Here is a 72,089-nt window from a genome sequence, read left to right as displayed (position 1 = left end):
CAAAGATTTGATAACCAGTGATATAGTGCCAAAACTTATTGAGGGCATAGATAACAGCTAACATTATGGCAATATAATTTAGCTCAGTTCCTTGTAGATTTTTACTGATATAGTAAATTGCATTCTCCAAAAATCCTTGCTTTTGCTCCAAAACTACTCCAATTGCAAAATTTGATGCATCTGTGTGTATGTGAAAAGGAAGAGACCAATTAGGTCCATTAAGTACAAGAGCCTGGGTTAAGACTTTCTTAAGTTTAGAAAATGCCTCTTCACATGTTGGTGTCCATTCAAATGCAGCATTTTGTGTTAAGAGAGTATACATAGATCTTGCCATCTTACTAAAGTCTTTGATAAATCTCCTATAGTACCCTACGAGGCCTTAAAAACTTCTTACAACCTTCTGTTTTGCGGGAGCAGGAAAATTAAGTATTACCTCAATTTTGGTTGGATTAACTTGAATGCCTGACTGAGAAATACGGTGGCCCAACACTATGCCTTCTTGCATTATCATGAAGCATTTCTCATTGTTGAGGGACAAATTATGATCCTCACACCGTTGCAACACTTTGGAAAGATTTTGCAATGCTTCTTCAAAAGTGACCCCATAAGAAGTGAAATCATCCATGTAGATTTCCATACAATCATGGGAAATATCTAAGAATATACTAAAGACAGCTCTTTGAAAGGTTACAGGAGCATTGTATAGACCAAAAGGAAGGACTGAATAAGCATATGTTCCCCAAGGGCAAGTGAAGGTGGCCTTTTCCTAGTCCTCGAGTGCTATTCTGATTTGATTATATCCACTAAACCCATCCAAAAATGAAAAGTATTGCTTGCTTGCTAGAGAATCTAACACTTGATCAATGAATGGAAGTGGGAAATGGTCTTTTTTAGTAGTAGTGTTGAGCTCCCTATAGTCCACACAAACTCTCCATTTTCCTCCTTTCTTAGGGACGATAACCAAGGGAGATACCCATTGACTGTTTGAAATAAGGTATATGAATCCTACATTTAGTAACTTTTATAATTCCTCCTTGACTATTTGACTTAATGCAGGATTAATTCTTCGTTGAGGTTGTCTAACTGGTTTATGGTCCTCTTTGATATAAATTATGTGGGTACATAATGTAGGATTTAATCCCTTCATGTCATGATAATCCCATGCAAAAGCCTATTTTTGGTTTTTGAGCATTTTTATTAATGACAACCTTTGGTCGACTGTGAGTTGAATATTGACATTTAGATTCCTTCTTGAAGCAACTTCTACTTGGGTGATTGACTCAACATTAGATGTTTCAGATATAGAAGAGGTTTGGATTTCCTGCAGCAATAAGGTATGAAATATATTTGTGATTGCAAGAGAATCCAAAGAACCCATGGATGGGAGAAGAGTATGCAAAGGATTTGTTGGTATACCACATGACTATTGAGCTGCCCCATAATGATTTTCTAAGATGTTAGAGAGTACCCTGTCATCTTCTTGGAGATTTATGAATGGTTCCCTAGTTAACATCATAAGTTGTTGAATAGTATTTAATTCTTTTTCTTCCTCTCCTATATCTGGCCATACTACTTGCTCTTGATCTAGTTGTGGTTGTACTGGAGAATAAAGTGTCAGAGTTTTAGTATTTATACCATCTGAAATGGTCATGTCCCCTAATCTACAACCTATGTATGCATCATTTGTAGCAAGCCAAGGTCTTCCCAAAATGATTGGATAACCCCCAATGTTGCCTTAGGAGAAAGTATTATAAAATTAGCTGGATATTCCTCAAAATCTAGTGTAACAACAATATCTTCAACCATCCCATCAGGTCGGATAGTAGAGCTATCAATAAGCTGCAGGACTGTTGGGGTAGATCTAAGAATAGTAATATTGAGTTGCTGCATAACATCCTTGTTCATCACATTTATGGTTGCTCCCAAATCTATTAAGGCATTTTTAATTTATGTCCCATTAATAACTATCTTCACAACAGGACTACCAAGGTCAGAATATTTAGGGACAGCAACTTCTCCTAACATAATATCAGCCAATTGCCCTACGACATGTACTATTTTTGGGTCTTTTTCTTGCGTCCAGTTTTTTTTAAACATGCCTCTTTAATAGATTTTCCATATATGGGAATATCCTTAATAGCTTGAAATAGTGGAATATTTACACATATATGTTTTAATTGATCAATAAGATCAAAACCTATGTCATCTTGTTGCCTAGACACTTCTACCTATAATCTATGAGGAAATGGAGGCGTTCTAATAGGTGTGCCTGAAGTTTTAGATTGAGGTAACTGCTCAGAGCTTCCAGGTTGATCAAGTGTAGTCTCCTTAGATGGTAATTCAGTTATAAATGGAGGAGATGGGGTAGGCAAAGTTGTTATGGACCGTAAGTGAATAGCACTTATATTCAGGGAATATGCAAGATACTAATTAGGATCAGCTAAATAAACTTGCTGATGTTGTTGAGGTTTATTGTTTGGATTCAGTAGAGGTTGTGTTGGTATTTGTTGGCTTAGGTGGAGCAGCATTAGGAGTTGGTGGAATTAAAGCCGGCTATTGGGACTGTTGTTGTGGTTGCAAGAAACCTGGTGACTAGTTTGCCCCTTGCTGACCTCCCCTCCATTGTGGTGACTGTTGCCAGTTACCTTGAGGTGGTGACCAATTCCCTTGTGTTTTCTACCACTAAAAGGAAGGGTTTTGATAATTAGGCCAAGGGTTTTGAGAGTTATTCCAAGACTGAGGAGTATAGTTTCCAAAATTTTGGGAATATGGGGGTTGCCACTGATTATTTTGTGCATTATAGTTCATATAAGGACTAGAAAAAGATAATGGATCTTGTGGCATACCTTGTCTTGGAGACCAAGGCCTTCGTTGTGCAACATAAAAGAGTTGTTCATCATCTCCATAGACTGGCTTGAAAACTGGAGGAGCCTATTGATTGTCAATCTTAGCGAGGAGTTTACAATTGTAGTCTTTCTTCTTTTGCCAATAGTGAGGACAAACTTCAGCGAGCATGGCCTCTACTTCCTCATGCTTCTTCCTTGCTTGAAGTGTATCCAACTAAGTAGCCATATTGTTAATAATATCCTCTTTAAAGTCCTTTAACAAATGGGTTATTTCCATCCTTGAAACTGATGTAGATGCCTTTGCAATTGAAGAACCAGACCTATAGTGTCTTCCCTTCTTGGTTGAGGCTCTAGAATATTTTTGACAGATTTGTCTAATGCCATCCCATTGAACTTGACTAATGTCTCCTCCTCCGATGAGGTCTAATGAGTCAACATTGTTGGCATTATGAGAACTGGCATGAGCCTTATGTAAACTGGCATGAAGACATAATGATATTGTATGTTGTCATTGATGTCAATATGAGACATAGTGTGAACCGGCACATGAGATAAGAGAAGAAAGAGATACCGGCATATGTGTGAACTGGTATATGCCTAAGTGAAGCGGCACATTTGTTGAAAGTGAACCAGCATGTAGTTATGGGAAACAGCACATGGAAGCATTGTATGACTACCGGTTGGTAAGGCAGCTTCCACTTTGGGGTTTCTGGTTGGAGTATCTCAAGTCTGTGTGACTCAATTGGTGATCTTTGTGTGATGAGTCAGTAGTATGATGGAGGACAGATCGTGTTGCCACGTAAGCTCTGTGCGCGTGAAGGATCTTGCATGAAGAAGACTATTCCTATTTACCTCAGGAATGTGCGAAGTTTGTCAAATAGTGATAACATGTGATGGGTTATCAGCCGCCATGAAAATGGTGGATAATGGACGATGGAGAATGTCTTGCGATTGACTCAAGACTGGTGCATTCAATGCAGTGTGTTTCAACGGTTAGGATCAAACCGTTTGAATTGCTCAACCTAACAAGTTTAGGGTTTAGGGTTTTTTGCTACCGACCTGTATGTTCCCTATAAGGTCGATGTTAGGTTTTTGTCTAAAGTTGTTGGCAAAAAGTAGTGAGTGTGTATCCAATGAAAGTGATACAAGATTCTTTCCAGACCATAGGAGAAAAGAGATACCTGCAAAGTGTATGTGCAGAAGGAGAAGAGGAGCCTAAATGGATCTGTATTAGTATTAAGTATTGTTAACAGATCATTGTAATACCTATTGATCTCTAACCACTTCAACAGTTGCAAAATCCCCTAACAGGGTAGCCTTAACTAGCTTGATTCAAAATCCCTTAAATCGAGTGGTCTTAACCAGCTTGCTGTAAATCCCTTAACCGGGTAACTCAAAGCTAATGAGTTATGAGAAGCTAGAAAAGCTTAGGAGATCCTTTCAGCTATTGAGTTCTTAAAATCCTCTAACAAGGTGACCCTATTAGGTTTAACCCTTAACCGGGTGATCCCTAATAGGATCGGTTCCTACCAGAACCTATTGTAATGTTCTTAACCAGACAAGGCTCCTAACAGAGTGGACTTCTATAGAGTTCAAAAAGCAGCTTGTGGGTATTCATCCCCACCGTGGTTTTTCCCAGTTGGGTTTCCACGTGAAAAATATGTGTGTCATGTGAAATGCTTTTGTCTTGTGATGCTTTGGTTTATCTATTATGCACATGAAGCTTTTATGTTTTATGCCTGTCTATAAAATATATTGAACTCACTGTTGTGAAGATTTGTTGGTTAGGTCCACTAGTTCATGCATGAGAATATTATGATAATGTGGTATTGAGCTAAGAGAAAAGCTTAGTAAGTGACCGGTTCATGACTGATTGAGTTATTCTGGATGCTACCGGTTGCACTCTATTTTAACAATATCTCTATTTATCAATCATTGAGAGTGGTTGTTGTCAAACTGGTTTTGAACTATATTTGTGTCTGTACTGATTCACCCCCCACCCCTCTCAGTACCGGTTTGGTACTAGTGGTTCATCATTGAGTTATCAAACATAATCATCATTGAATCCCCTTAGAAAAATCAATTTCATGGATTCTTCACTTAGGGTGCTATGCTTGGATTTTCTGACACTAAACAGAAACCTCTCCAGATAATCTTCCAGAACCTCATCTTCTTTTTGTGTCATCTGAAAGATATCATCACCATGTTGGTCCATTCCCCTATAGTAATCTTTGTACTTATCCAAGAAGTTTGTCTTCATTTCATCCCAGGTAGTGATTACATCTCTACCTAAACTCATAAACCATCTTAGAGTAGCTTCTTTCAGAGTAGCAGGAAATAACTTGAGTTTATGGGCATCAGTTCTTATAGCCATAACTTCTACAGAGGATGTGAAATTCAAACAGAAAGGTATTTGGATCTTTAGTGACCAAGCCATAAAATTTTGGAAGAGAAGAGGCTGGTATATTCTTCAAGTTTGCATTATCATGTTGGTCAGGAATAGGAACTCAAATGTTGGGTTTGCAGACGGAGGTGGAGGATTTGTTGTCATTGGTCCCTAATAAAGAACCCAAGGTAAGATTTTTTGCTTAGGGGGTTCGTTTAAGAAGTCTAGGTCTCCCTCTGATAAATCAAAAACACCTCTATTTCTGACTCACACAAAGGTTTATGTTAAAGGATTTACTTCTAGTAATTGATCTGATCTTATGTCACGAGTGGAATGTGAGGGAATAAATCTTCCTAATCCATCTCTTCTTCTTCTATACATACAGATTTAATGAAGGAATTCTAAGAGCTAACTAAGAAATCTTTTAAAACTAATGGTTACAACAGGTTCTTAGTTTGGCACCGTCCCCGACAATGGTGCCAAAAATGTTGGTCCTTACAAGCGGAGTGGCAACTAGGTGACAAAAAATCAATTCAGGGATTGAACATCCTTACTAAACAACTAGCTTTCCTATAGAAAAGGCTCATTTACTTATCAACCAGGGATGTAAACTTGAAATGATCCAGCACGGTTTGTGCACTAAGTTCATATTGCAACCATTATATCCTACTGCAAGAAAGAAAAATCTCTAAAATAAATGCAAAAACATAATCAACTAATGCTTAATTAGAACTCACAACTAAAATTAACCTAAGCAACTTTGACCAAATGATAATGTTCTGGAAAATGGATAGGAACTACTCTGCCCGTTGTGGTTGTAGAAACAGTCACGGGATCTGTTTCTAGTGGCTGCAAGAACAGTCAAATGTCGAAACAACAACTATTGTAAGATAGAAACTAACTAAATAACACAAAGGGACTACTCACCAAGTGGGCCCCCTTGAGTGAGTATATCTAGAATTCTCAAACAACAACTGATAAGCTTAAGATCACATTAATTTCTTTATTCCAGATTGACTGCAAAAATACACGAGTCTAAAAGCTGAGTATTACAAATTCTATGATCATTTTGTCTCTTCGAGAGGAGATAGAGACCTTTTATTTATATGGAAACTTATAACAGATTCCTAAATGATCAGCACATATTCCAATGGAATAGGCAAACAAGTTTATTATACTAAAAGAAGAAGTCAATGCAGGAAAATAGAACAACATATGTCCTGCAGCTAAGAAGATATAGCATGACTTGCTTCCTAGATCTAAGCTCCAATAAGAATAGTTATAAATGTCTCATAAACCATGTTGTTGAAGAAACGACCAAGTGGCTTTGATCTTCTTCAATGTTGCTTTTCCTTGATTGGGTCTACATCGTGGTGGCATGCTTGATGTTCCTTGAAACCGCCAACTTAGTCTTTCCTTCTTCTTAGCTGACCCTGCATCATGATGTTAACATGCACAAAAAGCATGTGTATATACTAATGTTAACATAACATAAATTAAACCATACTTAAGATTGATTTAGATATTTTGCATAGATAAACCATTTAGAAACCATTATATGACAACCTTAAGTATCAGACAAATCAGTTCCAAAAACACTTATAAAGGCATTAACTAGGAGAGTATCATGATCCAAACATCATCTAAACATAAGACCTAGGCAGAAATACCATGACAAAAACTTATCAAAACAGAGCCATTATTTAGGCTCATTGGGGCTTCTAGTGGAGGTGTGATGGGGCCACTAGCACCACCAGCAAGGTCCACAGGAGGGGACCAACGAGATAATCCAGGGGTTGGGCTTTCAAGAGCTCAAATTTCATCAAGATATACTAGCTCCAAGGGAGGGAGTTCATCATAGCTCTCTTGATTTTGTAACAATATGATTTTGACATCATTGTATCATGACATATTATATTGTTGATATATATATGAGATGTCCTATTTCTTGAAACAACTATATGATTATGATCTTATGTGATGCATTTTATGTGATGTGATGATGCTTCTATATGTGCTTATGGTGCCATTATTCTATATGACGTTTATACTATGGATTCATTCATAAGATTTTATGATGATTATGATAATTATGATGGTTATGAAATGCAATCTATGTACATGATGTAATGCATTATATTTTTATGTTTATATTATGCATGATGCAAATGTATTATTCCTATGTATGAAAAGACAAATGTTTTATGTTTATGTTGATGTATTAATAGATGCAATATGATGATAATATGTATATGATGTATTAACAAGTGGTGTGTGCAATATGTGATGCTAGTATGATTTCTATATGTATGTAATGAGATATACTAACATGTAGTGATGCAGATGAACACTACCTGAGATGCAGTTATTTTTGGTGTCTCATTATACTCAGTCATGTGATACTGGACTACACGAGACTCAAGATGAACAATGGAGGACAAAATGGGAAAGGGGATGGAAGGTAGAAGATATGGAGGTGAAAGAGCTTCTTGTGCTATTATCATCATTGAGATTTATTATGGAAAATAGTTTATGACCATCCAAATATAGGTTTGATCTAGATAGTCATTGTATATTTTGCATAGAGATCAGATAGTCACAGATAAGGAATGCCCCAGTTCACACTAGACTTGCAGTGTCCTCATATCCTTGGACGAGCCATAGTATTACTATGAGGAAATCCACAAATAGTAAAATAGGTGACCTTACCCTATCCTCTTCTCTCTAGTCAAAGACATCTTGGAGATAAAATCTCTAGTTAGAGACATCCTAGAAAAGCTAAAAGACATATCACCATAAAAGATAAAATCAAGAGAAAATTAAAGACTTGACACCAACATACAATGAAATCCTCAATTTATTAGTGTATCTTGCCATATATGTTAACATGTTTGATCTGGTCACAATGTTGTCATCTTGATAAAGGATAGATAATGTTGAAATATCATGTTGTTGCCAAAGTGTGCTGAAAGATTTGATTTATTGAAATCACACTACTGCTTGTTTCTTATCTGAAATTGATTGAATCCATAAAACTGATACCTTATTATGGAGAAGAGTGAAAACTTTATTGCGGATCGGTGATGCAAGTGATCATTTATTATGGATTATATACAAAAAGGAGGAATGAAAAGATGATGCTCCTCAAAACATGTGATGCCAAGGTTCCAACTTCATCACTAGATTTAGGATTTTGCCCCTAGTTACAAATTGGACCTGATTTATTATGAAAGGAAAGGAAGGAATGGAGGGTTTTTAATGAAAAAGGAGGTTTGATTATGGAATGGTGAACCAATCTTAGGTAGATCAATAACAAGCCATGGTGGGAATGGGAAAATTTTATAATGGAATGAAAGGTTGTGAGTGTGTGCAAACTGAAAAGGCGACACTAAATCCTAAAGGAGGGAGGAGTGAAATTCTTTACACATGGCATTGGTAACTTGGTTTTCACCATGGTACTTGTCAAGGGCACCACCGAAGTGGTTTTCATTGTTGGACGAACTTATTTCTCTTTGTTCTTTTCTATTTTCTTTTTTTTGTGTGTCACAAGGCGCCTATTTGCCAGGTTTTCACTGAGTAGCCATTTTTTTTTGTGTAATTTTTTATTTTATTTTTTTGTATTTTTTATATTTTTTGAATTTTTTTTGTATTTTTTGTTAGAATACTCTAAAAAAATATGTGTAAAACCTGCAAAGGTGCATGTTGTTGAAGGATCCTCCAAAGGTTCTCCTTTTAGTGTTGATGGTTGATATGCACCGGATCCATTAATTGTTGTGATAACATAGGGCCCAAGCCAATTTGGTTCAAACTTGCCCTTTTTCCCTTTGTCCTACTGATTTTTTGGACTTTTTGTTAGAACTAAATCACCCACCTCAAATGTGTGAGGCTTTACCTTATGATTGTACCTTCGACTCATACATTATTGATATACTTTGAGATGATTAAATGCATTTTGTCTACGCTTGTCTAACATTTCCAAATATTGCAAGTAGGAGACCCTGTAGCCTTCATCACTAATAAGATCACGCAAGGAGACCCTTAAGGATGGTAGTTTGACCTCGATAGGCAAGATAGCTTCTGCACCATAGACAAATGAGTAGGGAGTGGATCCAGTGGGTGTGTGGACACTTGTGCGATAGGCACATAGTGTAGGATCTAGTTGGATATGCCAATTGTGGCTAGCATCATCAACTATCTTTTTGAGGAATTTGAGAATGGTTTTATTAGATGCCTTAGCTTGGCCATTACCTTAAGGGTAATATGTAGTGGAAAAGTGATGATGGATATGAAATCGGTCACAAAGCTCATGAACATCTTGATTTTTGAAAGGACACCCATTTCTATGACAATGAAAAGGGGAACACCGTATTTGCAAATAATATAATTCAGGATAAAAGTTGTGATCTGATTTCTGATGACTTGTGAAAGGAATGACCTCAATCAACTTTGTGAAATATTTTGTGGTTGTGATGATGAATTTTTGGCCATTATAAGTGGGAAGATGAATCTTTCCCATGAGATCGAGCCCCCACTGATAAAAGGGCCATCTAGTGGCAATCGGCTGAATTTCTTGGATTGGTGCTTGAATAAGGTCTCCATGAATCTAAAATTGCTTGCATTTTTTGACAAACTAGTATGAGTCATTTTCCATAGTAAACTAGTAATATCCAATCCTCATAAGTTTCTTGGCTAAGGTTAGACCACTAGAGTGAGCACCACATATACTTTTGTGTACCTCACGTACGTTCGCTATTTGAGCTTCATCACTTTCTAAATATTTGAGGAGAGTACCATCTAGACCCTGTCGATAAAGGGTATTGACTAGGATGACATAGAGAGATAATTGGTGAATGAAATTATGGTGTTGATTGTTGGAAAGGTCAAGTGGAAGGATATTATCACAGAGGTAAGTGAAAATGTTATCTTATCAAGGGGAATTGGGACCAACAACACATATCATTTTTTCAAGAGTGGTCTCATATGAAGGGACCAAAAGATTATCTACCAAGAACTCATAGTGGGTTTCGTTCTAAGGCATGTCAATCAAAGAAGTAATAGTAGCCATGGAATCAACAACTCGATTATTACCCCTTGGAATTTGTTCAAAGACTATGTAAAGTACTGCTTGAAATCATCCACCATTTTCTTGTATGGCATTAACTTCTCATCTTTAGTTTGGTAGTCATCATTTGCTTGGAGAATCACAAGTTCGGAGTCCCCAAAAACGTGAAGTTCCTAGATCTTCTACTGAATTGCAATTCATAGACCTATTGTTAATGCCTTATACTCTGCTATGTTGTTGGTATAAGGGAATGATAATAAATATGATTTAGGAATAGAATCCTCTTGAGGTTTGATAAAGAGGATACTTGCTCCTGTGTTATGCTGTGTATATGAACCATCAAAATATAGCTACCAAGGTTTTGAATATGTCACTCTAAAGATGGATTCATCCAGGAATTTTGAGACAATAGGAGTGTCATCAATCATAGGTGCATCTGCTAGCTGATTTGCAATGGCTTGTCCCTTAATGGATTTTATGTCAACATATTCAATATTAAACTCGGTCAACATCATGACCCATTTAGCCAATCTACTAATGAGTTGCTTGTTTAAGAAGATATTTTAATGGGTCAATACTTGTAGCAAGCTTTGTTTTGTGAGTTAGCATGTAATGATATAATTTATGTGAAGCAAAAACCATGGCAAGGCACATGCACTCAATTGGAGTGTAGTTAAGCTCAAAACCAACCAATGTGTGACTGATGTAATATATAGTTTGATCTTTACCATCATGATCGTATTGTATCAAGAGTGTCCCAGTGCTATTTGTAATATCAAGTTCAAATAGGATGATAAGTGTCAATAGGCCTTTCACAAGAATATCAAGTTCAAATGGGAGATAGTATTTGAGAATCTGAAAATCTTGTTGACAGTTATCATCCCATTTGAACTTGATATTCTTGTGAAGTAGTTGCACTGAAAAGGATGGCACTTAACTACAAGTTATGCCATAAATTTTCATATTGATTGAAGTCTTCCATGTAGAGATCAAAGTTGGCTAATGTTCTTCATAGGTGGGATTTCTATTATGGCTCTGAATTTCACTGGATATGCTTCAATACCTCATTGTAAGACAATGTATCCAAGGAGTTTCCTATAGGTCACCCCAAAGACAAACTTCATGGGATTTAATTTGATTTTGTACTTTTCCAATCGATCAAAAACTAGTGATAAAATGTCTAAATGTGCTTCCCTTGGGACAAGCCTTGTTGATATCTTTGAAGTCCATACATATTTTGGTGTTGTTGTCTATTTTCCTAATAGGTACAAGATTATATATCCACTCAGGGTAGTCAATCACTCTGATGAGCCCAACATCCAATAATTTCTCAAGTTCCACTTTTACCAATAGTGCCACCTATGGATGCATCTTGCGAAGTTTTTGTTTTACTGGCTTGGTGCTTGGAGTAAATTTCAAGTGATGTATAACTAAATTAGAATCCAATCTAGGCATATTGGCATATGACCATGCAAAGTTGATTTTTTATTCTATGAAGAATGTTATGAACTTTAGTCTTTCCATTTTTGTCAAAGATTATGCCAAGAAGATGTTGTGTGGTACCTCCTCTATCCCAATATTTGTCTTGATAGTTTCCTCAATCAACATGGATAATTTTTCTTTATATTATGTCATGAGGAGAGTGTCAAACTTTCCATCCTCAAGTGCCTTAGAGAGGTTTTCACCATTGGATGCATCCTTTAATTTTACTTTTTTAGGGTCCAAAAGCACCACATTGTGGTTTTCTTCAAAAGACCCATGGCTTGTTTTTATTTTTATACTTTTGCAATTGGAAGGTTTGGCACCCTCTCTAAAATATGCTATTCTATTGAGTTCTATGATGTATTTTATTTTGTGGTCCCTAAGAGGAAGATCACCTCATATGCCAATGTAGTCAATAAAGGCCTTACCATTTTGGAATGTGTCAAGTCATGGAGGTCCTTGTTGGTCCATAATCAATAAGTTGTGGATGAAGGAAGGGAAGGCCATTGGTGTTTTCAAAATCAAAAGGTGTGAGGGTAAATATACGAGAGTCTTTGGGTATTTCAATGCAATCATCAGGGTCATCACTAGTACTCTCTTCATCAATCTTGATTTTAAATGAATCCAAATCAATGTCACTAGAAGGAAACTCAACAACGGGAGTTCCCACTTTTCACGGTTGTGACCTAGAGCTTTGATATGTAGAGGGTTTGGGATCCCAAAATGTTTTTATCCATGGTTCTCCACTTTATTTATTTTCTTGAGATGTAGAATCAAATGATGTTGTTTGACCAACTCTAAATTGCTTTCTAAACTATTCTTCTTCAGTGGGTTCACCTGGTTCCCTGAATGTTTTTGTAAGCTCATAGTCACTAGATGACTTGTCTAAACCCCATTCCCAATAATTAGAGTCTATGGAATAGCATTTTACTTGTTGTTGGTCATTGGTGGAGGTAAAATCTATGATTTGCAGTTTTTTGGAACCAAGACCACCTAATCTCAAGGGTGTAAAGCCAAGTCCTTTTGTGTGCTACTTCTTTGGTACTAGATTTGATAGCAACCGTTCAACAATACCTTTCTTTTGTAACTCAAGAGGACTTTTTCCATCATATCCCATATTTTGTAAGAACTTAAAACATTTTCCATAGTTCTCACATGGTATTATGATGTGGTATTGATTAAATTCTTCTTCAGGTTCCATATAAAGCATTTTGTAGAGGTCCTCTCCTTCCATCTCACCCTATTTCTTGAATATAGTGGGATCCCATTTTATAAATGATTACAAATACTTTCTTTGAAGGATATGTTCATCCATAGTCCTTAGGAGAATCCATTAGTTGTATGAAGTAAATGGTTTGATTCAAACTATATTTTATCATGCCTTTATCCTTGTATTTTTCTTTGAGCTTTGCTTGTTTTGATGTAGAAGCCTTCAATTATTCTGGATCAACATATAAAGAAGATAGAGTCACCTCTCTATTTATTGGTTCTATATTCTTTGGTCTTGGTCACAGGTTGTTGCAATATATGAATGGGTTTAGATCACCTTTGACTATTACTTCAACTCTATTGTGTGGAAACTTAATACATTGGTGATATGTTGATGGTATTGCTCTTATTTCATGTATCCATGGACATCCCAAAAGTATGTTTTATGTAAGATCAAGATCAAGGACTGGGCAAACCACATCATTTGTCACTAACTCAAAAATTAAAGGTACGGTGATTGTTCCTTTAGATGAGCATTCTTCATCATCATATGCTTTTATGGTGATCTTATTTCTTGAATTCATAGTTTTTCAGAGTATCCCAATTGTAAGATTGTTTTTAATGTACAAATGTTTAGACTTCCTCCTCCATATATCAAGACTTGTTTGATACAGTTTTTATAGAAAAGGCTTCAATATGGAGGGGCACATTGTGTTTTGACATGGAGATGCATCATCAGCTTCTATAAATGTGAGGCAATATGGAGTGGAAAGGTATCCCACCATGGCTTAAAACTAGTCCACATTTAGATCAATGGGAACGAAGGTTTCTCTTAATGCCTTGTCAAGAATGGCCTTATGTGAAGGGGAAAATCACAATAACTCAAGGATTGAGATAAAGGCAAGTGTCTTCCCTAACTAGTCTATAAGGTCATACTCATTCTTGGTAGATGATGAAGTTGTTGTCTTGGATGGAACACCTTCTAAGGTAACTTTACCTTGTCGAGTTGTAACATTACATTTGGGATTTTGGTCATTAGATGATGAATATGATGGTTCAATGCATTTCAAAATAACTTTACCCCTTCGGGAGTTTTATCCTTGGTAATAATGGTAGATACATCATTCTACATTGAAATATGATTGAATGTGTAATCATATGTTGTATTAGTATAATTGGCATTGTTATCTATCTTAAAATCTTTTCCCTTATCATGCTTTGGGAATGGTTCCTTAAACATCACGTGTTCCTCATTGGAAGTGTGTCCCTTAACTTCTATGTCACCTTTGTCAATAAGATCTTGTATAATGTTCTTCAATCTATGATAATTGCTAGTCTTATGTCCTTTTCTCTTGTGATACTCACAAAATTCATCATCATCCCACCATACAGGTTTTACTTTTGGTTCATATAGTGGATTGTCTAGTATTATTATAAGCTTGTTTGCAGCCAATTTCTTAAATGTTGTCTCAATTGGCTCTCTGAATGAAGTGTATTTTCTTGGAATCTTTCATGGCCTTTGAGAATTTACTTGATTATTCAAATTAGATGAGCTTGCACCCAGGAAAGTCATCTTTGGTTTTACCACATTTTCATCTATTACCCCATCGTTAACGGTATTCTTATTTTTGTTTCAAAAGCAAGGCTTATCTTTCCCATTTGATTCATCTTTGTTATCTTTGAATATATTAACGGTACCTTGTTCAAAAAGAACTTTCTCAACTTCCAATCCCTTTTCAATGAGTTCTTTAAAAGTGGACAAATAAGATTTCCTTAGTTCATAACCAATATCCTTATTGACATTTTGAGTGAACATTTCAATCGTTTGTTTTTGTGGGATATCACAAGAGAATCGACTAGCCAAACTTCTTCATTGTTATAAGAATGATGCAAAGGACTTGTAGCATCCTAAAATTGCGACACTTGCAATTTCGACTGCATTTGGGTCTTCATGATGGCGGCGCAATGCTGAACCTGAATGGAGACCCTGAAACCTGCTTGTGACATCAAAAACTGCATATTTCTGCACCTTGGCCTGATCCTCCTTGCACCCTGTTGTCCCGGGAGGTGGGAATATGGCGCCTAGTGCCCTAGTCCTTCAGGACCATGGTGCCTAGTGCCCTGGTCCCTCAGGACCATGGTGCCCAGCGCCCTAGTCCCTGGTCCTATTTTGGGCCCGGTCTCTTGTTGGGCATCGGGTCTTCAAGTTTGCAATTTGGAAAATAATATTCCTAGGTCGGCCTAAGGTTGGAAAAATCAGTCTCCTAACCCTAATTGACAAGTATATAAACTACTTTTCCTCTCCTAGAAAGGGGGAAGGAAGTAAGCAAAAGCAAGACGCGGAAGCAACATTCAAACATTCAAACATTCAAGCATTCAAGCATCCCTTCAAGCAATTGAGCATTCTAAGTCTCCATTCAAGGCTAGGTGTTGTATTCAAGACAAGGATTCAACCATTGAAGAGGAGATCACCTACAATATACAACATACAACATCATTACACCTTTTCATGTAAGAATACAAACATTCTTACAACAAGGTATCAGTACTTGATTACATTACAAACATTTACATTTACAACATTCTCATTTCTTGGTTAATTCCAAAACCGAGGTTTGACCTAAAGGCAAACCCCTAATCCCTAACCCCCCAATCATCCTCTCTTTTCTGTGTGTAGGTTGCAGGTACGCGGCTGTAATTGAAGATCTGGAATCCTTGTGCAGAGACAAACAGATCCACCTTCGTTTCGTGGATTTTTCGGAGGACCGTGTGCACTCCGGGTGCCATCATCCCATCAACTTTTGCTCAAACTTGCAGGACAGCATCGTCTCAACATTTTACTACTAATTTCAGGTCCGTAGCTTCATCCTGTGTCCCTATCTTTGTCTACAAGTGAATCTTTCTTACTTTACATGCACTCCTAGTTCGATCTTTCTATCCACATTCTTTACAAAAGAGGGTATCCTTGCTGTCTTAACCCTTGAAACTCATTTAGAATCTAGTCTTGCATTGTGTGGGATTGGATCTTGTGGGTTTCAACCCCTCTTTTGAATGTAAAGTCTCTCCTAAGTGAAAATCGTCAATCCTAGTGACCTCCTTTCTCTCTCCATGGAGTGGGGGAACACCTAGGGTTCGATTTTCCACTTTACATTTTGGTGAACCCGACGTGAACATCCTAATTCTGATTATTCATGGTTAGATCTGAAAATTTTTGGCTTCCTTAATTACATTTCCATGTTTGATCTTTTGCAAATTTTAGAGGTTAATTGCATAAAAACCCTAAATCTTCTTTTTAGTAATTGAGCTTGTGAAATGTTTAATTGTTAATGCTTGTTTCAGATCTACCCTTCTATTGCAAATTGTCAAATCATATTTAATTCTAAAAATTAAGTGGTTAAGTGTCAAAACCCTCTTGATTCAACCTTTAACCAATGATTTCACTGATCAAAACACCTCCAAATTGGCTGTAACTTTGGATTCCGCAACAAAATCACAATATCTCTCATCCCTGAAAATTTTGAAAAAAGTTGTGAGGACCGTGTGCACCCTGAGCGCCATCATCCCCAACATTTTTTCTGAAATTTCAGGAGCTAGATCTTACTGTATTTTTCTGCTAAAATCCAGAATCTTGGCTGATTTCATTAATTATAACACTTTCAAAATTAAAGTCAAAGTTGGTCTAGTGATTGCTTGGATTAAGGCTTATAATCATTCAAAAATTGTTGAAATTGAAATTTTGGGTTAAAATTGTGTTTCTTACTATTCTAAATCTGAAAAGTGTGTTGGCATTCATTCGAAGTTGCAGTGCTTTATTCAAATTTTTTGCAATTTGTGACTTTTGAAGTTAAGTGTTTAATTGCAGCAACCTTGATTTCCACTTTCAAAATTGAATTGTGCATGAAATTGAGTCAACTTTTAAATTTCAAAGCTTGCATTGCTTTTAGTATTCCCTCTAAAATCTTAAAATTCAAAATTTCAGTTTCCCTCTCCTTTTCAAAATTCAAATTTTGCATTTTTCAACAATCTTGGTAGGGTTCAATTTTGAGATTGCAACTTTAATTTGGCCTATCTACAGATCGTAAAATCACTCAATTTTTTCAGATTAGCTTCAAAATCTTCATAACTTTCATCTTTGAAAATTTCAAAAAAAGTTGCGAGGACCGTGTGCACTCCGTTCGCCATGGTCCCCGACATTTTTTCTGAAATTTCGGGAGATTGTCCTGATTGTATTTAACAGCTTAAATCTGGGAGATTGGCTGATTTTATTGAAATTTGCTACCTATAAATTCAAAATCTTCTCTCTCTCTTTAGTGCATGAGTTTTACAACAATAAGCCCTACTTACGCTATTCCCGTTAGACGAAGCCTTAGAATTAAGTCCTTCCAGAGTTTAATTACCGAGGAGATGGAACCTAATTTGAATGGCCTTTTTAACGAGGACATGGGTAATTCCTCTAATCCTCTTAATGATGAAGAAGCTCTCCATGAGGTTTCTGTAGAACAACTTTCGAAATTGGATAACCAATTTGATGATTTTCAACAATGGATGTCTCAAGAATACCCCGATAGTGAAGCTCTTTCATTGATTAAGGGTCTAAAACATATGGTTCAAAGTGATAAGAATGGAATTGATATTTTACGTAGTATTGCACACATTGTGGATTCGAATCTGATGCCTATGAAGAGTTGTGTTGAAACTTTAGGTTATACACAACCTCCTACTCAAGACAATCATTCTATTCCTTTGACAACTTCTATTGCTAGTATACCTACTTTTACATCAAACATAATGACTACTTCAATACAAAACATTCCACCTATGATCACTAGTCATGGGGGCAATCCTTCTTCTTCAATCAACCCTCTTCCTTTATTCAATCCGACTTCCTCATTCATTCCTTCAATGAGTGTCCCTATTACATCTCCACAAATCAACATGACGCAAGGGGGCAATTCATTTAACCATTCCATTCCTCCTTGTAGTGTTCCTTTTTTCCAATCATCTCATATGACTAACTATCATAGTGTCCTGCCACCTTACTCTCAATCAATACCTTCTTTCAATAACATAATACCTCCATCACAATCTAACACATCTAATATGAACTCTTCGACTGAAGTGACCATTAACAATCTTGCACAAACTGTCTCTTCTTTATAGCAACAAATTGCCTCTATGAATCAATCTAAGTTTAGTGTGCCCACATTTGATGTTGCGAGCCCACTTTCTCTTGACATTGTTCGAGCTATCCCCCCTAAGCATGTTGAAATCCCGTAATTGGAGCTTTATAATGGTAAGGGTGATCCTCTAACACATGTTAAGACCTTTCAAACAATATGTACTGATTTTGCTCATGACCAAAGGTTGCTTGCAAAACTGTTTACTAGAACATTAAGAGATAAAGCTCTACAATGGTATTGCTCGTTGCCTTCTTATTCTATTACTTCTTTCGAACAACTTGCAAATGTTTTTATTCAACAATTTCAAAACAATATAAGTCCTAAAGTTACTTTGATTGATTTAATGCATTGTAAACAAGGTGTTAAAGAAAAAGTGACTGATTTCATTGGTAGATATAAGCATTTGTGTGCTCAAATTTCTTTTCCAATACCTAATAATGATATTCAAAGAATCTTTATTTCTAATTTACAAAAAGATATTAGAGAAAAACTTTTGTTTTCTGAGTTTACTTCTTTCCAACAGTTGTGCGCAACTCTTCACAATTATCAACTGACTGTGAGTCAAATGGAACAAGCAAATCCTATGGCTCCGAGTGATAAGGGTGATAGTAGTCAACAACCATTTGGGAAGTTTAAACCAAACAGAGAGGTCATTAAGTTCAATAAAAACATCATCAACAACAATGTGAATGCAGCATCAGGTGTGCCTCCTATTTCTAAGTTTTTCAAGAAAGAAAGAAAGTTTACTCCTTTGAATGAATCATTGCATAGTATTATGAATAAGTTATTGGAACAAAATGTGCTTACTCTTCCTCCTATAAAGAAAATAGATCCTACAAAGATTAATTCACCCTATTTTGATAACAAATCTTTTTGTCAATTTCATCATCAACCTGGGCATGATACTGAAAAATGTTTTGCTTTAAAGGGTAAAATTCCAGACTTGATTGATAATAATACTATCTCTATTTTAGGTGTGAATGATAAAGGCAACACATCTGTAGCTCCTCCTAACCAAAATCTTAAGATTTTTACTGATCCATTACCTTCTCATACCTCTAATGTGATTGAGACTAATGATTCCTCTTTCTCACCTGATAGTCTTGTGTCTATGACTCCGAATGTAATTAACTTTGTAGAGCAGCAGAAAATCCCTAAAGAGCCTTCCATCACATTTGATTCCAGTGAAACTATCAGGGCACTTGATGGTCCTTTATATATAGTTGCAAAAGTCAAGAATACACCTTGTCGTGGAGTGCTTATTGATCCTTCTTGTATGGTTAATGTCATTACTGAAGAATTTCTTTTTACTTTGCAATTGAATCAAGTGATCTATGACAAAACAAATGTGGTTGTGAAATTATTTGATGCATTTTCTCCTCCTGCAATTGGTTCTATTACATTACCTATTGAGGTCCATAACAAACCCCTTGATGTAGACTTTGCTATTATTCCATCATCTGAACAATTTTGTGTGAAGCTAGGCTATCCTTGGCTATCTTCCATGAAAGCTATTGCTTCTCCTATTCACAAGTGTTTGAAATTTCCCCATAATGGTGAAGTTGTTACTGTCAATCATAGTCTCTTTAAACCAGCTGAAAGAACTTCTAGTGTTCCTATTGATTATTTTTGGCCTAAACAATTTCAATCTCTTCCACCACGGAGTGATCATCTTTTCAAATCTTATCAAAAGTGGAAAAAAGATATGATCCTATCTCTAAGTGAACCTAGAACACCCAAACTTGATATTTCTATCGTTCTTGAGAAGGAAGTTCTTCCTTTGAAAGATAAAACTAATGTCTTTCCTCAAGAACATTCCCAACCCATCCCTATGGATGTGACTATACCTATGTCTAATAAATTTTCTAAAGGTAGACCTATACCTCCTCGTCATGATGGACTTGGTCTCCTTCCTAAACCAAATATTCCTCCTTTATATGGAGCAGTTCCTCCTCCTTCCTCTTATAGAGAGAAGAGACCTTCCTCTTCTCCTATTATCCAACCTAAGAGACCACAACCCAAACACCCAAGTGATAAGGATGAGAACATTCCTCCTCCTCAATCTTCTCAACTTCCTACTAAGACTAGACGAAATCATTCTGCACGTGAACCCCGATGAAAGCGTCGTCTTAGAGTTCAAGCAGCTGCTTCTCAAACTTTGCAATCCCTAAAAACACCTTCATCTAGTATTATTCCATTTTCTCCTCAGCCGAAAATTGAGCCAAAATCTCCTAAACATAAGATGCATGATGGTCTTATCCTGTGCGAGTTAAAGATCCTATTTTTATAAATCTTGATGATGATATAGATGAAAATGTTATTCATGATGGAAATGTTACTCCTCTTTCTTCTGATAGTGAATATGAATATGTTGATGTTGATAACCATTTATCTAACAAATTTTCTAAAGCACTTATCCTAGCTCCTGGACAAGAACAATGTGGTGGGGAACATGAACATAGCCCTTGTTTGGATCTTGTGATAGCTCCATCTATTGTGTTGGATGTTCCTCCTCTAGCGTGTTTCCTGCCTTCTTGAAATATTGATCAGCAAGATCGGGGGGTGGATGACGTGCTAGACTAGTTTCATTAGCATAGCAGACTCTCTCCTCCTCTCTTGATCTCTTTTGTTACTTCTTCTATGTGTTATTCTCAGTCTTCTATTTGTTGTCCTTAGTGTTTTCTACTTGAGGATGATGCAAAGCATTGAGATCTCTTTTGGTCTCTCTCATGTTGACTCAAAAGACACATGTGTTCCCTTCTTCTAGGAGACCTTCCTTGATTGGGGAATGAAGAACAATTATGCATACATACATATGATATACATGAATTATCGTATAGCATACTGACCCCAAGGAAAGCAAAGTCACCTCGTGCTTTGTGTTTTTATCCTTGGGTTTATCTCACACTTGGGGGCTAAATCTTTGTGATAACATGCTCCTTTCCCTTCTCATTTCTTATGTGTATCACTACCTTAAAGCAATCACCCCTGATGAGGCATGTGCGATCGCTTTAACGTAGGGGGAATACACCCCGTTCATATCTCTTCAAGATACTTAAAAACTTCTTGGCGAACTTAGCTTTGCCTTGAAAATTTTTGATATTTTTCTTGCATGACTCATAGTGAGGGAACCTTACTACTGACAGTCATGGTTCTCTCCCGTGATCTTCCCTTTTACTTTGTCAATCGAAGTCGTAAGATCCTTAGTCCACTGGGGTCTTGGTGTATCTTGCCTCCTTGACATGGTGAAAGTCTTTCAATGTTGTTTCCTTGTACTTTACCAGAAGTATGGGCGTACGCTTATACTCCCGCTAAAGTGGGGGCTAAATGTAGCGTCCTAAAATTGTGACACTTGCAATTTCGACTGCATTTGGGTCTTCACGATGGCGGGGCAATGTTGAACCTGAATGGAGACCCCGAAACCTGCTTGCGACATCAAAAACTGCATATTTCTGCACCTTGGCCTGATCCTCCTTGCACCCTGCTATCCCGGGAGGTGGGACCATGGCGCCCAGCGCCCTGGTCCCTGGTCCTATTTTGGGCCCGGTCTCTTGTTGGGCATCGGGTCTTCAAGTTTGCAATTTGGAAAATAATATTCCTAGGTCGGCCTAAGGTTGGAAAAATCAGTCTCCTAACCCTAATTGACAAGTATATAAACTACTTTTCCTCTCCTAGAAAGGGGGAAGGAAGTAAGCAAAAGCAAGACGCGGAAGCAACATTCAAACATTCAAACATTCAAGCATTCAAGCATCCCTTCAAGCAATTGAGCATTCTAAGTCTCCATTCAAGGCTAGGTGTTGCATTCAAGACAAGGATTCAACCATTGAAGAGGAGATCACCTACAATATACAACATACAACATCATTACACCTTCGCATGTAAGAATACAAACATTCTTACAACAAGGTATCAGTACTTGATTACATTACAAACATTTACATTTACAGCATTCTCATTTCTTGGTTAATTCCAAAACCGGGGTTTGACCTAAAGGCAAACCCCTAATCCCTAACCCCCCAATCATCCTCTCTTTTCTGTGTGTAGGTTGCAGGTACGCGGCTGTAATTGAAGATCTGGAATCCTTGTGCAGAGACGAACAGATCCACCTTCATTTCGCGGATTTTTCGAAGGACCATGTGCACTCCGGGCGCCATCGTCTCGTCAACTTTCGCTCAAACTTGCAAGACAGCATCATCTTGACAGTTTACTGCTAATTTCAGGTCCGTAGCTTCATCCCATGTCCCTATCTTCATCTACAAGCAAATCTTTCTTACTTTACATGCACTCCTAGTTCGATCTTTCTATCTACATTCTTTACAAAAGAGGGTATCCTTATTCTCTTAACCCTTGAAACTCATTTAGAATCCAGTCTTGCATTGTGTAGGATTGGATCTTCTGGGTTTCAACCCCTCTTTTGAATGTAAAGTCTCTCCTAAGTGAAAACCATCAATCCTAGTGACCTCCTTTCTCTCTCCATGGAGTGGGGGAACACCTAGGGTTCGATTTTCCGCTTTACAGGACTCTCCAATTTTCTACTTGTTATTACATAAAGTAGTCACTAATACATTTGTTTCAATATTGTATGGGAAGTGTTGTATCAAAACTTTGCAAAAACCATTCCATGGCTTGTCCACCTAAGCTTTGTGAAAATAGTGTCATCAAATATGTTTCCTATCTTGCGACCTCAATACAAGTCATGAAAATTTCTCTTATATGTGCCTTAGGATCTCTCTTGCCTCTATACTTGTTGAATTTTGGTGTCAAAAAATGTGGAGGAAATGGAGGCATTGGTATGCTCTTGTCAAACATATAAGAACATGTGTCTTTCATTGTAGATTCTTGTTTTGGTGCATGCATATCTACCATCTATTTTTGCAAATCCTTGATTTGTTTTTGCAAGACATTCCTAGGTGGTGTCTTCTCTCTTTGAGTTAGTCCCATGCCTGAGCAACCAAGTGGAGGAAGAGAGATATAATTCATATAAGGATGATCATACTAGTCATAGATATGTTCATATGGACGGGGAACATAATTGTAGCTAGCATATGGACCACTTGGTATGGTGTTATAATGAGGAGTAGTAGGCCTAGGTCTATTGTATATGTTATGACTATGAGGGTAAGAGGTATCATAATAATGATCTTGAGTATTGCCCCTGAATCTAACATGGGGTTTCCTTGTGTCATGATTTTGTATGTTCCCTTGGGTACAATTGTATGTATTGCCATGATCTTGGGTGTTATCTTGTTATTGAGAATGTGCATTAGCATTTCTTCTCCATGAGAGAGGATGACAATAGCCCCCAGTTGTTCATGGGAGTTTCTAGGAAAACTGCTATGAGCATCAGTGTTGGTCACTTATGACAAGGGTGACTCGGGCATGAGAGGTTCTCTCATATTACCACCATTATGTCTTCTAGGATTTTTATTTTCTTGATTCACTCGATTAGGATCATCCTCTAAAATTTGTGACACATCAAAATCATGAGGTGATCTTGTTTCACTTTGTGAAAACTCTTGTAGGAAGTATTGTCTATCTCTTCTCATAATTTCTTCCATCATCCTACTGAATTGTGGGTCCAAAATAGTATCCTGAATGTCTACAGAAGTGATGGATCCATTGTTATTATCATTGTTTGGTAGATTACTATAATTCTCAAATGTGTTGTAAAATTCATCTCCTTCAAACTCATAGGTACTCATGTTGATAGATCTTAGAGCTTGCTCAGCTTCTCTTCTAGACCTTTGTGAATGGGTTTCAACCATGAACAAAACCTTGGCTAAAAATGAGAGATGAAAGAAAATGTGAAGACTATGGGAAACCAAGAGAGATTATGGGATGGAAAAGAATCTAGAGTTGTCTTGCAAAGTCCAAAAGTTTAAGTCCAAGATAAGTGTGATCTAAAGCAAGGTGTGACTTCCAAAGAGATGATAGATCTCTTGATGAGGTAAGTTGACCTTAACTAAAGAGAACCAAATGGAACCCAAGATGATAGAACTGATATGGGGATCACCTCATTATATGTTGTAGTATGTTTGCAAGATAGAATGAGGACCACTAAACAACCTTTTGGCTCTTTTTGGAAAGTATGTATAAGGACTGCAAATGATGACTAAAAATGACTGAAAATGTGTGACAAAGTCATGATAAAGATTGGTTGGCTAAAAATGAATCCCTAGGGGAAGTTGGCTTAGAAGCTCTTTGATCTTAGAATATAGATGCGCTGTGAGTTCACAAACGCAGAAATAACCCACTAAAATGCAATTTCCAAGTTCATAGACGTGTTTTCCACTGTTGGAAATGCAAAGTCTCAGTCTAATACAAATACACAATTATGCTCTACACAGACACAATTTTAGAACACAGACATTGTTTAATCTAACACAGACATAGTTTTAAACACTATTGATAATTTTTCCAAGTCTGATATGAAAATGCAAAAATGTGATACCAATTTATGCATATGCAATTTTAAGTCTCAAAAACATACTAAGAACAGACATAGGCATGACCGGAAAGATCAAATACACACTAGAATCAAACACAAATGTGTTTCTAGAAAATTTGCACAATTCTGTCCAATTTTTCCAACTGTAGAGTGTGACCAGATCTTGATATTGAATCTCTTGTGATAAGAAATTATGACAAAAAATGAAGACCCAATGTTTGAAGGTGTTTTGTCAAATTTTGAATGCAATATGTATGTCCAATAGGCCAAATTGGCCTAATTTCCACAGGTCTAGCACAATCGAAGATGCATCAAACGTTTTCTTACCCTAAGGTCAATCTTCTCATGGTGGTGACTTCAGCCCACAACTTCGAATCTCCATTAGCTCAAGTGTAGGGACACCTTGATGGGTGTATTCACTATTTTTACTTTTTCATGAGTGGACAACTAGGGGCCTCCAAGACTGGAAGGATGAACCTATCACGCTCTCCTCAAAAAGCTACAAGTAGCTTATGCTAAGTTGAGGATTTTTGTCTCATCTCATAGGATCCTTATGGTGAGTATCTTGGGTCGAGGGGAAATAAGCTATCCCCTTGCACTAAAATTATTGAAATGTTCAGACAAAATAAGGGTATTCCACTAATCTAAGGTGTCTAGTGGAGGTACTTCAATAGTCCTTGGTGCCTATCAATGCAGTGGTGATCCACTTAAGAATCTATTCATCCTCAAAAGAGGATTTTTACATATCTCACACAAGTGTGTATACTAAGAGAACCTGTCGAATAGGCCAACTTCACCAAGTCATTGTGGCTTTCGCCTACCATATTAATTTATATAGAAAGCTGAAGAAAGTACCACTTAGGTCGTTCCCTCTCACTTGACCTTATGGGCTACTCGGGAGGCAGGCCCTTCTACCTAAAAAGAAGATAACAATTTCTCTTACATTTAAGGTACAATGGAAGATGAGGGGAGAGGACACAATTTTGTTATCACCTTTAGGGATCTAAACACAAAACATGCCAAGAGGGCACAAGACACTTCAAACAAGTTAATTAACACCAAAATGAAAAATGATGTGACCCTAATTAGACTAGAAAAAAGAAGACCGCTCCTAAATTACCCCTGCAACAAAATGATTAGTAGATTTCAAAGATTACCCCACCTAAAAGAACACATGTTAGGTTAATTTTAGAAAATCCAAATACAAATGTGAAAAGGGGGCATTTGACAATATGGTTTAGATAGTTGTACCACTTCTTTAGTCCAAGCAAGGGGTTAGAACAAAAAAGAAAAACGGAATATACAAAATATTGAAACACAGAGGCGGCTATACCTGACCCAAACATAGACAAAACTAACATAGATACATAAATATTTGAAACCAACAACATAGAACACAAATGCGGCTAAAGAAGTCATAGACGTCAAAATGGGGATCCTACATGCACTTTTCATGTAACCTGTAAAACAACATCGAAACATGGCCAAAACAAAAGGCAAACGTGATAACATAAATTCAAGTGTTGTCTAATCTGAAACCGAAATGCAACAAAAGGATACATAGATGTGTCGAAAAACATAGACACGAAGATATGGATCGTAGACCTATTGAGAACTAATGCAGATGTGAAAACTTGAAACCTATAAAACATAAACATAGACACGAAAAGATGATTTGTAAACATGATTTCACCTGTAATCATTGTTGATCTGACCTACAACTTGATGAAAAAAAAGACTAAAACTACAAAACGATGTTAAAAACTAAGGGACAAGAGTCCCACCGAGCATGCCAAAATGTATATGGAAAAATTTGGAAGATCAAAACTATTGCAAAACCATAAAAGATCCAACCACATAAACCCTAGTTCTACAATCAAGAATCCACCATATACCAATGAAGAAACCTAAAACATGTAAATCACAAACCAAATAAAAAGATTATACCATTCACATGCTTAGTAGGGTTTGATCTCCATTGTTTCCTATCTCCATTGATCTCGTTTGATATATTTTCCCTCAGATTTTCTATATGCACAAGATCTCAACAAAGAACAGATTGTGGTTGTGAAGTTGCTTGATAGCTTGAAGGCTTCATAGATGCATTAGTTAGGGTTATGAAAGGACAATGGTATCCTCTTATATAGAAGATACCTTAAGAAATGAAGGGATAGGATTAAGAGGTGAAAAGATAAATGATCAGCTAGGATTAAAGAGTAGGTAGGGAAAATAATAAAATATAAAGGGGGTAGTTATGATAAAATCAAGAGATAAATGACAAGTGTCATGGAGGGAAAAAGCTAAGGAATTAATTAAATAAATAAAGATCTATTTAATTAATAAAGGAAGTGGGACCAATTAAATAAATATATTTATTTAATTTAGGGAAAGGATAATTTAAATAAATAAAAATCTATTTAGTTAATAGAAGACTTAGGATAAAATAATTAATTAAATTAAAATATTTATTTAATTAGGACGAGACATTTTTAGCTATCTATGAGGATAATAGGTGACAGATAAATTAATTAAATGAATAATAAATATTTAATTATTAATGACTAGGACAAGGTGGGATAAAAGGTGAAAGAAAAAATATTTAAATAAATAATAAATATTTATTTAATTGGTGGCTAGGATGAGGTGGGATAAAGATGATGGATAAATTAATTAAATAAGTAATAAATATTTTTAATAAATATCTTAGGATAAATTGAAATTAGGTGTGGTTAGTATGAATAGATTTAGATATCTACAAGATGTTATATAAAAGGATAAACCCTAATTCATTTGACCAAATATACAAAAGGACAAAGTCATAACATACATGGTGTAAGAATTGGGTCAAAATAGACAAATTTATGAAATGCAAGCATGAAGTTACATGAATGATACAACATATGTTCAAAGTCACTTGTGTCAATATGCACCACTAAAGGTTTATTTCCATAATCTATGTGCTAACTATGAAAGTGGAAACATCAGCATACAACCATTAAATATAAACAAAAGCACATAATGTTCAACCTGAGTGGTAATAAGGATAAGTGAAGATGTCTAGCCAATGAAGACACCCACATTATACAAGTCAATATGATTATCCTCAACTTGTTTGATTTACTTATCCATAAGCTATTGAATTTGATCTTTGAGTTTGATGTATCTATCTATAGAATTCCTATGCATGTGATGACAAGCACAAAAATATATATCCAAGCTATATGATGTAATCTTATACATACTCACTAGATAACCTAAAGGTTAAGTAATAAAATTGTGTTCCAAAATTTTTTCCCATACAAAATCTGTAGATTCCTCTAAGATAATGAATAATCTAAATATATTTGAGATATTTTATGAATGTTTATAATCAATATGTTCACTCTCATTTCCCCTATTATCCATGTGCAAAAAATCTATGTCAACTCATGAGCATAAGAAAAGTGCTAGAAATATATTAATATAAAATAGGACCATTCAATAAATCAATTGTGTCTACATATAGTACCACATAAATACAAGAATGAATGATGAAGGATGTAAGTCATTTTTATTTAAAGAGTGAAAGTAAATCATGTATAAATATGTTCTAAAGTTCATCATCTTATATGGTACAACTCATGTAACTATATCTAATGCTTGGAATTAAAATATAAAATATTTAATTGGCTTTAAATAGTCTTCTTGCTTGCACTACATGAGTTTAAAGATCTGTGTTCTAGGTAAAATATTATAATTATAATATTTCATCAAAGTACTAGACAAATTCGCAAAGCAAGTGATAGAAGCATGAGGAAAAAATAAACCATGTGAATGCATGATCACTTAAGCTTGTTGGAAACAGTTTAACAAGTAATCAATTCTCATAAAATAAGGGGATTACTTAGTATGGAAGTACTTTAAATTTCATAATGGATCATCTCTACCATCATACTTTGATAAAGAGGGCAAGACAATTCCATTTGGTGAAAGATAAACCAAAATGACATAAGTTAAAAGGATTGTGTATTATCACTTTGATATGAAATTTGTGTTTAAATGTTTGCTCATTAGCATCAGTGTGATTTTTTGGATGTCATCTCACTTTTGAGGTAGTTCACAAAAATAGGCTATGATTCTCAACATATCCTAATCCATATGTGTATGCATATCATGTGTAATAGTGGGAGAGGATGGGAAAGATGATTATCAACTGGTGGAATATTATCCTCACACATATCGAGTTAAAATTATAAGATCCCAATATTATTTTTTCATCCTCATGTATAGCTAAACCAAATTTTTTTATAAGAATATATTTCATGATCATTCAAAGATACATTGTAAGAAAGTAAAAAAAGATCCAACAAAATATCTCTATAAAAAATTGGTATATCATCAATGGTGCATATGAAAATCCACATGATCTACTATGGAAGGACCACTAGAAGGGGAAGAAAGAGAATCATAACTAAAACATGGACTAAGGACAATAACAAAGAAATTTATAAAAGCACATGATAAATCATAGAAGAATGTGTAATAAGTATGACATGAATCAAACTATTATTTAGCCCTATCAATTGAGGTATCACCAAATGCATGTATCAAAGTACTACCATCACATTTATAAAAATAACATATAGATAGGAAGGATATAACGCATAAATTTACATCTCCACTACTACTAAATGAATCTATTAGAAGTATACTAGAAAAATGTAGACCAAAAATTGAATCATTCTAAAACAAAGAGCCATCAACCTCATCATGAAAAGGAAAAGAACTACCGCTATGTTCATCACTAAGCATGCCATGAATTGACTAAAAGACACAATATAAAATACTAGCTATGATATGAAGGAGGGTAATAACCTCATGTGAAGGTGGAAAAGGTGTAACATGTATGTGCATATTTCTAGTGATCGGATAAATATAATCATCATAAATGTTTTTTGTCAAGATAGGCATCATAGATAAGTAATCCCAAATCAATAAGTATATCACTAAGAATAGGATAAGGTTTATCCTCAACACATGGGAGAATGTGCATCTTTAACTGTAACATCTTTTTTCTCCAACACTTGGTTAAGTAATTACATTAGAATTAATAGATTAATTATTAATTTTAAGATTAATTATAAGATGTAATAAGATTAAATTAGATGTAAATAGCTAAAGAAACTATAACATGTCATAATTTGACAAGAGTTATAAAGTCAATTATTAACATAATAAACTAAATAACATAGCCACATAATTCAATCATATTATCATCAAATCATATATAAGATTATGGTAAGTTACCTTTGAAATGCTTTTCTTGTAGTAGAATTGGACGTTATGCTTATAATTGCACTTATAGAGAAGACTATAAGAGATCGGATGATGATGAGAAGAAAAATAAGTTTAGAAGAATTCGACCGTATTTTGCTAAATATGAGCAACACTCTAGTGGGGAAATTTTTCTCTCTCTGACCTATAGTGGACATGGTCAGGAAATGGGTTTTGGACACATGGAAATTGAAAGGTAGTGTCTCAGTTATTGTAATGTCTGGGGCTCTCTTCCTCTTTAAATTTACTGTTGAGGAAAACGTCGCAATGATCCTCTCTGGTTGCTGGACCTATTCCAGATGCAACTTATCTCTCTGTAGATGGAAGGTTGGTTTTGACCCAACAACTAACCTACAAAAGACAGCTCTGGTTTGGGTCCACCTTCTGGGGATCCCCCTTGAATATTGGGAGGAAGCTATTTTCAGATGGATTGGTAATACCTTTGGACATTATGTGGGTGTTGACAACATAACTAGATCCAAATCCAGATTGATCTATGTGTGCTTCTGTGTGCAGACTACGATCAGCAAGAATCTCCCTAACTTCATTACTCTCAATTCTAGGTTGGGAAGTTGGACTCAGACCCTGGTCTATGAAAATTCCACCCTCTTTTGTCATAAATTTTTCAAGGCGGGCTATATTATCTCTCAATGCAAAGTTCAAGACCCCAAGCCCCCCAAGCTCAAAGGTCCTGTAGTTGCGAAAGGCTCTTGTAAGGATACTGCTTCCATGGAAGGTCTTGAGGATAGTGGCGAGGACTACCCCTTCATGGAGAGTATAAATAATCTCCTCTAATCACTTGCCAAAGTTATTGTGGGTGCCCCTACCCCCTTGCCGAATGAGGTGGTGTTGCTAGCTTCAAAAATGGTAAACTCTGAACTTGATCCCTCGATAGTTCCCTTCTCCTCCCCTTTGTAGTTGACCCCTCTTGAGGATGGAAAGATTATTGATGGCTCCATTTCTATGCCAGCATCTGGGTCCATTGGGTCCCATCCTATAATGTCTCTATTGAAGGACCCTTCTTAATTGATTACTCCTACCTCAGGCAAGGGTCTCTCCTCTCCCAGAGCTTCCTCTAGTGGGTGCCAACTCCTTATTGATGATGGTTGGATCACACAGAGACACAAGACTAGGAATGTGAAGATTGATGTTAGGGCTGACCTAAAGATGGCCCACCCTTCACAGAGATTGTCTAGACAAAAGGAAGCAACAAGGGATATTGCCAATGGCAGACAACGGACCTTGGAGATGTCCATAAGAGGTAAGAAATGAAGGTTCTCTCACTAAATATGAGGAGCCTAAACAACCCTCAAAAGTAGTATGCCCTTAAGAATTATATTTTTCAAAATAAAATTGAGGTTCTTCTTCTTCAAGAGGTTAATATGACTTGTGCCCCTTTTTCCCTTATAGCGGGTAGAATTTAGCCTAGTGTTGAGTTTTTTATTAGTGATACTAGTGGAGGCTCTGGTGGTTTAGTTACTATGTGAGACCCCTCTAAGTTATCTAGCAACCTGATTACCAGTTCTACCAACTTTATTGTCTCCAGACTCTCTTCTACCTTGGACTCATGGTTCCTCATTAATGTTTATGCCCCTAATTTTAGATTGGCTAGGTTAAATCTATGGAATGACATTATGACTCTCCTCCTAAATGATCTCAATGCTCATTGGATGATTATGGGTGACTCCAATTCCCCACTTTTTTTGTCTGAAAAATTGGGAGGACTCCTAGAGTACTCTGACAGCATGACTGACTTGGTAGATTTCATAGGTAAGAATGGGTTACTTGATGTGGACTTAACTGGTCAAAGATTCACCTAGTCCTATCTTAGAAAAGGGAAGGATCTTATTCAGGCTAGATTGGATAGATTTCTCATCTCAGGCAATTGGGATATTGGTCCCTCTCTGAAACTCTCTGCCCTCCCCAGAATGGTTTCTTATCATAACCCCCTTCTCCTCTTCAGCACTACCAACTCCAAAAGAAAAATCTACACCTTTAGGTATGAATTCATGTGTAATACCCACTCAGAGTTTAAGGACTGCATTAAAATATGGTGGGAGACTGATATCCATGGCACACCCATGTTTTGGGTTGCCTAGAAATTAGATTTCATTAAAAGAAATGTTAGGGAATGGAATAAAAACACCTTTGGGGATATTTTTATTCAAAAATGGAAATTAGTAGCAAGATGGAGGTCATCCAAAAATAAATTGATCAAGGGGATTCCCTAGAAGTGACCCACCTGGAGGAGGCTGACCTTCGAAGGAAATAGAAGGAAAACTCTATGAGGGAAGAACTCTACTGGAAATAGAAATCTAGGGTTCAATGGTTAAAAGAGGGAGACAAAATATTGCCTTCTTTCATAGACTGTCCAATATCCACAGGAGAAGGAACCACATTTCATGTTTAAAAGATGACCACAATCAGGATGTCAAAGATGAAGTTAGCCTAGGGAACATGGCTACTGACTATTTCTATGCCTTGTTCTGGGATGATTGCAAGGTTGGAGATCCTATCCTTAATGATAATCTCCTCCATTGCCTCCCATCCCCCCTCACGAGGGATGAAAATGAACTTATCATGGCCCCAATTTCTGAGGATGAAGTTAGGATTGCGGTGTTTTATATGGGGGCCTTCAAAGCTCTGAGCTCAGATGGCTTCCCTCCTCCTTTTCTCTAGGACTTTTGGGATGTGGTGGGTGTTGATGTGGTTCTTAGTACTAAGGATCTCTTCAGATCTGGAAAGCTCCTCAAAAAGTTAAACAACACCTTCATTGCTTTGGTCCCTAAAATTTAGGAGTTGTCTTCTCTGAAAGACTTTTGCCCAATCACCATCTACAATACTATCTACAATAGCTTCACCAAATTCTTGGTCAATAGACTCAAACCCTTTCTGGATTCCCTTATCAATCTGAGTCAGAAGGGGTTCATCCCTGCCAAACAAATTCTTGATACGACCATCTCCACTCATGAGATCATTCATTCTATGGACAAATGTCATAATCCTAGTATGGTGTTAAAGTTAGATATCTCGAAGGCCTATGACAGAGTTAAATGGAGCTTTCTTTTCAAGGTCCTGCAAAAGATTGGTGTTGGGGGAAAATTGTTAAACCTTATTAGGGAATGCATAACTATGGTTAAGTACTCTATCATTTTCAATGGGATCCCTTTGGAGACCTTTGGGGATTCTAGGGGTTGAGACAAGGTGACCCTCTTTCACCTTACCATTTTATTATCCTTTCTAAAGTTTTGGCAAAAAAATTCAACTCTTTGGCTGGTAGAGGGGTCCTCCGTGGAATCAAACCTGCTTCCACTATTCCTCCTACCATTTTGCAGCAGTTTGTAGATGACACCATTCTCTTTGGTATCTCTTTTGTGATTAAGGCCAAGGGATGGAAATCCTTTCTCAACCAGTATGTGGATGCTTCTGGTTAGCACATTAATTATGATAAAATAAATATCTACTTCTTCCACACTACTGTCAATCTTCAAGATAAAATTCGAAGGATCTTGGGTTGTCAAATGGCCTCCCTCCTAGGTATTTACCTTGGGTTACCTCTAACTATCAAGGATGTCTCCAACTCCTTTTGGGTGACTATCCTTGAAAGAATGTAGAGAAAGTTGGTTGGGTGAAGAGAAGGCTCCTCGGTAGTGCGGGGAAGCTTCAATTGTTGGCCTCTGCCCTTTAGGGAATCCATGTCTACTTCCTTTCCCTCTTCAAAATTTCTACTACCATGGCTGACAAACTGGAAAATATCCAAAGAAATTTCCTTTGGACTAGGATGGAGGAAAAGAAAAGGCTTGCTCTTGTGGGTTGGCATAAAGTGTGCTACCCAAAATGGATGGGGGGTTTAGTTATTCATTAAATCATCCATTTAAATAAGGCTCTCATGTCCAAAATGTCCTGGAAGCTACTTCACAAGGAATTACATTGGGCACAAATTATGAGGGTCAAATACCTTGGAAATGATAGTTTTCTCTCTACTTTAAGTGAAGATGGACTCCTTAAAGGGTCTAAAATTTGGAATAATATTATCAGTTGTAAGGGCACCATCTCCCAGGGTATGAAATGGCTTATTGGAAATGGTAGAAAGATTCTCTTCTGGGAGGATTGTTGACTTGGGGGAAAACCCCTCATTGCCTCACCTTCCCTTAGAAGGATTGAGAATATCACTAGAAGATTCTTTGAGGAAAGAGTGTATGAATTATTCCTCAACAACACCTAGAAGACTATGGCAGACTATTGTCTAGATCAACCTCTTTTTCTTCCTATTGCTAATGAGTTGCAGAAGCTTCTAGTTGGGACCCTCCTCCCTCTCTTTCCTCGGAAGGATAAATTTATTTGGAAATGGGACCCCTTCGAGGATTTTTCTATCAAGACTACTTACAAGAACTTGATGTGGGAACCTATCTCACCTATTAATTGGAAAGAGGTCTGGAATCCTCAATTCATCCCTAAGATCAATTTCTTCTGGTGGATTGTTCTACACAACTAAATTTTGGCTCAGGACAACTTGGCCAAAAGAGGATTTCAATTCCCCAACAAATGTGTCCTTTGTAAAATTGAAGTTGAAAGCTCCCCCCATCTTTTCCTTCGCGACTCCTTTGCCAAAAACCTTTGGGGGATGGTCTGTCACAAGCTTAACATTTACTAGACCATGAATGAAAATATGTTGCAGCCGATGCATGAGTTTGGGGGCCCCTCCTCTAACCCTATGGTCTGTCAAATTTGGAAGAAAATTCCCCCTCACCTCTGTTGGAGTATCTGGAAGGAAAGGAATAATAGGATTTTCATGGACAAGGTGGACTCGCTGGATTCTATCTTTGTTGGTTTTCTTAAACTCATCCTAGAGAACATTTATGTCGCTAGGATTAAATTATCCCCCAATCCTCCCTCAAAATGGGATTGGGAGATCCCTAGCATCTGGAACCTCCCTAGCTCCTTTGCTCACTTTGACGGCTCTAAATATCTCCTAAGGCAGAATACCATTTGGTCCCCCCCTTTTCCTGATTGCTTCAAACTCAAATTTGATGGGGCATCTCATCTACGCCTTACAGCTAGGGGCGGTGTTATCAAAACTCTTAGTGGGGGCCTCATTGCTGCCTATGTTGGGAACCTGAATGGCTACTCTAGCAATCAAGCAGAAGCTATGGCCTTGGCTTGGGGAATACGGTTGTCCCTCTCCATGGGCATAACAAATCTTGACATTGAAAGGAACTCTAAGCTCATTATGGATATTGTCAAAGGGTGGAATAGACTTAACTAGACTATTGAAAGTATCATCAGGGATAATCTTAGGCTTATGGTTGGGCTTGAATCCTTTTGTATCATGCATGTGTATAGGGAAGGAAATGGGGTTGTTGATGCTCTGGCAGCCCTTGGATTATTGAGCACTAGCCTAAGATGTTGGAGGAACCACAATTCCTTGCCTCCTCATGTTAACTCCCTCCTGAAGGGTGAAGTTGCCAAAATTCACTCCTATGATATTGCTCTGGTTTAGCCTCTTCTGGTACTCCCTCTTGATGCTCTAGAGTCTCGAGAGGATTTATTTTTTGAATTTGAATATGGGGAATATGTTGATGACTACTACCAAATTTTGGATGAGATGGATTAATCAACAGGGGAATATGTCAAGTACTATCAGCCTGTCCACCAAAAGGGACGTGTGTGTAGAAATCATATTTGGGTACAAATTTTGCAGTCACCTCCGCATGGTGATCTAGAAGGGTGATGAAATGTCTAGATGTTGGCCTTGTTGGATTGTTCTCAAGGCTAGTTGTATGCAAATGCCGCGTGCCATTGGTATCATTAATCGAACTAGCTTCGATTACTTGATAATTTCCTACATGCTTAAGATCTTGTCTTTTGTTACGATTAATGACTCTCACAAGTTTCATATTTCCAAGGTCATTAATGGCAATAATTCCACTTTTTGGTGCCTTGTTAGTCACCTCAGGCTTAATTTATCTGACCCCTACAAAATTGTTAACTATATTTTCTCTAAAAGTTGTATCCTTAACATTCTCTACATGACTTTTCTTATGTCCTCTGCTAAGCAAGAGCTCTCAGACTTGGCCATGGGGGTGACAGAGTGCGTTATGAACCTGATAATCCTAATAATTTTAAGAAGGATTCCCTAGTCTAGAATTACTATGTGGAAGGTGGGATTGTTGATTTCATGGAGTGCCTTACTAGCCATGATGAGCAGCTCTCGGTCCAGTTTGTGACCTCTTGGTCTAGCAGAAGGGTCATGATTGGGAGTGTCTCTTTTGAGGTTTTAGAGGATTCTATTGCTCAAGAAATGAGTCTCTCACTGGAAGGGAGAAAATGGAAGAGGACCATCCATGTGTCTAATAGTGAAGGTCTAAAACACTTCTTTAGAAACAAGGAGGAGCCGATGAAATTTCAAGGTGGTTTTGTAGGGTGGTTTTGCCCGTGAAGAGTTGAGGGACCCCTGGAACCAAATCTTCTTATTAATCATGAAATACTTTACACTAGAAGGTCGCTTCAAGGTATTTTATTACTACCACATCCCTTTGCTCAATCACTTTCACAATAATGACCTGCTTTGTTTACCTTTTTTCTTATTGCATTGTCTGGAAGCTTTTATTAAAGAAGCCTTGGACCCTAAGAATGTGGACAAGCCACCAATTTCGCTTCACCAAGGCCTTATTTATAGGCTCTATCATAACCATAGGTCTCTCTTCCCTCCTAGGAACTTAATGTTGGTTCATCACTTTGCTTCATCTTCGAACCCTTTCACGACCTTCTCTTCTGGCCTAGATTTTCCTAGGTTTCTCCCATTTGCACAGAATGCCCTTATGGCCGCCCAATTTCCCCCCTCTATTTCTATCACTGAAATTACCCACTTTGTGCCCTCTCCCTCAACTGGAAAGGAGAAGTTTCTTAGCCCCCCAAGGGCAAAGGGAAATCTCTGGCAAAGTGCAAAACAATTGTCATTGATGATGACTCTTCGTCGGATGATGTAGAGGAGGAAGAAGGAGATCCCAAAAACTTGCGTCTAAGGGATCCTCAGTGAAAAAAGTGAAAACCTAATATGTTTATGATGTTGAAGAGGATTACATTGATGACAAGGAGGGGGAAGATCTTAAGGATGTTAACACTTCTGGCCCCCCCATGGATGCTAGAAATGATAAGCTGGAATGGGAACCTATGGCCCCTATCAACCTGGTGGACCCAGAGGAGGTCATGAAAATGGTGGGCCTAGAGGATATGGGAACCCAGATGGTTATTGCCCCTACTGAGGATGCACTGAAGATGGTCAAAATTACCAAGGAGGATAGAGTGGACCTAGAAGTGGAGATGAGGCACAATCTGGAGAAAAACAAGGAGGTTAGTGTTGTTGATACTGAATTCCCACAAGGGATCCCTACCATAGAGAAAATCTAGAGTATCAACATAGAGGTCAAGACAATCCTAAACCAAATTGAAAGCCTAACATTGCTCCTCGACGTGAAGGCCATCATTAATGAGGTTAAATAGCTGAAACGAAGAATGGACGTCTGTGATACTCAGATTATTAGTGAACAAATATTGCCTGCAAATTCTTCACAGCTCGGCTCTGACTCTATCCCTCCTGAGAGAGCGCACTATGGACAATGATGCTAATAAGGAGGAGGCCAGGGAACTATATAAGTTACTCTTCATTGAATGGAATAGGGTCATAGATATGATAGGGGTTTGCAAGTTGACCCCTTAGGTCTTTTTTTGTTGGTTTTGGTTGGGGTTGGTGTCCCTTGTTTTGTTCGTTCAAACTCTTGGTGATATTTGGTTCAAAAAGACTTTGGCTTATTAATTGTATTTGTATTGTTATAATGTTATAAGGGTGTTGTTGGTAGTTCATGCTATGTAAAGTGTCAGTGCCCTAGTTCTCAATTCTTTTTTAATCAAAAACAAAAGAGAGAAGAAGGGCTTATGTTCTATTGGGGAACATACATCTGAAGATAAAGTTGATGATGAATTGAATGAAGAATCCCTATTTCTAGCAATTGAAGAGAAGGAGGATGCCTTGAAGGAACCAGAAGAAAAGAGAACCATCAAAACTATATTGCATGCTAAGATAGAACTAAATGCATGGGTTATACACTTTGGATGTTCAAATCATATGACTGGTGATAAAGGAAATTTTATTAATCTCAATAAATATGATGGAGGATCAATGAAGTTTGTTAGAGAAGATGTTGCAACTATTCAAGGCATTGGAAGTGTTTCTATTGATGGTGAGAAAATAAATTGATGATGTTTATAATATTGAAGGATTAAGACATAGTTTGTTAAGTGTTAGTCAGATGTATTAAAAAGGCTATGAAGTTTTGTTTAGTAGTACTAGATGTGTGATTAGAAAAGAGAAGACTAGTAAAAGTGTTGCAGGAAGAGTTAGAATAGGTGGAAATGTATATTACATCAAGGATGGAAAGGAGAATAAATGTTTGGTATCACAAACTTGGTTGAGATTATTTCAATAGTTCTAGAGAAGGAAAGTGATCTGAAAGAGAGAAAGGACAAGGAAACAAATGACGAAGAATAAGAAGAGGAATATTGAGCAAAATTTCATGTCAAGTATGTTAAGTATGTTCATAATCTTCATTTAGAAAGTTAGATAATTGAAGACAAGACAAAATATGTTCAAACAAGAAGGAAGATTGCAGAAGCTCAAGATCATGTCAATTATTGTTTCCTATCAATGACTAAACCAAAGACTTATGAGAAAGCAAGTAAAGATGAAAGTTGGGTAAAAGCAATGGAAGAAGAACTAAATCAGATTTATAAGAACAAGACTTGGGAGCTAGTACCTAAACCAATGGACAAGAATGTAATAGGAACTAAGTGGGTATTCAAAAATAAGCTAAATGAGCAAGGACAAGTGACAAGGAATAAAGCAAGATTGGTATGTAAAGGATATTCTCAAGTGGAAGGTATAGAATTTGAAGAAACGTTTGCTCTGGTAGCAAGGATGGAAGCTATTCGTATGTTTCTTGCATTTTCTGCTTACAAGAATATTAGAGTTTATCAGATAGGTGTCAAATCAACATTTTTGAATGGAGATCTTGAAGAAGAAGTTTATATTGAGCAGTCAAATGGTTTTAGACTAATAAAATATTCAGATATGGTGTGCAAACTAAAGAGAGAATTGTATGGACTCAAACAGGTACCTAGGGCTTGGTATGCAAGATTGGATAGGTATTTGTTTCAACTTACAGTAGACAATAATCTATATTTCAAGATTTATGGAGATAAGTTGTTGATTGTTATAGTTTATATTGATTCAACATTATACTTGGAGGAAATGATAACTTATGTAAAGAGATTGCTAAATATGCAAAAAGAATTTGAGATGTCAATGATTGGTGAGTTGTCTTTCTTTCATGGGTTACAAGTTATTTAATTAGAAAATGAAAGTTTTATCCCTCAGATAAAGTATGTGAAGGAAATATTGAAGAAATTTGGTTTTGATGATTGCAAACCAGTTACAACTCCTTTAAATATTGGATTCAAGTTGAGTGAAGATGATGAGTCTTTGGAAGTTGAATAGAAGAAGTACAAGTCAATGATTGGTGGATTGTTGCATTTGACTATGTCCAGACTAGATATCATGTAGGCTATTTGTTTGGTAGCTATATTTTAGAAAAATCTGAAGGTGACATATAAGCAAGTTGTGAAAATAATTTTTATATATTTAAAAGGTACTATGGATTTTGGGCTTTGGTACAAAAAAGGTGGAGATTTTATGTTGAAATCCTATACCAATACAAATTGGGTTGGAAGTGTTGATGAACCGAAGATTACGAGTGGTGGTGCATTCTTTTTAGGGGATAGAGTGGCCTCCTAGTTTAGTAAGAAACAAGATTCATTTTTCCTATCTATTGTTGAAGTAGAGTATATTGCAGTGGCATCTTGTTGCACTCAGGTAATGTGGATGAGACATACTCTTAATGATATCAAGGTAACATATGAAGAATCAATTCTTATTATGTGTGACAATACAAGTGCAATAAACATTTAAAATAATCCAGTTATGCATTCAACAACAAAGCATATTTCAATCAGATATCACTACTTAAGGGAGAAAGTTGTTGAGAAGGAAGTTCAATTTTGTTGGCAAGAGACAATGTACTAGTGAAGATTCATATATGGAGATTTCTTAGGGGTTGTCATTTATGGCAACTTAGTCAATAAACTCTATCCGGTATATTTATATTAGATCTACCAGAAGTCACATTGTTCATAAGACATAAGTCTGGAAGATGGAACTCAGTATCTGGAAGAGTATGAGATTATTGTGCATATCTTGTTATTGGTGATGTAATTTTGGTTGCAGTGATTAAGGAAGTTGATTCATGATTTGAGGCATCTTACTTTGCAATTCTAGCTACCGGTGTTGATTCTAGTGCAAGATTCAAGGTCCGGTATCCGGTGATTCTGGAAGAACGGAGCTAATGTATTGATAAGTTGGGTATTGTGTGATCCGAAATGCTTGAATTGTTTTTGATGACTGGTGTTGTGTTCAATGTAATTTTCTCGTTGCATGTGAATCTTTTCATCATCTATTTTGGGTTCGCATATGCATTTTTGGATGGATTAAGCCGACATGTTATTACAAGTTTCATATTGTGCAGTTTTGTGAAGCCGTCGTGGTTAATGATTATTTTTGTTGGTGCAGATATATAAGATTGATTTGGTTGATCATTTTATTGTATGTTATGAATGAAGAGAGTCTGTATGAGAAAAATTTTATTTTTTGGTGAATGTGATTGAAGGTTTTTGGTGATTCGGTGAGTAACAAAGAAGGAAAATAGAGCAGAGTGACAAATCATGTCCATGAGATAATTTGAGCTTAACCAAAACTACATTTTGGCATATGTAGATGTTGTAATTTAGTTCATTCATTATTATAATCATTTGTAATATCATGTAAGGCAGTGATCCTTCCTCCAGTGTTGTAGCCCCTTTTGTAACTGAGCAGTGAGCTCTAGGTCATGTGCCTAAATGCAAGTGAATTCCCCTCATCTAATATTATCATACTTCTAGCCATAGTATATAATATTTTGGGTTCAAATCTCACTGTTGTTTTTTCTTTTCTAGGTTTCCACGTAAAAAATTTGGTGTTATGGTTGTTTGGTTATTTGGTTGTTTGCTTTGAGTTTTTGCATTTTACTTTTTCCCTTGTCCATTCGGTGGTTTAAGAATCAATTTAATAAACTTGTAAATTTTAGAACATTGATTCACCCCCCTCTCATTGTTCATTGATTCCAATAGATTGGAGTATATGATCCTAGTTCCTTGGAAGAAGCCTAACAACCTGAGGAAGATCCAAAAGATTGAATCAATGGACTCTAGTTTGCAGAGACAACTTAGTGTGGCACTTGAAGATCTTGATGTAGTAAGAAATGAAGTAATTTCTCTGAAAAGAAATCTAAATGTTGCTGAAGACTTCATTGAAACCTTGAAAGATCAAGTGAGCACATCAAGAGAGAAGAGAAAGGAGTTGATGGATACACTCGAGGAGAAAGAAGAACAAAGCATGGATAATCAAGCCCTTCAAGACAAGTCAGATGAATGTGACAAGCTTGCTAGAGAGAATGCAGTCCTGAAGAATGAGATACAATCTATTGTGATGAAGCTGACAAAGGAGATTGAAGATCGGAAGAAGAGTGGAAAAAATCTGCCTCAATTGTTGAAGGAAAAATCATATGAATGTTTCAAATTGACATATGAGAATGATCAGTTGAAGCTAGAATTGGTGCAATGCAAGAATGATGGATAAGAACTTGAAAGACAAATCATAATTCTGAGAGATGGGATCTCTGTTGCTGATGAGTACAAAGAAAAAATCAAAGCTAGTTTATCCTGGTTAGATGAGATACTGGAAAGTCAGAGACATGCGAGGACTTGGATTTGAGAAAGGAGAATCCTCCAGTTCTGGACAAAACAATCATCATAAGAACAAGAAACCTCTAGTAAGATAGCCTAATGCCTATAAATTCAATGGTAATTTTTTTTCTTGTGGTAAATTTGGTCATATGACAACTCAATGCATAAGTAAGATGAATAATGGGATGATGAATAATGTGATGAATAATGGCTCTACCTTTACTGGTTAATGTTTCATATGCAACAATTTTGGTCATAAGTCAAACATGTGCAAAACAATGTTGAACAATTTTTAGAATAAGAGATGTTATGCTTGTGGAATGTTTGGACATATATCTAACCAATATAGGATGACACCAAATCAAATGAAATTCAAGCCTATGCAAGGGAATTTTGTTTGCTATGCATGCAACAAACTCGATCACATTATAAAATAGTGAAGAAGTAAGAACATGAGTAACAATGGTCTGGTGAAAAAGAGCAAATCAGATGAAAAGGGAAAGGCAAAGGTGGAAGAGATCAGGGATCAACATAAGAAGATGTGGTTGAAGAAGGAAGATTCAAATGTGCAGAACGGCTCCACACCGAAATCCGGTGTTGGAACCTCATCTAGTAACTAGGGCATTTTTGCCTTAGGGGGAATATTTTCATGCAGATCTTTAAAACCCCCTTTTGGAGATCTATAACCGGTCAATAATGGTTGTAGATGATGGAGATCAGTTACGCAATTGATATCTGGAAGAATTCATGGTGATTTGAGATTTCAATGAGTGAATTCATGAAAAACAAGGTATCTGAAAGTATTTAGGGTTATGCATTTATTGCAACTAAAAGTTATGTTTCAAAAGCATAAAAGGGCATTCTTATATTTATTTTTCACATTGTGAATGAGAGAAAAGAGTAGAGCAGTAGAGCGAAAGAGATATAGCAGCAAAATCTGAGCTTGTAGCGATTTGAAAAAGATTCCTTGCATCTGGTTGTGATTGAAAAGGTATTTATCCGTTCTTGAAGCTATTATACCCTAAATTTCAAAATGACATCATCATCTGACATAGCAACTCCTTTTGTTGTTCAAATCACTGAAAGAATTAGGCCTGTATTTAAGAAACATTTGTTCAAGTCAGTTGAAGATGATCTGAATGGTGTGTTTTCTTTTGTACCATACGAAGTGTTGCACAATGAAGATATTAAGGCATACATACATTGCAACAATGAAGAATTGGGTAAATCAAAAATGTTATCCTTGTATGTTAAGCACATGGTCAATGATTTTAAAAATTTGAAATCAAATTTTAAGAATTTGGAGAGTAAGGGTTTTATTCGGTTTGTACACTTCCCTATATTTAAGGAGCCTGAATGGGTAAGGTATGTTCTAAGATGAAATCATGATGAATTTCTATGGCTGGACAAACCTCATAAGATCACAAAGCAAGCCATTGAAGCAATCACATGTTTGAATGCAACCAATGAAGTTCCTAGATTCTGAAATGTGAAGAACACCACTGTAATGGAGGTAACCAATTCCAAGCATAATAGTCGGTCAATGAATATTAGTGACATTGTAGAATTCGATGTGATATTTTCTTCGATGGTTACTGGTTACAAGGTTTATCAGTTAAGTAGGTAGAATTCAATAACTGGTACTTCTATTTATGCAACTTATCAGATGCTCAAAGAAGACAAGAAGTATGATTTGTGTGTGGTACTTCTTAGCAAGCTAATGAATAATATAAAGAAGATCAAACAAGACAAGAAGCATGTGTTTAGATTTGGTTCCTTAATCATTTGATTAGCACTATATTTTTTGAATAAGATTCTCAATATTGGAAAGGTTCAATGGGCTTATGATAAACTCATGGCAGCTCAAATAAAGGAAGGATTGGTGGGTTTGGGTGATGCAGTTGCTCATAAATCTACCTTATGGGGTTACTTTAAGACATTTCAAGAGCTAATGCAAGGAAGAGAAAGAATTCCAAAGGATATTATTGAAAAGTATGAAAATACAATTTGCTTCATGGTGGATAAGGATCAATGTCACATGGAAGCAGTTGAGCCTAGGACAGTTTGGATTCTACCTATGGAATATGAGGTGGATGAGATCACTCTTGACACCTATGCTCAACACCTCCTCAGTAAGTTGGTGAATGAAAAGGAGGAAAGATTTGGCACTTCTAAAGAAAAGAACTTGAGCCTACGTAAGCAATTTATTGAATCCAGCAAGAAGAGAAAGGTTAGAAAGGAAGTAGAAGAAATTGCAGAATAGATGGGCATAACTAAGGAAGTTGTGCAGAGGGCCAAAGAGAAGAATATCTTGAAGAAAGAAGACACGGTAAAGCAGCAGGCTAAACTAGTCTCTACTCCTCCCAAGTAGGCTAAGGCTAAATAGAGCAAGTCAGCACCTACCTCCGATGTGTAGAAGGCAGTCCCTCCACCTAAGCCACAATCATCATCAACTAGTGGAGTAGAGAAGAGGAAGAAGCAAAATCCCCATAGACAATATGTTGCAGCCACTGCAGAAGAGGAAATTGAATCTGATGAGGTAGTGTGTGAGGTAAAGAAGACTGCTACCTATGCTAGGGTAGTAAGGAAGCCCCCATTCGATGAAGGTCAACCAGAAAAGAAGCCTAAAACACAAAGTGAGCCATCCGGTAAGGCTAGAGCAAGCAAAAAGTAGAAATCAAAACTTAATGAAGCTCATAAATCTGGTAAGATTGAAGGTTCTTATACTATTGTGGCCCCAAAATATTTGGATGAGATTATTAATGAAATTGTGAAAGAAGGAATCTTGAAAAATTTACCTATATATTATGAAAATTTTGATGATAAAGATCAGAGGGCTCTTCAGGAAGTTGTTGTACAATATATGAGCATCTTTAGCAGAGCAATGATAGAACTATCATCTATGATTCCAAAGGAGTTATATGAAATTTTGGATGCTTGAAGACACACAGTCAGTTTAGAGGATGAGAGATTGAAAGAATATACCTTAGTTAATCTACATCCTGATGTAATAAAGGATGAAATAAAAAGAATTTTGGGATTTGCTAGGGAAAACTTCCAGAGAAAACATAGAGTGAATAAAATAATGTTCAGAAGAGTTGATGAAGTAGTTAAAGAAACATAAGGTATAATAAAGAAAATTTTGAAAGAAAATAACTATCAAATCAATCCAGAGAAGGATGATTCCAAACCAGAAGGGCAATCAAGCAAAGACACTTCTACTCCAATAGTTCATACTCAGTTTGAGGTTCCTCATGAGTAGAAAGATCGGTCATCTGTGATTGATCCAATTAAGCATCAAATTGCACATGATACCACTGATAACCAGGTAGTTGGGGACTCCAGTGAAGTTGTGCAAGATCCTCCGATGATGGAAGTTCATTCTGAGGAAGTAGCCAAGGAGATTGCAAATGAGAAGGAAGAAGGTGAGAAATAAGAAGTAGAAGATGATGCAACAAAGGGTGATATTGATGCTAGTGAAGATGCAGAGAAAGAAAAAGGAGAAGGGAAGGGTGGTGAGGCACCGGTGACGAGTGCAAGATCCATTGTACCTAACAAAGGGAAGTAGATTGCTATAGATGAAGAGGCCTTTTCCCATGGGCCAATTGATTTGACCACACTATCTCCCATTCAAGTATTTAAGTTATCCACCCATGCCCAAATAAAAGCAAGTGAGGACTTATTAAAGTCTCAATCAGAAGACAATGAGGTTATATCTTTGGCAACCAATGTTTTAGAGAAAATTTTGCCTTCTTTTAAGTAGGATTCTAGTGACTCGTCCTTCGGTAAGCTCAGAAATATGTTAAAAGAAGTTGATTCTCATTTTGTGTCCTTGGAGAAAGCTGTAGATATAAAAGTTTTGAACAAATTTTATGAAATGAGATTCCAAACCTTTTTGAAAGCAGTTGAGGATGACAAGGTAGTTTTGAAATCTGGGGTAAAGAGTATTGAGAACACTTTAGATAAAGGTGGAAAGATATATAAGTCATGACTTATCTTTTCAAAGTTTACCTTAGACATTAGCAAGAAGATCAAGGAATATGAAGGGTGGTTACCTACAATTTCACAATCTTTTGCCCCCCTTTTAGTTTTTGCTAGTAGTCTTAAGGCTCAAGTTATGGATTTAATAGATAAAATTAAGAGCTTGCACAAGGAAAGGGACCAAATTATGAGTAAAGTAGGTGAATTGAGAAGCCTTATCACTCCCCAATTATACACTTTTCTTGGCAGCCAATAGGATGCAGTGAGTGATTTGGGTAAGGTTGTCCCCTCAGACCTTAAGAGAGTAGAAATACATGCCTACATCTTCAGCACCATGATAAATGTTTTGGATTATTTTCTAAGGGGATGGAATGAGTATCTAAAGTCCTTAAGAATAACCTATGCTGACATTTTCAAATTCATGTAAATCACTGTATATATTCTTTTCTACATAAGCTTTGGCAGATTCCTACTGCAACGTCTTAAAATTACACCCCTTGCAATTTTCAACTACATTTGGGTCTTCACCTTAGTGTTTGCACCCCTCGACCTGATCGGAGACCCGAATATGCTCATGGACATCAAAAACATATTGCAATTCAACCCTACACTTTGCCTGCATCTTGATCCTACCCCAAAATAGGGCAAGATCAGGGTGTGGTGCCCTAGGATCCACTCAGACCAGGGCATGGCACCCTGGGATCCCCTATTTGGGATCTCCCTTGATCCTCTCCTCTTGGACCTAACTTAAATTTGAAGCAAGAATTCCCTCCTATGTTGGCCCAAGTCAGAAAATCAATCAATTAAACCCACTAGAAAGTATATAAGAGGGATTTCCCCTCTCATTTGAAATCTAATGAAATTCAATCAAGCATCTAAGCATTCAAGAGATCAAGCATTTAAGCATCCAAGAGAAATTGAACATTTTCAGTCTTCCTTCAAGCTTTGGAGCAGCAATAGAGACAAGATTTCAAGCATTGAGGAGGAGATCAACATTCTACTTCATGAAACCCTAATTCCATGTGGAGGCAAACAAAACTTTACAAGGAGGTATAAGCATTTCAATTTCATTCAATTCAACATCCCCTCAAAGAGGAGGATTTCTACTTTGAGTTATTTCATTTACATTATTATGGAATTAAGCTTTATTCGCAAAGATGAAAAAACCCTTTTGGATGTGCGAAAAGTTCAGAGGAACGATAGGAGGGCGCCCTTGTCTGAACACAAGGTCCCTACAACTTTTGCTGAATTTTGTAGAGCAGCTCCGAATCATCTCAAACTTCTCAGATCTAGGTGCATGGTTGAATCCTAAATCTGTAGCTCATTGTTTTCACATACTTTGTCTCCATTTTTAGCACTTTGTCTTAATTCAATCAATCAACTTACAAAAGAGGGTTAATTACATTCCAATCTGCTTAGTATTCGATCCTTTTGTTCTTTGAGATTGGATCTAGTAAATTCATCCCCCTCTATTAAATGTAAAGTCCCCCAAGTGAAAATTGGAGCCTAGTGAATTCCTTCTTTTTCCAAGTGGTGAATTGGCTAAGGTTCTCCAATTTTCCACTTAACAATTTGGTGAAACCAGCTTGTCTTATGCTTGCTTCTAATTTTTGTTCTCAGATTTGAGTTCATGCAATTTAAAATTCAAATTTTCATTTACAAGCTTAATTTCTTTGCAATTTTAAAAAAATTAGAGGTTGAATGTACAAAAACCCTAATTTTTAGATTCAAAATTGAGCTTGTCATTTGTCTAATTTGGATTGATTATTACAGATTTGAGAACTTTTCAATTTTGCAATTTAAGTTTTCATTTACACTTTCAATTTTCAAAAAAATTCAAAAAATTACGTGGTTGAATCATAAAACCCTAATTTTTAATTTTAAAATTGGCATTGTGGATTGTGTAGATCTTGAATTCATTTTCCGATTTGAGTCTTGGCTTTACTTTCAAAATTAATTTATTCAAATTCAAATTTTTAAAATTAAGCAGTTTATGCAACAAACCCTAATTTTAAAAATTAAATTAACCTTGTGCAATTTCAAATTTCCCTTTAAGCATTTAGTTGATTCAATTAAATCTAAAGCCTCTTGTCTTTTTTCTAAACATCATAAAAGTTGTCTCTTAGGTGTGCCCTTTTTGTTGTCTTTCCAATTAATCCTTTTTTCAAACATCCTAGGTGTGTCCTATTTCGACCTTCAAGGCTTAATTTTGCATATCTTGACATCTCCAATTTCCATATCCTTCTGGAACTCACATAAAAATCACAATATCTTGCTTCCCCAAAAATTTGGAAAAATGTTGGTCAGACTGTGTGTTCGGACCAAGTCGCTGCCTACTTGGTCCCGACTTTTTCTACTCAAATTTTGCACTACTGTATTTGGCACCAGATTCCAATGCATGTTTGTTGAAATTTAGATGAACTATCGTTGGATTACTGACAAAATACCCAGCAAAATTTTGTCACTAAATTTTGCTTGTCCAACGTTCCTATTTTCGTTGAACTATCGACCAAGTGTCGTCGAATGATGTCGCGAAAAAATGTGAGCAGTTTTAGTTGAAATATCAACAAAATTCTCATTAGTCTTGCGATGAATAATTAGTACAAAACATTGGTAATTACAACGAAAAACATCATCGCACATACAGCAACTTCGTCGGATATTTAAGTGGTTCATCGCAATTGCGATGATGTGGAGCATGCCAGTTCAATGAAAATATCATCACACATACAGCAACATCGTCAGATGTTGATTTCACAAGAGTAAAAAAACAAAGGATGTGAAATGGTGAATCTTTCATTGTTTCGCATAGTCTAAATATGAAGGATGTGAAATAGAGAACTTGTCATTGTTTCGTGAAGCTAAAATAATGATTTGTGAAATGGCGAATACATCACCATTTCACGAAAGAAAAAAGTGAGGATTGTGAAATAGTGAACTCAATGCTATTTCAAAAGGAGGAATAAAGTGGGTTTGCGAAATAGCGTCAGAACCTTTAATGGGACAGTGCACACATGTGGATCGGCCCCAAAAAATATAAAAGATGCAAACTGTCTTGAATACATTTGAACAAATTGTCTTACGTTATTGTCTTGTGGTGATCGAAAATTTTGATAAGCAAAGATATTTCCTTATCATACACACTGAATGGCTAATATTTTGATGGCTTTAATGTCGGCTTGTGCGGACAAATTATGTGGATGAACTAGAGAACATTCAAAGGAATGATGGCAGAGATTGTGATAAATGTTGACGGCGGATGGTTGTCATAATTGAGTGTGAAGTGTTTAAAGTTTGAGTGGACTGGGTGGACTATTGTTGGAGTGTCATTTTCTTGGTATCATACTATATTCAAAGTTGTCTTTGGTGCCTTACGCACCATGGAAGCTAATTTCTCCTTACATACTAACAAGAAATTAGTCCCATTTCTTGGACGATTCAGGGAGGTTGAAACCTATTTGTATTTTTAAGGATGAGCATGTGTACGAGGTTGTGAAGATGTTGTTGGGAGAGGAAATTGTCGATGTAAGTCATTGCTACAAGGTGAACCTGAAGGCATATTCATTGATTGCAGCCTGGGGTTTCCAATTTGAGACTGAGGTGGACAAGGTGAAAAATGTCTTGAGAGTTGTAATCGACTCAAGGTATCTGTTAAACTTGGATAGTGTATGTGCTCATGTGGTCCCAATGGTGGGCATTGTTCCTGGGGCAATGGTGGCTAGTCTGGTGGCGCTGCTACCACTCATTCGATGGGTCAATGATGATTTGAAGGCAAGATGCAGAGCTCTTACTTTTCACAGGTGGAAAACATTCAAAACTTTCAAAAGGTTGAAGTAATGTGATGAGGTTTTAGGGGTTCTTCATGAAGTGGCATGAGCAAAGGCATGTCAAGAGTTGTGGCCAAGACCCTAGACTTCCCAGGCAATGATGCGACTCTTAGAATTCCATGAGGACCCAAAGTATAAGTTGCTTCTAGGATAATCCTTCCATGGTCGATGGAGTTTGTGTTGTTTGTTTGTATATTTTGGTTCTATGGACCTATTTTCTCCCCAATTTTATATGTACGTGGGGATTTCTGCTAGTAGAAATGGTAGGCCTATTTTGCATGTATTAAGGTTTGGTTTTTGTTGGGATGGTGGTTTTGAGTGTGGTTTTGGGGTTTTTTTGGGGGGTGGCAGAACTTTGGTGGTTTTTCAATACCACTTATACTTGCATATTTGTAATGATTTATTTCCAAGTAATACAATACATAAATTATTGATAAATATTTTTATTCAAAGCAATACAATACATAAATTATCAATCAATTATGGATCAATATTTTATTTCCAAGCAATACAATAATGAATGCATTCTAACCAATAATAAGGGTCTAACAATGCATATATTCAAGTGTATACTCTGTGTATGCTCCGTGTCTTCATATATCCATGTGTATGCTTTTTATTTTCAAATGTATGCTCTGTGTTTGGCTCTATATTTTTAGTTAATCTAGAATATGAGAATAACAAGAGTGAACCAAAGGGGATATGAAGGTCATAGATGTGTCACGCTTCTCACCTTTGTTTGAGAAAATTAAAATCAACATTGCTTAAAGACAAACAAATTTGGGAAGGGTGGACTGTAATGTCCCTACTTTGAAATAAAATTTAATAATTTAATAATAAATAATAATAAAATTAAGGATTAGAAATTGTAAACTTATTTCTTGGATTAGAAGAATAAAGGCATTTTCTTTGCATAAATTTACACGATTTGGCATGAGGCTTTTTCTACATGTGCTAAACCAATTTTGTACCTAGAGCTAAATTTATCATTGAGATGTTGTGAATACCCAATCCACCTTTAGACTTATCTAAACTCATGTTTGCTAATGAGATTAGACGGATTTTTATTTTTTATCTAGATTTACTTTCCAAATGAAATTTCTAATAACTCTCAAAATACTCTCTAATTTTGAGACTATTGATTTAGGAGCTTCAAAATAATCATGTAACAATTGGGAATGGTGTCAAGAGCTGATTTTATCATTTGTATTATATATGCCATTGATAACCATTTGCCTTTCCAATCAGAGATCCTACTTTGTAAGCTTTGAATGACTTTCTGATAGTCCGAGGGTTTATTTTGAACCGTGAAGAAAGGAATGCCAAAGTGCTTTCAAGGTAATTCTATCATTGGAAGCATAGGACCCTAGTAATATTAGCTTTTACAAGAAAATTATAGTTAAGGATGTATACCTTAGATTTGGATGAATTTATCTTTTGACCAAAATCTAATGAGTATCTTGCCAGCAAGGACTTAAGAGTTGAATAGGGAGAACTGCTATAAGGCACCCTACATAAATATATTTTCACCACTATCTCATTGTATGAATCTTTCTTTAATAACTAATTTGACTATACTTGTTTAAATGAGCAACCCTTAATATAATTATTAGTATCTTCTAATTATGTTTTGCAGTTTCAGATCAATAGAGGTTAAAGGTCTTTTCTTCCAAAATCCAATCAACATCTAAAATCAGAACCTCATTTAGTCATTTACCCTAGGGGACATTACAAATTTGTAAAATCAAAACCTTATTTAGTCATAACCTTAAGGCACCCTACAAGATAGCGTTGAATAGGGAAAACTGCTATAAGGCACCCTACATAAATATATTTTCAACACTATCTCATTGTATGAATATTTCTTTAATAACTAATTTGATTATAATTGTTTATGCTCTGTAGTGCATTGTTGGGTACTTTCTCTTGTAACAAAATGTTGAAGTTGGAAGGAATGCAAAGCATGGTTGTACAATCTGATGACAAAAATTGACATAAAAAAATAAAATATAAGAACCATAAAATCTTTGGGCAAACTCTGTGAAAGAGAGAGTTGTATGCCCAATCCCATACAAGTTAGGCAATCTCCTAAAGGAGATGTATGCTTGTGGACTCCATGAGAGTTGATACAAATTTTCTGTCCCAAAAAACCATACCCACTCAATGTAAAAGAACACAATACTTCAATATGTGCATGAGTTGGCTCCTCGAGGCATTTATACAAGTGGTCCTAGAAGTTCTATAGTTGGTTTGACTGCTTATGTATCAAAGGACCCTGAAACTGGTGAAACAGTTCTAGAAAGTGGAGCACTGGTATTGAGTGATAGGGGTATTTGTTGCATAGACAAGTTTGACAAGATGTCATATAATGCTCGTAGCATGTTACACAAGGTTATGGAACAACAAACAATGCCAATTGCAAAGGCTGGGATCATAACATCTCTTAATGCAAGGACATCAATTTTAGCTTGTGTTAATCCTAGTGGTTCACGCTACAACCATAGACTTTCAGTTATTGATAATATCCAACTTCCTCCAACATTGCTTTCTAGGTTTGATATGATCTACCTAGTGCTTGATAAAGCTTATGAACAAATAGATTGGTGCCTTGCAAGGCATTTTGTTGTTTTGCATTAAGATGAGCCTGAGGACCCAACACTAGATGCATTGGACCTCCCAACCCTCACTTCATATATCACTTATGCAAGACAACATATACATCCTAAAATATCTAATGAGGCTGCAGCGGATCTGATCCAGGGTTATGTTGAAATGCATAGGAAGGGAAACTTCTCTGGTAGTAGCAAAAAGGTTATCACAGCAACACCTCATCAAATTGAAAGGTTGATAAGAATTAGTGAAGCACTAGCCCGCATTCGATTCTCTGAGTGGGTCAAAAAGTGTGTTGTGCCAAAAGTATTTCGCCTACTTGAAGTTGCACTTCAACAATCTACCACCGATCATTCAACTGGGACCATTGACATGGATCTCATCACTACGGGAATTTCACCCAGTGAAAGAATAAGACGAGCCAATCTTGTTTTATCGGTTAGGATTTATCATGGAAAATATGCAGGTAGGGGGGCATCTGTTGGTGCACGAGATTACACATGGTGGGGGTTTTACACTACCGCAAGGGCAGGAACCAATTCAGACCCTCAAATTATGCATGGAGAGGCCAACTCCAGACTGTTTAGAGATACTCGAGGACTTGGACCAACATATGACAAGGATTATGCTAACCCTTCTTCACTTTGGGCTCTACAAAACCCAAGAGGGTGATCCCTTAATGTTCCTACAATCTTTGCACCACACTTGCAGATGATATTAAAATAAAGAAGAAGGTCTCACTCCTAAAAGGGGCTCAACAAATAGGGAGAATTCTACAGAGTGGCTAGCTCTTAGTGATTATCGACCTACTTTGGAGTGTGAGACAACTTTTGACAAGCAGTGACATATACAAAAATGAAAAGATATTATGATATTATCAATTTACAACAAACTGTCGATGAGATATGAGTAGAGAACTATTACTGGAAACGACTAAAGCCATGACTAGTGTCTTATCCATTGGGTAACTGAAATTGTAAAACATAAGATGAAATATAATAGAATAGAACATTAATCTAATAGCTAGAGATCTTAAGATAATACTACCTTACAATGCATCTCATCTATTTGTCCCAACCCAAAATACTTATCAGAATCCATGTATAAGCCCCATCAATCTGTAGATCCTATCCTAGCAATTTAACCGACCCCTTGGATCAAAGCATAATATAGAAAATGCATACATCACAACAATGCAACGAATGAGAAAACCCTTGATCTTACTCATTCAAAACATAACAGAGTTACATATTGGAGAAAATGAATTTGAACTATGCTTGCATTCATTTAATAAGCTATTTTATGTTACAAATTATCTTACATATAACTCCTTCAAGAACCTGAAACAAAATAAGACACAAGACCCATTTCATTTGCTTTTCAAATTCCTATTACAGCCTACTCATTTCACCTAGACTTACTATACATGACCAAGGGTTTGGATCCAAACCTGTGGACCAAATTTCTCGACCCCCAAGATTTGTGATCAAATTTCTTGACCTTTCTCTCATGGCCTTGAATTCCCTTTTATAGAAACAAGGGAGCAAACAAGCTTTAGGCCAAAGGAGACACATGTCACAAGCTCATAAGACCGCTTGTAACTTTGTTATAGAAATATTCCTCCCAGTCTCCCAAAAGACTGTCCATGTTGGTGTTCATGATGAAGTAGAATCAAAATTCCTAACTGCATTTTGGTAGATAAAAACCTTTTGAGTTGTGCAACTATCACTAAAGATGCTTCCAAATGGACTGTGAGATGCATCATCTTTGTTCTGCGAAGGATTTCCCTTCGGGAAGGGAAATTAGATCCTGACAAGAAGTAAAGTCACCACTAAACTAGAGGAGGAGCTTCAACCTTCATGCCCACGATTAGAGAAAATGGAAAGAGGAGCTCACAGAGGAACATAAAGTGAAGGGAAGGTGTTGTAGCTTCCATGCCTTTTCTGAAATGATCAGTTGCCGCCCCAATCCCAACCTTGTTCTTCTCCTTTTCCTCTGTAAGGCTCCTTCTTTAACCCTCTGCCAATGAGTGACATAGGAGAGATGAAGGATGAGTCCTACAGGGCTCATTCTGATAAGAAACTAATTTCAATCCTCCATCGACTATCCTCCCCATTTTCAAGACTCCATCAACTATAAGCATACTCACTCCCAAAGGAATTTCACTTAGTATCACAGAGCTCAGTGTAACTTCTAGCACGATACTTCTCAAAAATCATTTTCACCATTTCAAAACCTTCTGAGAAGATAATGAATTTTCTTGTTCTTTCTACCAATTGAAGACACCACCCAGCTATATTTATAATGAAAATACCTCTTTTGGCGGTGTTCATGCATGGGAAAAATCATCATTCCAATGCTTTTATACTCATCCTACCAGCAAATGGATTCAAAAAAATCGTATCCATTGAATCAAAACATCGTCAGACTCAAACTGCCAATTCACTGCCCTTCTGACCAAGTTCACCTTACGTGAACAATTTTGTTCCTGATTTTTTGACTGCAAAATTTTTGCTTTTAGAATCCCCCTTTTTTTTATACTAAGTCCTTATCTTTTGAAAGTTCCTCAGCAACAATTTCTTGATTTTCTACCTTACTGTGAGAATCTCTGACAGTATGCATCCTGTGATTTTATTGACAGGTCCTTGATCACTTCGCTTCCAGCTCATGAATCATCCTTATCCCCTTGATCCTTCTGAAGATCTCAACTTCTTTCCGTGGTGGCAATGAAAACTTGTTGATATTGCCACCTCTAGTACTACCAGCTTTGTCCACTAATACAACTTGACCCAACAAAACACCTCCTAAATTAGCCTTTTGAGAATCAGTAGGCATCCACGTGCCTTGACACATCTTTGTTTATTCCATGTCAACAAGCTTATCTTCTTCTACCTTCAATTTTCCTGCATGAATAACAATGAAACAACCCCAATCACTTTTTTTGAAAAATGCTCTATATCTGTCGTAGATCTGTCCAACATGGCACATCACATGATTAACATCAGTCAATATTGATATTGACCTTCCAACTTAGAAAATGAGCCCGTTAAAAGTTTGACAAAGTGTTGCCAAATCATCTCTGAATCTCAACTCTGTTAGTTGCCCCATTGTTGGACTTATTCAGCCTGCCTAGGACATGTGGCATCATCTCATGATGTCGCGGTCCTTAACCTTCCTACATCTTTCATTGCGGGACTACAAGGGTCATTCGATCTATTCGTTCATTACTTTCAGCTTTACAAATTCCATCCAAATCTTGTCGCTATCCTTCAAGAATCTTTCTGCTTGGGTCATAACATCATCATTCATTTAAACACGTGCAAATTCATGGGACTTTTAGTTGCTTGGTACTTAAACATGGAGATATAAGCCGAAACATTAAGGTTAGACTTAGGGACAATAAATTCCCATAGAAATATTAAAAGGGAACCCGACCATAATGGAAAAGACATAGTCTCTAGGAAAAATTAAAAGGTCGGCAGAAGAAATAACACCTAGGGAAAGGAACATGGTCCTTTCCAACGATGAAAAAACACCCTCAAATTTAAGTAAAAATGTAATGAAGAAACATAACGAGCTTTTGGGCAAACTTTGTGAAAAAGAGATTTATATGCCCGAGCCCATACAAGTTAGGCAATTTCATGAAGGAGATGTATGCCTGTGGACTCCATGAGAGATAATACAAATTTTTTGCCCCAAAAAGCCTTACCCACTCAGTGTAAAAAAACATAGTACTTCAGTATGTGCATAAGTTGGCTCCTCAAGGCATTTATACAAGTGGTCATGGAAGTTATGCAGTTGGTTTGACTGCTTATGTATCAAAGGACCCTGAAACTGGTGAAACAATTCTAGAAAGTGGAGCACTGGTATTGAGTGATAGGGGTATTTGTTGCATAGACGAGTTTGACAAGATGTCAGATAATGCTCGTAGCATGTTACACAAGGTTATGTAACAACAAACAATGTCAATTTCATAGGTTGGGATCATAACATCTCTTAATGCAAGGACATCAATTTTAGCTTGTGCCAATCCTAGATGTTCATGCTCCAACCCTAGACTTTCAGTTATTGATAATATCCAACTTCCTCCAACATTTCTTTCTAGGTTTAATCTAATCTACCTAGTGCTTGATAAAGTTGATGAACAAATAGATCGACACCTTGCAAGGCATCTTGTTGCATTTCATTATCATGATGAGCCTGGGGACCAAACACTAGATGCATTGGACCTCCCAACCCTCACTTCATATATCACTTGTGCAAGACAACATATACATCCTAAAATATCTGATGAGGTTGTAGAGGAATATTAAGGATGGTACAACACCCATATGATAATTAGTAATAGTGTATTTCATAAGACTGATGTCTTAGTGCTATGAAAAATTGTTTTAATATGCTTTGAGCATTATGCTCTGTAGTACACTGCTGGGTACTTTCTCTTGTAACAAAATGCTGAAGTTGGAAGGAATGCAAAGTGTGGTTATACAATCTAATGATAAAAATTGACATAAAAAAAAAATTGTAAGAACCATAAAATTTTTGGGCAAACTCTGTGAAAGAGAGAGTTGTATGCACAAGCCCATACAAGTTAGGAAATCTCACGAAGGAGATGTATGCCTGTGGACCTCGTGAGAGCTAATACAAATTTTCTGCCCTAAAAGCCTTGCCCATTCAATATAAAAAAACATAGTACTTCAGTATGTGCGTAAGTTGTCTCCTTGGGGCATTTATACAAGTGGTCATGGAAGTTATGTAGTTGGTTTGACTGCTTATGTATCAAAGGACCCTGAAACTGGTGAAACAATTCTAGAAAGTGGAGCACTGGTATTGAGTGATAGGGGTATTTATTGCATATACGAGTTTGACAAGATGTCAGATAATTCTTGTAGCATGTTACACGAGGTTACAAAGCAACAAATAGTATCAGTTGCAAAGGTTGGGATCATAGCATCTCTCAATGCAAGGACATCGGTTTTAGCTTGTGCCAATCCTAGCGGTTCACGCTACAACCCTAGACTTTCAGTTATTGATAATATCCATCTTCCTCCAACATTGCTTTCTAAGTTTGATCTGATCTACCTAGTGCTTGATAAAGTTGATGAACAAATAGATCAACACCTTGCAAGGCATCTTGTTGCATTGCACTCTGATGAGCCTGAGTTCCAAACACTGCATGCATTGGACCTCCCAACCCTCACTTCATATATCACTTATGCAAGACATCATATATCCCCTAAAATATTTGATGAGGTTGCAGAGGAATTTTAAGGATGGTACAACACCCATATGATAATTAGTAATGGTGTATTTCATAAGACTGGTCTTAGTGTTGTGACAAACTATTTTAATATGCTTTGAGTATTATGCTCTATAGTACATCGTTGGGTACTTTCTCTTGTAACAAAATGCTTAAGTTGGAAGGAATGCAAAGCGTGGTTTTACAATTTGATGACAAAAAATGACAAAAAAAAATGTAAGAACCATAAAATTTTTGGGCAAACTCTATGAAAGAGAGAGTTGTATGCCCGAGACCATACAAGTTAGGAAATTTTGTGAAGGAGATGTATGCTTGTGGTCTCCATGAGAACTGATACAAATTTTTTGCCCCAAAAAGCCTTACCCACTCAATGTAAAAAAACACAGTACCAAATCAACACTGTTTAGTAAATTGGAAGGATTTTATAGTAGATTTGACAATTAATGGGAGCTTACCAAAATATAGAATGCAACACTTACAATGGATTTGTTGGCACTTGCATTTGTTTGTCCTCTCCCTCCATTTTTCAATTTCTGGCTAGATGGATGCTTTGTGGGCAGCTTGGTATTTCAATTGATCCTTGCAGTCATTATGTGAATGGGGGTTCTATTGGAATTACTTATAGAAGTGGATTATGCCTTCGGTATCATAGCCCCAACTCTTCACTCCTGCGCATGTGAGATTCAAATAAAAACAAGCCAAATAGACTAAAAGTTCATTTTTATACTTTGAAAATAAAATTTTATATTTCAAATTTAAAATACAATTTGGAACCAATTATTTTCCTTCATTTTAATATCATCATCGTCATTGATATCAGTCAGAATATCGTCGGAATAGCGATGATAATTATTGTTTGTCAAAATTTCGACGAACGTTGGGGACCAGTTTTTTAAAAAAAAGTGAAAATCTCACATTAAATTGAAAGGTACCTAACGAAACAATAAGTTAATTCACTTTCATCATAAAATTTCGTCGGATTTTGACCTCAAATGAGTTAATGTTGGGAGCTTGTTTTAACTATATTTTACTACACAATTCCACAAATTTGGGAAATTTTTTTGATTTTAGGTCACCCTAAGGTTGAAAACAAATCTGAATTTCAACATTTCCATTGTCAATTTGAATTTTAAAATTAAGTGGTTCAGTACGCACAACCTAATTTTTAAAATTAAATTGATTTCTGTAATATCTCAAAATTTCAAAAAATTAATTAAGAGGTTAAATTTGGATAACCCTAAATTTTAATTTTGACTTTCCCTTCTTTCAAAATTTCAAAATTCAAACCCTATTTTTCAATTTCTTTTCCCCAGTGCATGATTTTTACTACTATTAGTCCTACCTATAGTATCCCAGTTAGAAGAAGTTATACAATTAAGGTTGCCCAAGGTTTAATTACTGAGGAAATGGAGCCTAATTTGGCTAGCTTTTTCAATGAGGATGTTGTTGCTTCTTCCCATCCTTCAGATATTCCTGTTTATCCTCTTGATTATTCTTACAATGAGGAGGAAACACTAACTAGAGTATCCATTGACCAATTGGCGCAGATGGACAATCAATTTGACAATCTTCAACAATGGATTAGTCAAGAATACCCAGAAAGTGAATCTCTCCCATTGATTGAAGGATTAAAAAGAATGATTCAAAGTGATAATCATGGTGTTGATATCTTGTGTGGTATTTCTCATATTGTTGATTCTAATGTAATGCCTATGCAGAGTTGTGTTGAAAACCTAGGTTATACACAACCTCCTAGTCAAATTAATCATTCTATTCCTTTGACAACTCCTATGACCAGTGTTCCTACCTTCACATCAAACATCATGACTACTTACACACAATATGTCATACCTACAAATGTTAGTCATGGGAGCAATACCTTTTCTTTCATTTCTCCTACCATGAGTGTTCCCCTTGTTACCCAATCAAATTCACCACCTATAAATATTAGTCAAGAGAGCAACTCCTTTAATTACAACTTTCATTCCTCCCACAAGTCTTCCATGTGCTACCCAGTCTTCTCTATTACCCACTTATCATAGTGTTCCACCTCCTTATTCTCAACCTCTTCCTTCATTCAACAATGTTACTCCTCCCTCTCAATCCAACATGTCTAATTTCAATCCTTCTACAGAAGCTACAATCAATAGTCTTGCCCAAACAGTGTCTTCCTTACAATAACAAATAGCTTCTATGAATCAATCAAAGTATAATGTGCCCACATTTGATATCGTGATCCCATTATCCCACGAAATTGTTAGAGTCATCCCTCCTAAACATGTATAAGTCCCTCAATTGGAACTTTATAATGGAAAAGGTGATCCTTTAACTCATGTTAAAACATTCCAAACTTTGTGTAGTGACTTTGCTCATGATCAAAGGTTGTTAGCAAAACTGTTTACTAGAACATTAAGGGATAGAGCTTTGAAATGGTATTTCTCTTTGTCTCCTTATTCTATTACTTCTTTTCAACAACTGGCTAATACTTTTTTTCAACAATTTCATAATAACATTGGTCCTAAAGTTACTTTGAGTGATTTAATGCATCGTAAACTAGGTGTTAAAGAAAAGATGACTGATTTTATTGGTAGATATAAGCATTTGTCTTCTCATATTTCTTTTTATGTGTCTGATCAAGATATTCAAAATATTTTAATTTCTAATTTACAAAAATACATTAGGGATAAACTTCTTTTAACTGATTTTACTTCCTTTCCACAGTTGTGCATAGTACTTCACAATTATCATCTGACTGTGAGTCAATTGGAACAATCATCTCCTTCCTTGGCTTAGAGTTATAAGGGTGATAGTTCTCAACAACTATTTATGAAGTTCAAACCCAACAAAGGATTCATCAAATTCAATGACAACAACAACAACAACAGTCCATTCAGAGGTGCTACAGGTGTGCCTCCTTTGTCTAAATTCTTTAAAAGAGAAAAAGAGTTTACTCTGAATGAATATTTGCATAGCATTATGTATCAATTAATACAAAATAATGTGCTAAAACTTCCCCAAATCAAACCAATTGATCCATCCAAAACAACTTCCCCTTACTTTGATGCTAAATCTTTTTGTCAACATCATCGTCAGCCTAGTCATGATACTAAAAAAATGTTTTTCATTGAGAAGTAAGATTCAAGAATTGATTGATAACAACACTATATCTGTGGTAGGTGTGAATGATAAAGGAAATAAATATATATCTCCTCCTAATCAAAATCTTCAAATTTTCACTGATCCTTTACCATCCCATTCCACTAATGTGATTGAGACTGATCATCTTTCTTTCTCTCCCAATAATGTGGCGAACCTTGTAGAGGAACAAGAGCCTCCTAAATATTTGTGCATAATATTTGATCCTAGTGAGACCATTAAGGCACCCGATGACCCATTATACATAAGTGAAAAAATCAAAGGTATACCCTCTAGAGGAGTCCTTATTGATCCTGCTGGCATGGTGAATGTTATAACTAAAGAATTTCTTTATACTTTCCAGTTGCATCAAGTAATATATGATGATACTGATATAATAGTTAAATTTTTTGATGGCTTCTCTTGTCCTGGTATTGGTTCTATAACAATTCCTATTGATGTTGGCACTATATGCTTAGATGTTAAGTTTTCTCTCATTCCTACATCCGATAAATTTCGTGTGAAGTTGGGACATCCTTGGCTCTCTTCCATGAAAGTGATCGCTTATACTATTCATAAGTGTTTGAATTTTCTCATAATGGTGAAATAATAACTGTTAATCATAGCATATTTCAACCTACACTAAGGCATGGAGACGTTTGTCTTGATTATTTTTGGTCTGAACAATTCAAGCCTCTTGAACCTATAAGTGATGCTCTTTTTAGATCATATCAAAAATGGAAAAATGAAATTATTTTATCCTTAAGTCAACCTATAAATCTCCCTCTTGATGATCATATACCCCTTCTTGAGGATAAGAGTGTTCTTCCTCCTAAGGAAAGAAATAATCTTCTTCCCAAAGAAATATCTATTCTTTCTCCTAAAGAGAAGAGTATCCTTTCTCCCAAGAAAAGAGATATTCCTCTTCCTAACAAAGAACCTATTCCTTTCCTATGGATGAGTCTCCTCTTCCTCCCAAAGGTAGAAAAACACTACCTCCTAAAAAACAAACTATTCCTCCTAAGGTTAGACCTATCCCTCCTACTCATGATGGACACAGTCTCCTTCCTACACCTTTTATTCCTCCTTTGTATGATGTGGTTCCTCCTCCTTCATCTTATAGAGATAAGCATCCAGCCTCTCCCATTGTCCAACCTAAAAGACCTCAACCCATTCATCCTTCCTTAAAAGAAGAGACAAAGCCTATACCTAATGAACATAACCCTCCTCAACCTTCAGCGAAGACTAGACAAAACCATTGTGCAAGAGAATGCCAATGAAGACGTCGTGCTAGAGCTTGTGAAGTCGCTTCCTAAACCATTTATTCTCCCAAAACACCAACTATTGACATGATTTCACTTTCTCCTAAAAATGATGTTCAACCTACTTCTCCAAGACACAAAATGATTAATACAAATGATGGTTCAAGTTCTATTCCTATTAGAGATCCTATTCTTATTAATCTTGATGAAAAAATAGGTGAAAATGTTCTTAATGATGAAAATGTTAATCCTAATATTTTTTATGATGAATATGGATATGTTGACATTGATAATGACTTATCTGCCAAATTTTCAAAAATATTAATCCTAGCTCCTAGTTACGAACAAAGTGACTTAGCATTAGAGCATGGTCCTTGTTCGGAACTTGTGATAGCTCCATCTATTGTGCTCGATGTCGTTCCTCTTGCATGTTTTCCACCTTCCAAAAATAATGATCAGCAAGATCAGGGGAGGACGACGTGCTTGATTAGCTCCATTAGCACTGTAGAATCTCTCTCTCTCCTCTCTTGCTTGTTTGTGACATTCTTCTATTTGATCTCCCTATTCTTCTATTTGTTGTCCCTAGAGTTGTCTACTTGAGGATGATGCAAAGCATTGAGATCTCTTTTGGTCTCTCTCATGTTGACTCAAAAGACACATGTGTTCCCTTCTTCCATGGTGGTTTCCTTTCTTTGGGGGATGAGGACAATTCTATGCATAAATATGTATACATGATATACATGAGTTATCATAAAAAGCATAGTGACTCCAAAAATAGGTGAAACCACCTCGTGCTTTGTGCTTTGAGTTTATTATCCTTTGATTTGTCCTCTCTTGGGGGCTAAATTATTGTGATAAAATGATTATCTTCTTTGGGTGTATCCTACCTTAAATAAATTTCTCCCAATAAGGCATACACAATCTCTTTAATGTGGGGGCATACACTGCGCTCATGATTCTCTCTTTTGATACTTGAAGTTACTTAGCAAACCTTGTCTTTGCTTTGTAATTTTGGGTATTCTTTCCATGGCTCATAGTAAGAGAACCTTACTATTTGTAGTCATGGTTCTCTCTCTCTCACGATATTCCCTTTTACCTTCTCATTGAATTCATAAGATCCTTAAGTCCATTAGCGGCCTAGTGAATCTTGCCTCCTTGATGTGGTGAAAGTCTTTCAATCTGAATTCCTTGTACTTTACCGACAATATTTCTGTAAGCTCATACTCTTGCTAAAGTGGGAGCTAAATGTAGTAATGTAACATCCTAAAATTGCACCCCTTGTAATTTTTGACTATATTTGGGCCTTCGCCTTAGTGTTTGCACCCCTTGGCCTGATCGAAGACCCGCATATGCTCATGCACATAAAAAACACATTGTAATTCAACCTTGCACTCTGCCTGCACCTTGATCCTGCCCCCAAATAGGGCAGGACCAGGGAGTGGTGCCCTATGATCCACTAGGACCAAGGTGTGGTGCCCTAGGATCCCCTATTTGGGACCTTCCTTGATCCTCTCCCCTTGGACCTAACTCAAATTTGAAGTGGGAATTCTCTCTTATGTTGGCCCAAGTTAGAAAATCAGTCGATTAAACGCACTGGAAAGTATATAAGAGGGATTTACCCTCTCATTTGAAATCTAACAAAATTCAATCAAGCATCTGAGCATTCAAGAGATCAAGTATTTGAGCATTCAAGAGAAATTGAGCGTTTTCAGTCTTCCTTCAAGCTTTGGAGTAGCAATAGAGACAAGATTTCAAGCATTGAAGAGGAGATCAACATTTTACTTCATGTAACCCTAATTCTATGTGGAGGCAAACAAAACTTCACAAGGAGGTATAAGCATTTAAATTTCATTCAATTCAACATCCCCTCAAAGAGGAGGATTTCTACTTTCAATCATTTCATTTATATTATTTCAACCACTTGGTTAATTCCAAAATTGGGGTTTGATCTGAAGACAAACCCCTATTCCCAACACATTTCCCTTTTCTTTCTGTGTGCAGGGAATAGATGTACAGTTGTACTTTTGGAATTAAGCTTTATTCGCAAAGATGGAAAAACCCTTTTCGACGCACGGAAAGTTTGGAGAATCGATAGGGGGGCGCTCCTGTCTGAACACACGGTCCTTGCAACTTTTTTTAAATTTTGCAAAGTAGCTCCAAATTATCTCAAACTTCTCAAATTCAGGTGCACGACTGAATCCCAAATTTGTAGCTCACTGTTTTCACATACTTTGTCTCCATTTTCAACACTTCATCTTAATTCAATCAATCAACTTACAAAAGAGGGTTAATTACATTCCAATCTACTTAGTGTTCAACCCTTTCCTCCTTTGGGATTGGACCTAGTAGATTCATCTCCCTCTTTTGAATGTAAAGTCCTCCAAGTGAAAATTGGAGCCTAGTGAATTCCCTCTTTTTCCAATTGGCGAATTGGCTAAGGTTCTCCAATTTTCCACTTTACACCTACCTTTGCCATTGATGTCAAAGGGGGAGTGAGTGCAGTGAAAAATGATGCATGTTCTTAGGGTGAGTTTTATAGGAGTTGCGAAAATACAACACCACAGGAGCCCAAATGATCTCTGCAAGCTGAAAAACCTATTACAAGGAGAAGTAAGGAAACAAATCATAGAAGGAACAAAAACATAGGAAAAATATGCTCCAAAAGATGAGAGCTCAATAATCTCCAAAATGTATTGTCAATAATAATCCTTCTTCATACAGTGAAAAGAAAGAACTCAACCTTTAATAGGTCAAGAAACCCTAAAAGGGAAAACCTAGGTTTGCACATAATAATTAATTAAAATAATTAATTATATGCACCAAAAGTTAGCTTAAGTGTAAAAGAGATAAAGGGAACTTAAATAATTAAACAAATATTGTTTAATTAATCAAGTAAATACCCGAATACTCTAACACCCCCCCTTAAGATAGACTTAGGGAGAAGCTAAAACCTAGAATAGCTACTGAAAGCAATAAAGATGGGTCCCAGCAACAAGGCCTGATCAGGTACCCAAATACAATGAAATCTCTATGAACTGGAGAAATAGAGAAAACCACATGGGAACAAAACTCTACTCCAAAAAGAGATGGAAAAGAATATCACTGAAGCATGAAGAACCTGCAAACTCTGTCGAAGAATAACTGTCGATCTGAAGAACATCCACTGAAATAGAACATGACCAGGTAGAGAAGACTATAATCTGCATGAGTGCCCTCAAATGACACTACTCGAATCAGGAGGCAAACAAGGCAAAAACAACAAAAATCAAAGATATAGATGGCATGAGAAACTAAAGCCTAAAGAGTTGATCAATCGAACCAAGGAAGCATTAGAACCAATAGGACAAACCTCCCCATAATGCGGAAGTGGGAGAGGGACAGGAACACTGAAAAGGATAGCAAAAAAAAAACTGCATGACGAAGAACCAAGAACATCAAAAGGTGCTGAGACACATCATCATGAGGCGAATGTCATGGAAGGAACACTCACTGGACAAAGGAAGATGGCAAACAACAGGCAAACATCAACCCCCTCATGGTACTTGATCAATAGTGCATGTACAACAAGACACAAGATATGCAAGATTCAAAGTAAACAATGCATGATGGCACTTTATCTCAGTGCGTTTGCATAAATATAAGCTACAATGATAAGAAGACTAGAAATAGAAATGTGAACCAAAATAGAGACACCCTACTCAGAGAAGAGATCCCAGGACCTGAAACAACCATGATATCCACCAGAGTGCTGAAAAGCAAAAAAATGAATAAAATATGCATGGAGTAGAATCTAGAAATAAAACTCAGATGGCTAGAAATTACACAACACACTCTTTCCAAAAATATAATTTTTTTGAAAAACGGAGGTCGGATGCTCATTCTATGGCTCCCAGAGTGCAAAAACTAGACCTCACTTTGACTGGAAAAAACATAGTCACACAAAAAAATTGGAAAAAACTACCAACACCATGACGTCGGCCTCGGAACCAACTTTCCAACGCCTATTCATTTTTGAAAAAATGACTCTGTATGCCCAAGATAGAGCCAAAAAACCAAACCCCCCTTGAAAAAACCAAAAAAGGGAGTCTGGTGGCTTGTTTGGGTGGAGGTGGCCAGGGAGCGGTGCTCCGGTGGTGGATGGGTGGAGCTCTGGTGGCTAGCGGCTGAACCCATTGGTCAGGCAGCGCAGGGAGGCTGTGGGCTGGCGGCTGAGCGCGGAGGCCAGCTGAGCGGAGCTAGGCCGGGCTAGGAAGGCACCGACGACTGGGAGGGGGTTGCAGCACCGAGCGGAGCGGAGGAGGCAGCGCCCGGGGAGAAGCGGTGGCCGGCAGGAGCAAAAAAGGCAACCATAGGGTGGCAGGGGACTAGCAGGTGGCAGTGCAGCAGAGGTTGCCGGCGGAGCGGCGACCGAGGGTCGGGGGAGCCAGAGGGGCCGACGGGGGCCGGGGGCTGGAATGGAGCCGCGGGGGCCAGAGGCCAAAGAATGGCGATGTGGGGCCCGAGGGCGACCAGTAGCAGGGGCCGTACTGACACCTGCAGGGGCCCCACGGCACCTTGCGTACCGTGGGAACCCCCAAAAATTTTTGATTTTTTTTTAAAACCCTATTTTTTCTTTGCTTTTTTTTCAAGAAATTTTTTTTAATAAAAAAGCAAAAATTCGGCTTGCATGCCGTAAAAAGGCAAAAAAAAAAAAATTCAAATTTTTTTCTCGATCTGCATGTCAGGGCCATACGGCTTGGATCTGAGAAAAAAATTCACCCAGAGGCTCAGGAACCAGAATAGGTCAAATTTTATATGACCATAGGGGTTTTCGGGCCTTCTGAGCACGATGGTGAGGTCCATTTAGGCCCAAAGTGCTTAGAAAAAAAAGGTCAAACCCTAGGTACATAAAAAATTCTTGAAACCCCAGATCTGCTTCCAAAGCCAAAAATTCTCAAAACAAGAACAGATAGTTGCAGATCTGAAGCTCTAATACCATATAGGAGTTGAGAAAATACAACACCACAGGAGCCCAAATGATCTCTGCAAGCTGAAAAACTTGTTACAAGGAGAAGTAAGGAAGAAAATCACAGAAGGAACAAAAACACAGGAAAAATATGCTCCAAAAGATGAGAGCTCAATAATATCCAAAATGTATTGTCAATAATAATCCTTCTTCATACAATGAAAAGAAAGAACTCAACCTTTAATAGGTCAAGAAACCCTAAAAGGGAAAACCTAGGTTTGCACATAATAATTAATTATATGCACCTAAAGTTAGCTTAAGTGTAAAAGAGATAGAGGGAACTTAAATAATTAAACAAATATTGTTTAATTAATCAAGTAAATACCCAAATACTCTAACGAGTTTCATATTCTTAGAGAGTTAGAAATTTTGGTGTTTTGCAGTCTTGAGTGTACAGTTTATTTTTCACAGTGTTGCCATCAATACCAAAGGGGGAGATTGTTGGTAAGAGATATTGTACCGATGAAGATTCATGTATGGATATTTCTTAGGGGTTGTCATTGATTGAAATTCCGTCAATAAACTCTATCTGGTATATGCTGATTATATCTACTAGAAGTCACATTATTCATAAGATATAAGTCTTGAAGGTGGAACTCAATATTTGGCAGAGGATGAGATTATTGTGCATATCTTGTTATTGGTGATGTAATTTTGGTTGTGATGATTAAGGAAGTTGATTCATAATTTTATGCAACTTACTTTGCAATTCTAGCCTCCGGTGTCGATTCTAGTGCAAGATTCAAGGTCTGGTATCTAGTGATTTTGGAAGAACAGAGCTAATGTATTGATTGGTTGGGTATTGTGTGATCTGAAATGCTTGAGTTATTTTCAGTGGTTGGTGTTGTGTTCGAGGTAATTGTGTCATTGCATGTGAAGTTTGTCATCATCTATTTTGGGTCCGCATATGTATTTTTGGATGGATTAAGCCAACATGTTACTACACATTTCATATTGTGTAGTTTTGTGAAGCCAACATGTTTATTGATTCTTTTTGTTGGTGTGGATATATAGGATCGATTTGGTTGATCATTTTGATGTATGTTATGAGAAAAGAGAGTTTGTATGAGTGAATTTCCAAGTGTTGGTGAATGCGATTGAAGGTTTTCTATGATCTGGTGAGTAACAGAGCAGGAAACTAGAGCAAAGTGATAGATCGGGTCCGGGAGACAATTTGAACCTAATCGAAACTGCATTTGGCATATGTAGATGTTGTACTTTAGTTCATTCATTATTATAATCATTTGCAATAGCCTGTAAGGTAGTGATCCTTCCTTCGGAGTTGTAGCCCCTTTTGCTATTAAGTGGTGAGCTCTAGGCAGTGTGCCTAAATGCAAGTGCCTTCCCCTCATGCAATATTATCATACTTATTTCCATAGTATAATAATATTGTGGGTTCAAATCCCATCGTGGTTTTTCCCTTTCTGGGTTTTCACGTAAAAATTCTAGTGTTATGGTTGTTTGGTTGTTTGCTTTGAGTTTCTACATTTTACTTTCTCTATGGTGCATTCAGTGGTTTAAGAATTAGTTTAATAAACATAAATTGTAGAACATTGATTCACCCCCCCCCCCCTCTCAGTGTTCATTGATCCCAATAGATTGGAGTATATTTCTACAAAAGAATAGGTTGCAGATATTTTTACTAAGGCATTGGCAAAGGACACATTTGAATTTCTCTGAGAGAAGCTTGGGGTCATTGCCCCTCCTTCTTCTAGCTAGGTGCATTACGGGGATGCATCTTTCCAAGGGGAGCCTTCATGCCTATTTATTTTATTGGATTGATGTTATGGTTTCTCTCAAGTGGAACAATGGTGTGTGTAGTGTTGCTAAGGCCTTTTTTCTTGATGCCAAAGGGGGAGAGATTGAGCGGTTTGAGATAGAGATTTGTTTGATTGAGTAGCTTCATGGGTAGAGATTGAGTAGTTTGAGACAAATATTTGTTTCATTTGTTTTCTTTTGGGGGAGATATTTGTTTCTCTTGAGGAAGGATAGTGCAGTTTGGGAGAGATATAGAGATGTGATTGATAATATGATGAAACAATAAGGATCCGATCAACTACTGAGACGGGGGGTGAATCAGTAGATAAAAAATAAACTAAACTTTCACCAAACTTAAACCCAACTCAGAAAAAACTTGCAAAACTAACTGGTTTAGACACTATATCCAAAACTGCAACTGCACTATCAAACTTTATCGGTTGACCAAAACATCAATGATACAATGTAACAGATTTGAAAATCACATACCATTTAACCAAAACATTAAAACACTTTACTAACATCAGTAATAACTCATTTCAGATCACTTCCAGTCATCTAAACATATCTAAGTGGCTTTACCAGTTAATCATATCAACCATATCAAAACATATTCACAAAATCATTCACCACTTGACACAATATTTTTTCACGTGGAAACCCAAATGGGAAAAACCACGGTGGGGATGAATACCCACAAGTATTTTGAACTCTTCTAAAGTTCACCCTATTAGGAGCCAAGCCTTGTTAGAAGCTTATACAATAATGTCCTATTAAGAACAAATCCGGTTAGGGACCACCCGGTTAAGGGATTGACTATAATACCCTATTAAAGGCAATACCCTGTTAGGAGTAACAGCGATAGAGGATTTCAAATCCAAGCTAATGGATCACCAGGCTAGAGGATTTAGACAACACTAAGTTTGTTAAAGCTTACCTAGTTAAGGGATTTAACTGTTGTAATGGTTAGAGAACAACAAGGTCTTTGTTGATTTGGTAATAGCACTATCTTGCCTAGTTATATCCTTTTATGCTCCTATCTGCCTTCAAAACATTCTGCAGACACTCCTTCTAGTTCGACAACAATCACACTACCACACTTAACCAAATTGCTAACACAATTACAAACAACTCAGTGACCTTAAATACAAATACAATAGGTCGGTAACACAACACAAAACCTACAAATTTCATAGAGATTACAAACATATCATTTCAATCATAACTGTTGGATTACATAGCAATCAACTACACACTATTCTAGATAACATCAACTGCTCCTGGATCACCGCACATTGAATCTTGTAGCTCATCACACGATTATCACTTCATGCTATGCATTTGCTCATTCCCAAGATAAATGGTTATTTTCACGCGCCAAAATCACTTTGAAACTCATCACGTGCATCATGCATACGTGACATCTTCATCTTTGATCACCATTCGATCGTAGATCATCATAACTAATTCACCAAGCTCCATCGGTTAGGGTTTGGCATATCAACTGGTTAGGGTTACCGGTTGATCACTTTTCTTGAAATATCAATATCGGTTTCCTTCACTACCTTACTACCAGTTGCATTACTACATCACTACCAGTTGCAATACAACTCCATTACCGGTTACTATTGACATCAATGACAAAACTATACTTCATCAATGCGATCTTCATGTAATGCCAATAATCTCCCCCTTTGGCATTGATGGCAAAACAAATATCAATACCCTTTGATTATGATGATTGAGAGTAATGCACATACACAAGTATAGGAATCCTGGTTTACATTTTCCAACCATATACTCTTCTTCAATTGTATCTCCATGTCTTCAATTGGCAATTAGCTATCAATCATATATCGTTCGTCTCCCCATCAATCATACAGTTCTTCTCCCCCTTTGACAACAATGCCAAAGTGAATACCAATATCAGTTGGTTAACCATTCCATGCTTCATTGATCTGCAATAAGCTTATCCCCCTATGGAGTAGCTCCACTCTACACCAATCCTATTTCAAGATTTTCAATAAGCTCCAGGACTGATGTCTTCCACATCGACTTAGTTGACTTCATGTAGAGGTACAACCCCTAACTTACCTCGAAGATACTCAAATGTAGCCTTAGGCAAAGGTTTAGTAAAGATATCGGCTAGCTATTCCTTAGTAGATACATGCTCCAGTGACACATCTTTACTTTGCACTTTCTCTCTCAAGAAATGATACTTCAACTCAATATGCTTTGTCCTAGCATACAACACTGGGTTCTTAGAAATGTTTATTGCACTGGTGTTATCATAGAAAATCCTTACCAATTCTGAAATCTTCAACTTGAAACCTTCCATAATGTGTTTCATGTAGGTTTCTTGGGTACAATTCATATATGTTGTAACCTATCCAGCTTATGCAATTGATTGTCATATACAACTCTGCTTCTTGCTACTCCAAGACACTAGCCTTCCTCCAAGAAAGAATGTTCCTCCAGTTGTACTCTTCCTATCATCAATATTGCCTGCCCAATCTGCATCTATATAGAATTTTAAATCAAATTTTCCTGCATATAGATACCATAATCCATAATCAATTGTGCCTTTCAGATATCTGAAAAATTCTTTTAGTTGCTACCATGTGTGTCTCCTTCGGGCTTTTCTGAAATCTGGCAACCAATCCTACTGCATGAGAAATATTTGGTCTGTTGTGGACAACATAATGTAGTCTACCCATCATTGACCTATACTCCTTTTCATCCATTGATACAGAATCATCCTCCTTAGACAGTTTACAACCTATAACCATTGGTGTTCCAACTCCCAACTAGTTTACAGTCTCCCATTCCAAAAGTCTTCAAAACTTCTTTCACATATTTAGACTGTGTGATGAAAATACCATTCTTCATCTGTTGGATTTGCAGACCTATGAAGAATTTTATTTCACCTACCAGTGACATCTCAAATTCATTCTTCATTTCACTGGTAAAGTCATGACACGTATCATCATTTCCTCCAAAAATGATATCATCCCCAAATTCCCCACTTACTAGTATTTGTCTCCTTCTAACTTGAGATATATGTTACTATCTTCACTGGTTCTCTAAAAACCTATCTTGACCAAGTGAGAGTGCAATCTTTCATACCATGCTCTAGGTGCTTGCTTTAGTCCATATAATGCCTTATGTAATTTTCACACCATGTCCTTTTCTACAGTTAAAGCATAACCATTTGGTTGTCCAATGTAGACTTCCTCTTCCAATTTTCCATTTCGGAAGTCATCCATCTGATATACTTTGAATCCTCTGTATGCTGCTAGAGTCCTTACTCCTTCCAATCTTGTAACTAGTACAAATGTCTCACCATAGTCTTCACCTTCTTCTTGTGCATATCCTTTGCATACCAGTCTAGCTTTATTTTTTACTACTACTTCATATTCATTCAGTTTATTCC

Source organism: Cryptomeria japonica, chromosome 3, assembly GCF_030272615.1.
Source record: "Cryptomeria japonica chromosome 3, Sugi_1.0, whole genome shotgun sequence".
NCBI lineage: Eukaryota > Viridiplantae > Streptophyta > Pinopsida > Cupressales > Cupressaceae > Cryptomeria > Cryptomeria japonica.
This window is presented reverse-complemented; position numbering follows the sequence as displayed.